Source organism: Protopterus annectens, chromosome 15.part0 (genome assembly GCF_019279795.1).
Source record: "Protopterus annectens isolate FY-2018-M chromosome 15.part0, PAN1.0, whole genome shotgun sequence".
NCBI classification, from domain to species: domain Eukaryota; kingdom Metazoa; phylum Chordata; order Ceratodontiformes; family Protopteridae; genus Protopterus; species Protopterus annectens.
This window is the reverse complement of record NC_056749.1, coordinates 339294454-339366542: the sequence shown is the minus strand read 5'-3', so window position 1 is coordinate 339366542 and position 72089 is coordinate 339294454.

Here is a 72089-nt window from a genome sequence, read left to right as displayed (position 1 = left end):
AGGTGAGAAAATACAAACAAAACCTAGAGATATTTGAAAAGTATAAAAAAGAAATATGGACATGGGAAAGAGAGAGAGATTTGATATGGTGGAATATTTATGCAAAGGAGAAAACAAAATTAATCAATATAAAGAAGGCAGCCCCAAAGATATTTGAAGAGAAATATAGGCAAAGGAATCCAGACGTGGAAAACTTTACAATACAAAAAATAAGTAGACAAAGAGGAAAAGTAGTAAAGGAGATTAGTAATGGAGAAATTAAAAAAAAATAGAAGTAGAAGTTATGGAGTGCCTGCAAAGTGAAGGATTTGGTGTAGAAGGTCCAACACAGGTTACATCACAGCAGGATGGAGCGAGTCCCCAAAGTAGGGGGAAAGAGGAAGATCAGGAGACATCTGAAGAAGAAATATGGACATGGGAAAGAAAAAGAGATTTAATATGGTGCAATATTTATGCAAAGGAGAAAGCAAAAATAATCAATACAAAAAGAGCAGCACCAAAGATATTTGAAGAGAACTATAAGCAAAGGAATCTGGACATGGAAAACTTTACAATACAAAAAATAAGGAGACGAAGAGGAAAAGTAGAAAAGGAGATTAGTAATGGAGAAGTTAAAATCGAAATTGAGGTTATGGAGTACCTGCAAAGTGAAGGATTCAGTGTAGAAAATCCAATACAGAAAGCACCACAACAGAATGGAGCAATGGATATCCAAAGTAAGGGGAAACCAGTGGAACAGGAGGCAATTGGTCAGGTGCCATATGAAGCTATTTTGGAGTCTTCCACAGGAAACAAGTATAAATGTTCACTTGAAGGTAGACAGCAAGGGAAGAAACAGGAAACTGTGGAAACTCTGATGCAGTCAGTGTTGAGGAGTGACGGGACAGTGAATTCCCATATGACAGAGCAACGGATGGCACAGGATGAAATTGAAGAAAATGTGTCACAGGAAGATGCTGCAGAACTTTCTATAGAATGCCTACAGGAAATGGAAACAAAGGGATGTGCCCTCAGTTTGGAAGAAAATGAGCTAAGAGAAAAGTTGCTTGATTTCATAGACATAGATATATTAAGATCAATGAAAGAAATAGACTGCAGAAGGTCAATAAAACCCAAAAAGCCAGAAGTCTGATAAAACAAATGAACACAGTGACTGCCCATAGAGATCCATGCCATTATAATAAAAGTAAACAAGATATATTACTGTACAGCTAAATTAATAACTGATAAAGTTCTACCACAAGAACACAGGGTAGAGGGGGACAGGAAGGGGAAAAATCGAATACCATCATGGAAGCATCAAATAGAGAAAACTATAAAGCAATTAAGACAATAAGTGTCACTGTCAGAAGACTATAGAAGAGGGAATAGATCAACAAAAATACTAAGAAAGATATATGTGATAAAAGCAATACACAGTATTAGAACAGACCAGAATCTATCATGCACTATCACAAGTAAACTAAAAATATCAGCACAGCAGAAAAACTTAGAAGATACGCAGATAAATATAAAGGAAAAGTACAACATAAGCAATTTATTGATGACCCAAAAAGGTTTTATAGAATATTGGGAAACAAGGTATGTCTGGTGTGTGCTACATAGCCTTGAACCAGGTCTTCGTGACTGCACAAATGTCTGCATCTTCCAAGGTTAGGGCTGCTTCCATTAAGTGCAGTTTCTTTCTAAGACTCCTAGCATTTAGCAGCATAACCTTGAGGTTGTTTTTTTTATATAGTTTTTATTTTGAGAGTTTTGGACAACTTATTGCTCCAAAATGAAGTTTTGTGTAAAGCTTGTTCTGTAAAATTCTTAAATGAAATAGAATGTTGTGTCTTTCGGCTTTTCCCGGTTAGGGGTCGCCACAGCGGAACTCTGGTCTGCTAAAGATTGGCAGTAGATTTTTACATGCCGAGTTGCCAGCCCTGATGCACAACCTTCAACGAAGGTACACCCATTCACGCATGTCTCCACACAAAAGACACTCTAGCTGAGAATCGAACAGGACAACGTCTTACTGTGAGGCGACAATGCTACCGGAGCACCACCACCGCAGGGTTTAAATGAAATAGAATAATAATTAAAATTTGTAAATGATTTTGTGCTTTTGTTCCTCCATTATTTTTGGCTTTGTTGAGAATTCTTGAGTAAAGAATTTGAGAGATATGCATGGCTATACATGGAGAATATGTAGCATGCCCCACAATGATGTGGGTGTTCATGTTAGCCACCTGCAGAGAAGTTAATGACCTAAGTAGAAATACCTTTCTAGTCAGCTCCTGGCATGACACAGGCTGCTAACTTAAATTGGGCAATGTGCAGCTCCGCAGCCTGTAGTGAATTATCTAAAACATGAATGCACAGGTTGGGGGGGGTGGTTAAGTCTGACCTTTTATGCTATTGGGATGAAGACACAACCCCTCTGCAGCAAACGGATGATAGGGTAGTGGCAGGACTATAAGCTCCTTCATAGCTGCCTAGATGACAACCCCTTCCACTTTGCTCTCCCAATGCAGGCATGGCTTTTTGCCTCAAAAATATAGTACCTTGAGGCCTGTTGGAGGAGGGCTTGATGTTCCACTGGCATGGAGGGAAAAATCATGAAGTAAAAAAAATATTTAGCACTGTACTTTCTTTCATATCCCACAATGTATAGACTGAAAAGATGCTACACAGATGCACTTTCCTAAGGCAGTTACTGGTAAAAGCAGTTTAAAGAAGTACAAACAAGTGGCAGGCAGAGGGCAACAAATTAATTTTAAACCAGGCTGCATTATTGTGTGAATTATGATTTAAAATAATAATTTATTTATGATATGTCTCTTTCTTGGTGTTCATAGGTTCATACTAGGCTATCTGCCCTAGGGCATTTATAAGCCTAGCCAGAGTGTGTTTGGCTTTCGCCACCCATTTTAAATTAATTTTGCTATGCCCTTTTTTGAGGTTAGTATGCTGTGCCTCTGTCTAACAGTGACACAGAAGTGATACCTGGGGTAAACCTACGATCTCCCATCCACTCATCAAGATTCCTCTTGAAGAGAGTCAGTGAGGGACTCTGCCTAACCTGGACTGGGATTTTATTCCAGAGTGAAGGGAGCCTCTGGGTTATGAATCTGTCCCTCCAGCATGTCCTATTTATTTCAGTGCTGAGGTTCAAGTCTCTGGGCGTAGCCAGAGCTCAATGGGATTTGGATTTTCTGAGGTGCAGCATGTCCATTAATTCGGTTGGACATGGCTTCAGGCACAGACCGCCTCTGAGAGAGCAGTATGCCACTGAGTAGAGCTGGAGTTTCTTTAACCGGGCAGCATATGACATCTGTTTGAGCCCTATGATCCTCTTGGTGAGGTACTTTTGGGGTCTTTCCAGTTGCTGCAGGTGTCTGGTAAGGTACATCCCAAAAGGGGCATTGTACTCAATTATGGGCCTGATGAGGGATGAGTAAAGAGGCACGATGACCTCCCCTGATCTAGATGTGAATCCCTTCATAATTAGGTGGGCTATATAAAGTGTTTTCTAAACACTTTGGCCACATGGTTGTGAAATGAGAGATTACTATCAACTTGGGTCCCCGGGTCCCTAATTACTTCTTCTGTACTTAATGGATTACCACCTATGTGGTAATTTGTGGGCACTTTGTTTTTGCCAAAGGGGATGACTATATACTTTTTGGCGTTTAGCTTGAGGCCATGGCTCTGGCACCAGTTGTCTGTTTCTATGAGGCCCTTTTGGAGGATGCTTGTGTCGGCTGGAGAGTCGATTATGGCGCCCAGTTTGCAGTCATCTGTGAACTTAGTCAGCCACAGTCCTTCCATGTTGGCGTGTACCTCAGAGAAATATATACTGAACAAGAGAGGTCCCAGGACTGAGCCTTGGGGGACGCCACTTGTAACTGGTTTGGAGTCTGACATGGCTCCAGCAATTCTAACCATGTGGGTTCTGTCCTTGAGCCAGTTTGCAACCCATCTAGTGACATAGGGGTTTATATTTAAGCTGGTGAGCTTATCTATAATGCCCGAGTAGGGTATTGTATCGAAGGCTTTGCAAGGTCCAGGTAGGCTGTGTGGACCACCTTCCCAATGGCCTTGGTGACTGTTTCAAAGAAATCAACCAGGTTTAAGAGGCAGGATCTGCCCTTAACAAAGCCGAACTGGGTAGGATCCAGTGTCTGTAGGTCCCCAATATCTTTATTTATGAGGTCCATGATGATCCTTTACATAGCTTTGCAGACCAAGCTAGTCAGGCTTATGATAGTTTCCAGGATCCGTTGAGGCACCACCTTTGTGGAGAGGGACCACTGTTGCTGTACGCCACTCTTTGGGTACATATCCTGTAGTAAGGCTGAGATTGAACAGTAGTTTTATGTTTGGGTTTAGCTCTTCTCGGAGTTCATGAAGGGCCGGGACACCGTCTGGTCCCATTGATGCTGTGTTTGTTGCTTTGGAGAGGGCAGTTCTTACTTGAGCATCTGAGATGACGGGGGCAGCACTCTGCTGGGATAGATATTTTCCCTTTTGGTGGGGAGGTGGGAGAAGTTTGTGCTGAACCTGTCAGCTAGGATGTTGGCAATGTCTATGGGTTTGGTGTATTTTTTGTCATTTTGGACTAATTCTGAGCATATCTGGGAATTTTCCTAACATAACTAAAGAAAGCCTTCTGATTATCCTTAGTGTCCTGTGCAATTTTTCTCAAGCTGGCCTTAGACGATTTTATGAGTGCCCGTAGTTTTGCTAATACTGATCAGAGATGCCTTCCCTTTTTGGGATTTTGCTCTATCATGTAGTAGCTTCCTCCTCCTATTGTATAGTTTGTTTATGGCTGGGGTCCACCAGACAGGACGTCTGCCTTTGGAGGATTGGGTCTTGGTTTTATTTGGGATTGCATGATCCATGCATTCCTGAAGGTGTTCATAGAATGTGTTTATAAAGGATTCTGCGGTCTGGGCCATATTTTTCACAGGCCCGGGGGCTTTGAAGGATTCCACCTCGGTTTTTAGGAGTGTGAAATTTGCTTTAGAGAAGTTTTTCACTGTGGTTTTCAGGGCAGGGGGTAGAGTCGGGATGTGAATTTCCAGTGAGATTAGTTTATGGTCTGATCTTACCAGTGAGGGATACACTTCTGGTCTGGAGCATAGAGTCCCCATGTTGGTGATGATCAGGACCAGTATGTTTTCCCCTCTTGTGGGAGTGGTAACAAGTTGTTCCATAGCATTTGAGTTTATAAATTCTAGGAACCTTTGGGCTAGGGTGTTGGAGCTAGAGTAATGCTCCCAGTCTATGTTTGGGTAGTTGAAGTCGCCCAATATAATGGTGTTTGGAGAGACCTTCATATCTTCCAGTGTTCTCAGGAAGGCCGAGTGGGTTCCTCGGTTTGGGAGGGTGGTCTGTAGCAGGCTATAAACTGGAAGGCAGTTTTACCCACTGTTAGTTGCACATGGATAGTCTCTGATGCTTTGTGCTGTGCCACCAACCTGGAGGTGTGGGTATCTTTGACGAATATTGATACTCCACCTCCTTTAGCATGGTATGAGGTATAACCTGGCAGTGCTGGGGTGCTCGGAGCCTTGAACCAGGTTTCTGTTACTGCACAAATATCAATGTTCTCCATGCTAAGGAGAGTTTTGCATCTTGAGGTTTAGACTTCTGGCATTGAGTAGCATTACTCTTAGTTTCTTATCCCTTGTGATACCTATGGAGGTGGGTTTGTCTTTTGAGCCTTGCCTAAAAAAGGCACTATGGGGGTAGCAAGAGCCTTTGCCAATATCCAAAAGCCCAGGGGTGACAGGTGCAAGCTGTCCCTCGTGGCTTGTCGAGCATGTCATCCCAGGCTGACAGGCATCGGATTCCCTTTGAATGACACCATTACTTAAGCCAATTGTTGAAATTGATCATCTTGTCTTCATATTGTGGCATCATTCTTGGTTGAGGGTAAGATGCTACTCAAGGTCAGGGTCATACCGGCCTGGGCTACATGCTCAGAGAGCTCCTCTATGTCTCTTTTCATGTAGTCCAGGGAGGTACACCAGCATGGACAATGACTGAGTCATATTTGTACTTGCCTGGGAGTGACCTGAGTGCTTGTGTTATGTGGCGGATCCTAGCACCCAACAGGCAGCTCACCGTGACCTTCTCCTTGTTCAGCCTGGTGAGCGGGACGTCAGTGTGCCTGATGATAGTCACCTATTACAAGTGTATCAGGTGTGTTGTTTAGCCTTAAGGGCTGTGACTGTTCGGCACCACACTGGCTTTGTGAGCTATGTGTTGCATGAGTTTTGTTTTGGGGTAGCGGTTGCTTGGGTGTCTGCTTTGGAGGTCTCTGCTGCTTAGGCAGATTTTTATTTAGAGCCTCCGAGTATGTTTTTGTGTGTTTATGTGTTTGGTTTGCTGTCGTGGTAGGTCTATGTGAGATTGGAATTGTAGTGAGTGTGGTTTCCTTCTCCTCCTGACTGGTTTCGCCAGTACTGAGTTGAGAGAGCTTAGCCTCCAGTATGGCTATATGGTTGCATCTCTCATGTGTTGGAATTTGTTGGGAGGAGGAGAGGGTTGTCTGTGTATATGAGGCAGTTGTAACATTGCCTCAAGATTCTGAGATTAACCAGCTGGACCGGAGAGGGGATTGAAAACTGACCTTTGGACATGCTAGAATAGTATTGGAAATTCCTTTATAATTGAAAAAAAAAAGGGCCAATGGGGAACGAGGTACTCAAGGGGAGTTTGTGAGGGTGTAGTGCTTTTAATATTTTAGTGCTGACTTATATAATTGCTTTAGTGAGCAAGTGCCAGGTAACTTAAATGCAATGTGTTTCAGGTAACTTAAATGCAAAAACGACAAACAGTAACTTTCTTTCAAGTGAAACAAGGAAATAAGTACAGTAAGCAATGCAGATATCACTAAGGATCCACAGAAGTGCTGAAAAGCTGTTTTAGGTGGAATTAGTGTTTCAGGGAAATAACAAGCAAACAAACAAGCAGCATACAAATAAAGCTAGATTCAGCAGGCCTGGATCTAGTCTATGCTACAGCAAACAAGGTGTACCAATTTCAGTAAGAAACAGTTCAAATATGCAGGCACTATAAGCCTTTAACCAGAAATTCCCAGCTCAGAAGGGCAGAGTCCAGCCTCTCCTCCCACAAGAGTGCAGACCACGAACCTTCTTAATGTAAAATAACTGGCCTGAAGCCCAAGTGCTTAAACCAGAATTAATACACTTTTAGAATAACAGACACTGAGCCCTCAATCAGCAGTTCCCAACTTAGAAGGATGTAAGCTACCTGTCCTGCCACCACAGTGCAGGCCACAAACATTCCTAATGTAAAACAACTGGTCTGAAGCCCAAGTGCTTAATCCAAAAGACTTAGAATGATAGCTACACTTCAATCAAGTTACTAACAAGCAGTAATAAATGCAATTGAATACTTTAAAGAATGCCTGGATTAGTGCTCAGGTTATACAAACAAAGCTAGATTCAGCAGGCCTGGATCTAGTCTATGCTACAGCAAACAATGTGTACCAATTTCATTAAGAAGCAGTTTAGATATGCAGGCACTATAAGCCTTTAACCAGAAATTCCCAGCTAGAAGGGCAGAGTCCAGCCTCTCCTCCCACAAGAGTGCAGACCACGAACCCTTTTAATGTAAAATAACTGGCCTGAAGCCCAAGTGCTTAAAACAAAATTAATACACTTTTAGAATAACAGACACTGAGCCCTCAGTCAGCAGTTCCCAACTTAGAAGGATGTAAGCTACCTATCCTGCCACTACAGTGCAGACCACAAACCTTCCTAATGTAAAACAACTGGTCTAAAGCCCAAGTGCTTAAACTAAAAGGCTTAGAATGAGTTGCACCAAGCAGTAATAAATACAATTGAGTACTTTTAAGATGACGCAAAAGCAAAATAAAGTAGGAAGAAACACAAATACAGTAAAAGCAGATTTTTTTTTTTTGAGTGAGCAATTGAGATGGGCCCAGGAGTTACAGGACAGAAACAAGTGCAAATGCAGGCCTTCAAATCCGAAAGTTGAGAGAGATGGAAGACCGCCTAAATGGCCAATAACTACAAATTCTGGGCCAGAATCACTCCTTATGTGGTAGACAGGTTACCTAGTGCTTACCACTCCCATTGATAAGCTAGAAGGCTTCCCTCCAACACAGAAAGGCTTGGGGACTCAGAAGCTTACAAATAGTCCTGGATACAGCAAATCTGTATCTGGAACACCAATTACAGGAAAGGTAGGAAACAGGCTTACAATTTTTTTTTTTTTTTTTTTTTCAGAAAAGTAGTAAAAACAATTCACATGCAGTGCAAGCTGGCACACTTGAGTATGTAGCAATATTAGTCCACACACAGTTTGAAAAAATGTAATTAAATTAAAAAGGACTAAAAGCAAGTGCAGAAAGGGTTTATTAGGTAGAATGCGGTAAAGAGATGGGACTGGGGGAGTGTCCTAGATCAAATCTACAGTGGGGCGGGTACTGCAAAAGCCACCAAATTTAAACTACTACCAGAACAGAGGGGGGGGGGTGGGGAAGAAAGTTTCAACAGAGATGTGAGGAATCAGAGTGCAAATTATAAAACCCAAAAGATATATACTGATCTCTGTATATTTGCAGAACACTAAGACAACAGATATCTAAGCAACAATTTAGCTCTATAATACAGAATAATGCAGAAAAATATACTCAGCTCTATATATCTGCAGAAAGTCTTGTAAGGCTGTTCCACTTTAAATGCAGACTGCTGCTATTAACAGTGTTGAAATAGTAATATCTTTCTGATACATCTCTCTATGTTGTGTTGATGTATATGATTGCTGTTGAAAAATGTTGGACACCAAAATTAATGTTCATTGGTACTGAAGACAGAGATGTGCAAACTCAGAAACCGTAATCTTATTAGATAATGTACTAATGAAGATGTTATTGCTTTTAATTTAACAGGATGGCCTTAGAAATAAGACAATGATTAGCCGATGTAATAGGTAATATTTGACTAAGGTCAGCTCATAAAATCTTAATTATTAAAACCTTATCTCAGACATAGACTTCAACTATACTGTTTGGAAAGTTATTTTTTCTGTTGGTAGCTTTCAGTGACACCAGGATTAATATACAAAATAAACAAAGTCTGTAGTGTATATCTTTGCTACATGTATATCCCAATGAAAACAGATGTGTACATACCAGCTTACCAATGCAAAATGTATATTGCCTATCTCTGTCATACTTTCTGTCGCTCGCACCAGGGATCTTAACCTAGCCTGTGACATTAACAGGGCATACAGGAGAGACAGATATGTCTCTCAGAGACTGCTGCTCCTCGGGAATAAACTCCTAATTTATGTGGAGCAGTGCTCCGCAGTTACCCTGTTTAAGCATGACTTGGACAATTGGATGGGAGATCATAAATTCACCCCGGGTGTGGCACCTGTGTCCCTCATGGATGGGGGCAGTTGGTACTGATCATAGACTAGCACTGCAAATATAGACCATGTACCATGGTCAGTCAGGAAACGTGGGTATAACATGGCTAGGCTTGTAAAGGTTCTAGGGCCATTGGACTAGTATCCTCCTATGAACCTGTCTGTTATCAGTTAAGGAAAACAGTATCATTTATTTTTTGTCAGGAGCATTAGCTTTGCTCTTCTTGTATTTAACTGATTTTTTTCAAATGCATGTATGAGCTGTAATAACTGAAGAACTTTTAGTCCAAAGATAATATATTTCTCGTCTTTGAGACCCTTTGCTATTATTTTAAAGGTCAGCATTGTGGATTTTAGTGCTCACAATTTGAAAGATGTACCACCCAGTCCCATCAGTCATGTAGCAAGCCTTCTGCTTGGCTGCCCCTCCCCATTTATTTCATACTTATCCCATGCTGTTTAACCTTAGTGATGCACTATTACTGGCTATATCATCAGCTATGTCATGCAGTATAATCACTCTTTGTGTGGAGTACCTTCCTAAAATCATCCACCAGCCTTGTGTTAGGTAGCATTTTAAATACATTCAAACACACTTGGAGTACTGTTGTCATTGTTACTTGTCATCTGTCTCATTCTTTCATTTTACTGAAGTAAAATAACAGAAATGGAGCTGCCCAACTTCTGCAGCTGTATACTAATAAACATGCACCATGCTAGCATGCAGAAAACACAAAGATGTTATGCATCTCTGCATCCTCTCACATCTTAATAGCCATGGTTAATGAGCTATTGATTGCAAACAGTGCTACTTAAACACTAAAGGACCAGACAGGTCACTGTTTACCTAAAATTTCTGTACCAGCAGGGCCTTCAAGAAGAGAATAAGGCCAGCTCCTGGCACACAGACAAGGTGTGCATCTGTGCCAGTGGTGACTTGACTTCAGTGTGATCTTAAAGTACTAGGAGAGTCAGCAGGATGGACAGGGCAGTTTCACAGTTGGCAGCCTTCCTGTCTTTGTGGAAGGCAGCACTTGCACTGCTTGCTCATCTGGAGGGAGAAGATATCTTGACATGACGGTGTTTTGTTCTCATTGGTAGAAAGTCTCACCGGATGCTAGATATTGTATATTTGTTCTGCCCTCTCGTACTTCACTTACGATTTCTGTCTTTAACATTAACAGTGACTAGAAAATAGGTTGTACCTTTTGAGCAATTAGGAGGATATCCTGGTGAAGTGGCCTGTTCCAAATAAGTAAAAACTGCTTAGCTGCAGTTGTGGTCTCAACAGAATATTTTAGTGGGGCTTGAGAACTGTAAAGTAGATGGTTGTAGCAGAACGAAAATAAAATGTTTAGGTACTGCTGTATAGTAAGGGAAGGCTTTTTTGGATCCAGAACATAAGCACTCCTATCTGATGACAGTGCCCAGTAGCCAAAGATCAGTTCTGTTCATCTGCAAGTCTGCTAACATAGCCTTTGCAGAGTTACCTGTTTCTTCAGCAATGTTGTGTTATGTAGTTAGACTAAAACACTCTTGACTGCTGCTCTTAAAAATCTCATGAACAGTAAAATCACAGATTAGATTTGCATCACACCACCATCTGATCTCAGAAGAACACAATGGAAACAAATCTTGAGTACGTTCTTAAATTGCTAATGGGAATTATCATGGGTCTGGTATTCCAGTTCCTCTGCCTGGCAACACTAGAGTTTATCACTTTAAAGCTAAGGAACACTTCCAAGTGTTGTCAAGTCGATGCTCTGCTAAACCTCTCTCTACATGGTTGCTTAATTCTTTAGTGGCTTTGTTATTTACATTTCAAAAATGAAGCCATTTGAATGTGGTTGGTCATTATCTTAACACTAATTACAATAGTGGTTAGATGGACATCCTTCTGTGACCTAAATGTGTAATAAATTCAGTTAAAGTGCTGTCAAAGCTTAAATAATTTTTGAGTCAAGGCATACATTTCAGTGCATAGCAAATGTATGACAATTTTATCACATGCCCCCCAAAAAAGCTAAGAAACCATCTCAATGTATCTGTGGACTGCAAAGCTTGTTAAAAACATAATTTGGCTGTTTCTGAACTCTGTACTTGCTATTAAATGTCTAATTTAGTTGTACCGCTCAACATATTAAACAAGGAGAACCAACACATAATTGAATTACTGAAGTCCTGCTAAATTCCCATGAAAGTTTCTACTAGGTCTGGGACACAAGTATACACTCCCACAACTTACACAGCAGTCCTATCAAGTTGTAGGACTGCAAAGCTTCTCAAGACACACAAGTTTAGAACTTCAGTGCATTTGCTTTATACAGTTCAGAGATGACTGCATGTGTTTCTAAATAAATGCTAGTGCAGACTGTCACATCCATAATCACCACCCTCTCAGATGCTTATTACACTGTTGTGTCTTTTGGCTTTTCCTGGTTAGGGGTCACCACATCGGAACTCCGGTCCACTAATGATTGGCAGTAGATTTTTACGTGCTGAGTTGCCGGCCCTGATGCACAACCTTCAACGAAGGTACGCCCATTCATGCATGTCTCCACACAGAAGACGCTCTAGCTGAGAATCGAACAGAACAACGTCTTACTGTGAGGCGACAATGCTACTGTAGCACCACCACCGCAGTATTACACTAAATTCTAATAAGATTATTACAGTTAAAAGACATCCATTTTCATTCGTAACAGCTGCACAGTAGTACAGTTTATCCGGTGCCGGTGATTCTCTGCTGTGTCTGTGTGCTCTACTTCATTTTTATTTGCAAGGCAGCACCCTAACTTCTACAGTTACGTTTCTGATAATAAATACAAGGCAGCACCCTAACTTCTACAGTTACGTTTCTGATAATAAATACAAGGCAGCACCCTAACTTCTACAGTTACGTTTCTGATAATAAATACTATTAATGTTTTCCTAATTTATTTTTCATGTCAAACTTCACTGCACATTCACAGCACGTACTTCTCCCTGGTTACTTCCCGCTCCATTTGTTTCCTAATAAACTATACGCACTTAACCTTATGCATTTCTTTATACATTCATTACTAGTACTGTCTCTGGGGTAGTGGATCTCCTGCAGAGTCTCAACAATCTTACTACTTGCCTTTTTTTCAGTGCTCACTTTATAAAGGAAGTTTACCATTAGCTTAATCAATACCAGCCATACAGGCTGTATGAATGTGGATATGAATCTATACTCCGTCTACTTAAATCTTCCAACCCTACCAGTGGTTCAGTTAATCCAACAGTCACAGGTGTATATTTATTAAATAAATTATATTTCTTTGTCTACAGAAATTCTTAGCAGAACCATCATAAGAAAAGGCAACAAGAATTGATTATAAAATTACAGAATAAATAATGTAGGAAAAGAAATTGCGATCTCCTCCAGTATTGTAATAAAACTGGTGTTTAATAATGAATCCAAACATATCCCATTATACTTTAAACATTATAAAATATTCATTTGAACTCGAATATTGATATGCTTTAAGATAATAAATTGCTTCCTTCTGTACTCTTCCACTATGGTAGTCTGGTAAAGGTCTAAGAGGCATATACTTCAATGTACATAATATTTACAACAAAGTACTTAGAAATGAACATGGACATACATGACTAAGTCAAGTTTGGATATTCCTCCATTTAGAGGTAGCTTATACCTTTCAACTTGTTGTCTTGGAATTAGCAGTGGAAAAATACAGAGTAGACAGACACTACAGGCTTAGGAAGACAGCCCTTGAGGAGAAGGCATTCTGCCTTTGGCTATAAAGATACCAATATGCATTTGGCTCACCTAAAATATGCATAATGCCATGTCGTGTCTTAGTGCTGCAGTGTGTGACATTTTCTATGAAGTCCAGACACTGCATAAATGAGAGAAATGCAATGAAAAAGCTGAAGGCACTTGAGATGAACTGAGTACAGCTAGACAGTAGTAAGGCAGCAAAAGAGAGAAATCAGACAAAGTTTGACTGAGATAGAAGGGCAAACAGTGGAAAAAGGTTAATTTCTTCAAGTACCTGTGAGATGTGGTTGAGGAGAAGGGAATGAAGAAGTCAAAACTAGAACCAGAGGTGTTGCAACTAACTGCCATAATGTATGAGGTTAAGAAGAAAAGTAAGGAATGATGAACATTAGTATGACTAATACATTTGTAAGGCACAGAAAGCTGGGCAGTGAAGTGAGGGCATGTGAGGAAGCCCGAGTGGGTGGAGATGAAATTCCTGAGATTTTAGTAAGTTGGGCACTTCTTGCCTTTGCCAAGTCCATGGCCCTTGAAACAAGATCTGCTTACATGTGGCTTGCAGCGATCCACACCAAATACACAAGTAATTTTCCATCTTTTGCCATACGTAAACATGCTAAGATTCTTACTCCGAGTAGTAAAATTAACACACACGAAGACACACACACACTGCAGTTTAGTTCTGTTACCTTCCTTAAAAGAGTACAATGTAATTATCTTCCATTGTATTCTATATAATTCCTGTCAATTGTCCAAATTGTTAGAGAATGTCTAGATTTTTTCTCGCTTGAGTCAAACAAAATAACTTCTCCATAGCTGATTACAGCCTCCTGATGAGGGATGGTATAAACGGCTTCACAGCCCCCTCCCCCTCTCTAGGAATTGGCAGCAATATCCAAAACTACATCAAAGAACTATATGAGCATTTATACAGATGCATGGAATCAGGAATACCTGACAGGACTAAATCATCCTCCGCAAGGAAGAGTAAACCTGCCTGATGGACATCTACAATAAACAAACTCTATAACAAAAGGAAAAAAAAATGCTGTCCAAGAACAAGAAGAAACAGGTGCCCATTTGGAAGCAATCTCTCCTTAGCCTGAACAAGTAAATAAGAGCACTAATGAAATCCTCCAAAGCAAACTTTGAGTCCAAATTGGCCACATCTGCTAGAGACAATCATAAGGCCTCCTTCACATATGTCTGCAATATCATAGGAAGTACCCAGAACTGGTGGTCAAGGACACCACATATACAAATGCCTGAGATATATCAAACTTGCTGGTTGACAGATTCAATGAAAACTTCAACCCTCTGTTCCCCCCATCAGTAAATCAGAACATGCCCAGTACCTCCCTCTTATATCTAGGGAACAGGTTATCACTGCTCTCTCAAAGGCAAAAAATGCAGCCTCCATGGGACCCGATAACATACAAGGATACATCCTACATGAAGTCAAGCAGGAGCTTGTAGCACCATTAGGTGCCTTATTCAACCAAAGCCTGAGTACCAGCTTCATCCAAGCTGAGTGGAGGACAGCCACTGTCACCCCTTTGCACAAAGGTGGAGTGTCCACCAATCTAGGAAATTATAGACCCATCAGCCTAACTAGCCTGATCTGCAGGGCCATGGAACTCATTAACAAGGACATTGGCAACCTCCAAACACTCGATCCCACACAGTTTGGCTTTATCTAGAGAAGGTCATGTCTGTTAAACTTGGTTGAATTCTTTGAGACAGTCACCAAAGCCATGGATGAGAGGAAGATGGTGCATACCACCTATGTTGACCTGGCGAAAGCCTTTGACACTATTCCCCACTTGGCATAATATATAAACTCTCAAAACTAGGCATCAATCCTTATATTACCAGATGGGTAGCAAACTGGCTCACTGATAGAACCCATGTAGTCAAAAAAGGGGAAGCCACCTCAAGCAGTAGACTTATAAGGAGCAGAGTACCTCAGGGTTTGGTCTAGGGGCCTCTGTTATTTGGGATATACTTTTCTGAGGTGCAGGCCAAAACCAGTGGACCAGTTTTCAGATTATTGCAAGCTTGGCATTGTCATCAATTCCCCTAGTGATGTGGACATCCTCCAAGAGGGTCTTACCCAAACAAATGACTAGTCCCAGAAACATGGCCTCAAGCCGAATACCAAAAAATGCATCATCTTCCTCTTTGGGTTGAGTGATGTCCACACAAATGATCACATTAATAACATCCTAAGCATGCAATCAGTCATGGGGGATGGAAGCACCATGTTGCTTCCGTTGTACGAAAAACTTTCTACATGGCCCACCTCATACATAAGGGAATCTCATCCAGGGACAAGGAGGGCATAACATCCCTGTATTCTTCCTTTATAAGGCCCATTATTGAGTACAATGCCCTGTTCAGCATGTACCTTGCAAAGCACATACAGTAGCTGAAAAGACCACAGAGGTTCCATACCAGAAGAATCCAGGGCCTCAAAAATCTACCATACACAGATAGGCTAAAAGCCCTATCCCTCTACTCAGTTTTATACAGACTCCTCAGAGGTGACTTCTGTCTGGCATAAAAAGTGATCTAGGACCCCGCCTTGATGGGTCTGCTGCATTATCTGCAAGTCAAGTTCCACTTGACTAACCCACATGCGTGGCCTCAACCTGGTCTGTGACATCAATAGGACTTGTTGGTGGGACAGATTTGTTTATCAGAGACGCTTCCATCTCTGGAACAGACTCCCTGTCCACATCAAGCAGAGTACCTCTTTATCCCTTTTTAAGCACAACCTGGGTTACTGGATGGAAAACAGAAACTGCATCCCTGGGATGCCACCCATGTCCTTGCTGGACAGGGGCTTTGGGTGCTGACTTGTCTAAACATGGGCTAAACTCTTGGTTAGGCTTATAAGGGCCTCAGGACCAATAGCCTAGTAACTTCCTATGATCCTATGGTCAGAAAAACTACTTTAATATCATTTGCACATACATATTAATTGAACACCGAGCATGTATCTGGTTCTGTATGCAGTGGTTTTTAATAACAGGAAAAAAATATGCATTGCTTTTAAGTCAAAATTCACTTAATGTATTTATAGTGAGCACAATGTCATACCTCTCAGTTATACCTCATTATTAGTAACATTTATTTATTTACTTATTTATTTTATTTATTAAACATTTGTTTACCAGGAAAGTCTGACTGGGACAGGCCCAGGGAGAAGCACTCCAGATACATGTCTTTGGAATGTGGGGGGAAACTGAGGCACCCAGAGGAAACCCATGCAAATGCAGGGAGGGCATTCAGACTCCACACAGAAGGCACCCCAGCCGAGAATTGAACTACAGTACCTCTTACAATGAGGTTTTCCTCATTTTGTTTCTTAAAACCTTCATGTTCCTCATTGTTCCTCATTGAATGGAAGTGTCACACATTCGGTGTTGAGTTTTTTTGTAACTGATGTCCATGGCAAATAATACAGAATCACATTAATTCATCAAAAGAACTTTAGAAGTACAAAGTAACACATTTTAACTATCTTGTGATCTTTCTACTTGGAGTTGTTAGTAAGCTGTTATTAAGTGTTCCACCTTATGAGGGGTTGTATGCAGGAGATGGCAGATTGAGACCTATGCATGATACTCCAGAGCTGTGGTACCAGACAGACACCTATAACTGCTTGTAGGGGTATGGGCTGCTTAACTGTGGGGCTCTATCCCTAAACAATTGCCCTACCATAATGGAGCTCTACCCCTAAGCAATTGCCCTTCTGGGATAGATTATTGCTACACAATGAGATACTGATTTTGGGAACATGATTGCATCTTTTGTAATACACGGATATCTCCTAGTCTCGCATCCCAGCAGAGTGTAGAGGCTTCCCTTGGAAGAAAGGTGAGCAGGCTTTATCATTCCTCCCTCCCTCCCCACTGAACTTCCCCATCCTAACTCCTGCTGGCAGGCTTTATCATACCTCCCTCCCTTACAACTGAACTTCCCCATCCTAACTCCTGCTGGCAGGCTTTATCATACCTCCCTCCCTCCCCACTGAACTTCCCTATCCTAATTCCTGTTGTGCTCAAAACAGCAATCACTTCAGTGTGAAATATCACAATGCCATCATTCTACTGTTTATATTTGAGTATATTAAAATCAGTCTATTACAAATACTTGACATTTGATCATTCTTATCAGAAATTCAGTGTATAAACATAATTAATTCAGGATCATAAAGGTGCCCATGCAATGGAATGGGGTTATTCTTTGAAAATCATAGGATTGTTTTTGCTGCATAGAGGCTTTTCATTTTGTAATTTTGAAAAATATTGGACCTTCATTGATTAATAATAAATGGAAAGCAGGAAGTGATATAACCCAACCATGTTTATCTATTTAATAGCGTTTCTGCTTAGATAAAGTAATTTGAGGGCATACAATGCATTCTCTGAATTAAAATGCATAAACTTCCTGAATATTAACTTGAAAGTTGTATATTATAGCTTCTTACAGATAAATTATCTACTGATTTGCTGTCTAGACAACATGCAAAATACTGCAGTAGGAAAAAATAGACTCAGCAAAGATGAAGCAATCACTGACTGCATATAAACTGAGATATTAATGTCAGTCTCCTTGCGGAATACTTAGTGATACATTATAGTCAGAATGCTCATTCAGAAGTCATAACTGAGAAAAAAATGAAGAGAAATGCCTGGAAAATATATGGATTATTTGTTTTAAGAAATAAGGATTAGAAGAGGCATGCAGTACTGGAGGTAGACCACCAGTGTGCTAAAGCAAGAACGTTGTATTAAAAATGAAAATGTGCATGTATATATATCATATAGTCAACAGTGTTAATGCTCTAGCTGTACATATTGGCAAGCAGTGAGGACAGAAACTGTAAGCACAAAGAAGCAATTCAGAACAACTCATTAAGTGCTTATAAATAATGTCACAAAAGCATGAACAAATACAAGTGCTTGTATCAGTGAAGTCTTTGTATTTCTAAACATCCGGGATACCGTACATTACTGCAGCTTTACAAAGAAAGCTGCACACTAGTATTTCCCAAATTCATTTCAATTTTGATGAGCAGAGTCAGTTTATTTCCAGTTTATGCATGTTTCCATTTTCACTTCTGCATTTTGTTTATATTTCTTAGGATCATTTGATTAATAAAGTATAATTTATCAGCAAGGTTATTCAGCATAAGGAATTAACATTTTCAGAAGACAAAACAGTATCGTATGATGTGCATTGCTGTCATTCAGTAAAATTAGTGCTGTGTGAGTAGAGAAACACTCCAGTTGTATAAGAGTAAAAGAAACCATTTTGTAGGCACAATTTGTATTTCCTTTACTGCGCTGGAGACACCTATAACTGCTTGTAGTGAATTTGTAGCAGTCCTTTTAAACAGGTAAGTGAATCAGTGAGATATTTGTAATTAATACAAGAATGTCAGCTGAATATTACTATACATTAAATGTTTCTATCCAGACAAATTTATTTTGCTTCTATTTAGTATGCCTTAGATATGTTTTATAATAGGTTTAAAAATCTGCAAACGCTATAATTTTCTTAATACAGAATTTTTAATAAAAAATGATGTAAAAGAATGGGATCATTACGGAATCTCGAGACTCTGAATCCTGAAGACCAGAATCTCGAGATTCTGTAATATCAAAAATAAAAAAAAAAACTTTTTTAAAGCATGTGCAAGCCCACCCCCTGCAACTTAAATATACCAACTCTGAGATCGCACCATAGTTGAGTGAATGGCAAAATAGTGCCGTGCAGAGTGAAACAGAAATTTTGCCGTTCACTCCACTGTAGTACAATCTCGGCGTTAGTATATTTAAGTAAAGGGGGTGTGGGGGGTGCAGGGGGGCTTGACTCCCTGCATATACGTTTCTAAATGTTTTGTTTGTTTCTTTTTTTTTATTTCGGTATTACGGAATCTCTAGTCTGGTCTTTGAGATTCAGTGTCTCGAGATTCCGTGATTCGGGATTTAGTAGTGATTCCAAAAGAACAAGATATTAAGTCTAGTTATTTAGTCCTATGGACAAATATTATAATAATAATAAAGTAACAATGAGCTGATCCTAGGATCCTGCACACACACTAATGCTATCTAATGGAGGCATTTAATGTAGCTAGTTCACAGCAATGATACCCATCCCATACAAAAACTATTTCTTCATGCACTCTAGGCTCATTAAAATGCTTCTTTAGTTCCAGTTCCCACTGTCCAATCTGGAAGTTCATTCTGCTGGTCTGACACCTTCCCCGTAAAGAAATGCTTGGAAAGTGGCAGCTTAATTGCTCTGGAATTTGTAAAATGAACTAGTTATATCCCATTTTATTGATTTCAGCAGTAGCATATAGACCTCAAATGCTTTTTCAGGGGATGAATTGAAAAGTGTTTGTCAGCTTCTCCAAGGTTTTGCAATCACAGACTAGAATGTGTTGCATTAGCTTGGAAGTCTCCCCAACAATGGGTATTGGGCAACCCCTTGAGAAACCGTTTTTAAATGCTAGTAGGTTCTCTGTTAAGAAAACACTGGTCTATTAATTAATTTCAGTGGTCTTTGTTTTAGTGATATGTGGTTCTATAACTGTAACATGTCATAGACCAAAATATTTCCTTCTTTGCAATTTGATAGCTACCATAGTTTCTTTTGTATCATTACATTCTTACCCAGTACCCTACATTCTCCCATGAAAATGTTATGTAACTAGATCATGCCCCTTTATCTAGACTGTCTTTTCACACATACAGACATATACTGTTCAGCATATATTCACATGCCTCTTCCACCAGGCCTCTCAACATACTTGGTGTCTTTCTTTGAACCTTTGAACTATTAAAATATCCCTTTTACTGGAATATCTTGTGTATTAGACATAGCAGACAATTGCCAAGATGGGGACCACATTAATATGTCTTATAGTTGCATACTTTTCAAAAAATGTCTTGAGTCTTTATGATTACTTGTTCAACTAACATTAGCCCAGTTACCTTTAAGCTAAATAATTTTAATAAAGCAGTTTTGGATTGATAATCCAAGTAAAATATCCTTCATCCAGACTTGAATCAGGTATTCTACTACATTCAGGGAGTCATTCAAATGATTTTTGACTTTGCTTGATGACTTTATAGAAGCAATACAATTTAATTCCCATCTTGTAAAGGTCTCCAAGAGATGAGAATACCTTTAAAATAATAAAAAATAGTAACAGTTTCATAAAACCAATCTACTTAGCCAGTGCAACTAAAATAAATATTTATTTCAAATAATATAATGTAACAAATTCCTTAGATAATTAATATTGAATAACAAATCACTCTTATTTTAAAGAAAATTGTGAATGATTTAAAAATTTACACTTGTGAGTATTCAAATTCCAAAGAAGACTTGATTACCTTGCTTTCCAGATTCTTGAAAATTATAATTCTAGTAATTGTCCTTCCAACTGACAAGGGAATATATATAGTCCTCCTAAATAATTTACTGTGCAATTTATTAAATACACATTTTCAAAAGACAAATAATGCCCTTTCCATAATCAAATTTATTTTCTGCAGTTCTGATAATAAACTTTTCCATTTTTTTCATTTTACTTCACAATTTCTTCATTACCAAATTTTATATGTAGTACATTTCTTTTTCGAATGCTGCATTATATTCTGTCTTTTTAATTATATTTCCATAATCTTTACTCATCTTTTTACTCATTTAAACCAACATTGCTTAACAGTTTCATTGATTATTTCATAATGCCATTTACACACACTTTATTTTTCACAATCATTGGCATAACCCAGAGTTACATATAATACAACGGAATCTATATAACCTAGTCTTGCCACCTCTCATCTTGTTTCCCATCCTTTCTAAAACTCAATTCATGTGATTCAAATTTAGGATTGGCATAATGGTTAAGGTGTTTACCTCTCAGACACAAAGTACAGGGTTTGATTCTTAACTGGGGGAAAATGGCTTACTTATGAACCAACATTACTGAAAGAGCATTACTGAGTCCAGTGGGCATCCTTGCATTACACATTTTCTGTTTTAGTTTTGATTGCTATCCACCCTTCACTAAAGATTATATCTATGATTTTTGAAAGACTTAAAAATGTATTATCTCCTCTGGTATTCCATTATGTTTCAGTAAGTCCAACATGTTGTCATGTTCTAACACTATCATAAACATTCATTCACAATCAGTCATTTTCCTCTCTATTATCCCTTCTTATATCCCACATACTATTTATTTTACCCAAATATATATTCTTTCATAATTTTTTTAATTTTACTTTTTATATCATATTTTCTACCATTCACTTTATAACCATTTCAAATTGGTTTTGCAAAATGCTCCTTGTATGTTTAGAGTCTATTCCTGCAATGTACTTACTGTATACTTTCAGTATTCAAGCACATCCTTACCACATTGCTTATGCTATTTACTCAGAAAGGCTACATTAAGTGGACATGTAGTCCTGACCTTTATGAATCCCACATTTCCTAGAGTAGAAGGCATCCCGTTTTACAATTTCTTTTTTTTGGCATTCTATTTTCACAGTAGCACTTCTGCTCTCTACTAGGGTGTAATATTTAAACATTTCCAGCAGTTATGCTTTATCTTAATCATTTGTTTCCATATTAAAGTTAGAATCCATTCAATCATTTCTCGGTACAAATTCATCCCTTCCTTTATCTATAACTTTGATTATTTTTTCCAATGTTATTCATTCTTATAACATTAACACCACCACATCACTAATTTATGCTGAATCAGATTGTACATAATTTGTTGTCTTTCCTCCTTATACATTTTCAGTATGTGTCTTTTTTATAACTCTTATTTCTTCCTTAGTGGTCATTACTTCTTCGTTTCCATTTTCTATTTCTGTGTTACATTTTCCTTATAATTAACAACTTTTCCTAAGAGTGGACATACCTCTTTCTTTTTTCCCTTTTGCTAAATATTGCTACCTGATCAGTGCATTGACCATTATTTATGCAACTTCTAAATCACTCAGCAATCCTTATTTGTGATGTCACAGTTATGACTGAAATTCCTGACATGGATCATTTGTCAGACTCCATATAATATCCCATCCTCACTGCACATAACATATCCTTCTTTTTGACAAATTCCTCTCATTCAACAAACATGTTATATCATTGTTAGAATAATTTCACCATTATTACACAGTATATACCCATTTGGTGTTCTTTATACTTATGGATTTAGAGAAGGTATTGAGAAATGAACCCTTTCTCTTTTTTTATATTGGTATTTCTTGGTATTTTTTGTGTTTTTCTTTTTTGTCTTTCCCTGTTGTTGTGACTTCACTCATGCCTTCGTCATGCTGTTTATCAGTTTGCAGTAATGTAAACCTATTACTTTAATCAGTATCATTTAATTTTAAACTCTCTAAACCAGTTTCATAACTTTTCAGTCTTCCCCAGTACCCAGTCTCTTGTAATCAACATCAACAGGAATTATTTTCTTATCATACTCTTGTTCTGTATGATTCTATGGAACAGTGTCTCTTAATTCATGTTGTTAATGTTGTATTTGGTCACTCTCAAAGAATATTAATTACCTTTTTGTTTGCATCTAATATGTATCATTTCACAGTTATGTGCTGTATGTTCAATTTGCCCAGATTGATTACATTCCTCTACTTATTAAATGTGTAGCTTTCCCACAAAAGTAGCACATCTTTGTTTGACCATTGTATCTCACACTGCCCTCATCATTTCTATTTTTACATTGCAAGGACTATGCTGTGCAGAATTATCAGTCTTCATCAATGTCACCAATAAAGTTTATAATTTTCATCGCTGTTGTAGTAGCCAAAGCTATATGGGTTATATCTTGCCAGGGATATAACAGCTGGCCAGCTTCCTATACTTCAGGGCACTTTCCTCACACCCGAACTAGTAGGCATTTCAAGCTGTGCTGTCTAAAATGGCAAGTGTGGGCATCAAGCTCTTCATAACTTTTCTGCTGCCAAGGAGGGTGCTCGCCTCTCGGTTTTTGGGGAAAAACATCTACATTTATTCAACAGAAGAAAAAATCCATATCCTGGATAAGTGCATCTCTCTGTCACAACAACAGTTCAACAGCAAGAAAAAAAGAAGAGACCACAAACACAGCTAAAAATGAAGGCAATAATTTATTAATGAGAAGTGATCCAAAGAAGTGCCTATTTAGGTGTGAAAGCACATATCATTAATAAATTATTGCCTTTGTTTTTAGCTGTGTGTGCATTCTGTTTTTTTCTTGTTCATCTACATTTAATTTTTAGTATTTAAATTAACTCTTCTGGACAGGAAAGCTATTTTTGACTAGGAATTTTGTATGTTAACTGACAGACTTAATTGTACTTTTACATTGGTGAACACCTTTTTTAATTTCAGTTTAAAAGTTGTTAAAAACATTCCCAAACCATTTTTTCTCTGGAGGAACTGTGTTTATTTTACTTTTTTGGGGATAGCAAAGTGCATTAAAATGCCTTTTCCTGTGATTTTATTGCAAAAAAGTGACTTTTTGTGACTGATTTTTTTACCGGCTTGTGCTGATTAGTTTCCAGTTAGAGGCACAAACTACAGGTACCATGACCAGTACTCCTTCCAGCAATAAAAACAAAAAGTTAAGCAAACAGTCTTTGTCTCGACAGCAGGTTAGAAATTTGCCTTAGCCACAGGTAGGGGACTCTGTAGTGGCCAATGTGGGTTCCTTAGAAAACTCATCTTTTTCCCTGGATTCCTCTGGTATAGCATCTACAGACATTATGGACCAGGGATTATTTGCATCATCTGCATGAGTTGTGGTCCCCTCAATGAGCCACTCTTGTCAGTCTTTGGAGAAGAGGTAGGGAAGATATCTCTGTTTAGTCATAACGTTGCATTCATCCCTGAGGAAGCTGCTATTGCCATTAATCAACCTGTTTGTCACAACCCCCCCACCTCTAAAATAAATAAATACATTTACCTGCTCCTGCTTAAATTCCTCTGAACAAAAATAGTTTATTAGGTATGGCTGAGGGTCATGTTAATGCCATTTAATCCTGCTTATAAGGGGGTTTCTGGATAAAGAAAGGTATCCTTCTCCTTCTAAACAGTTTTATTATTCTGAATATGGATTGGAAGATGAAAAGACAAATGCTGGGATTTATTTTTCCTTAGATTTTTGATTCAGGCTCAGAGGAGGTTATGGTATCTGAATTTCCCTTTGAGGGATTTTATTTCTCTGAGTCTGTTTATAGAATGTGCCACTTTTTCAGTGGGAAAACACTGAGGTTTCTCCCATCTGAATTTGCCATGAGCCAAAATGAAATTTCTAGAGCATTCACCCATCCCACTAATGCTGTCAGCATTGGAGGACATGTTTGTTACAGCCTTTAACCTTTCTGATAGATAGCTGTTCCTAAGAAGGCAGATAGATTGTATAAGGTTCCTCAGTTTTTCCAGTTTTTGCACACTCACCACAGACCTGATCCAGCAGTTACAGCTTTAATTCAGCTGCTGCCAAATATTGGTTTAATTCCAATTCTTTCCTTTCAGACAAATATGGTGAAATAATTACTGCGTTTATGAAAAATGTGTAAGCTTCTGCAACTTTGATTTTCAGAATTCTGAATTGTCAGGCTTTTATGTTAAAGTTTATTTGACTAATTATGAAAGTATGAGTTTTAAATGCTGTCACTTCACAACCTGTTACTCCCTTCTTTGTAGTGATACTAAATTCTGAAAATGCTTATCTATCACTACATCCTTATTCATCCAGACTTTGTGTGTCTTGATTACACTATCAGGTCTCGTCCCTACCCTGTGGACTATCCATTGTACCAAAAGGGTTCACAAAGTGTCTAGCTCCAGTCATAGCTCATTGCAGGCTTCAGAGTATCAACATTATTCCATATTTAAAAGACTTGCTTATCTTTGCATGTCCTTTTTCAAAGTGTCAGGAATCTTTCTCTCTATCTTTCTCTTTGGTGAGAGAGATCTTGCACAAGTTGGGTTTCCCAGAGAATAATAAAAGTCTGTTTTGACTCAATTTTACAGAATTGTGATCCTGTGATTTCTGCTAGAAACCTCAGTTCAAAGAGATTTTCTTTTGCATGAATAAGTATGTAGATATATTTCAAGGGATTTCCACTAAGACTTCAGTTTCTGCAAGATTTTAGGTCTCATGGCATCTGTGAACTTCATGATACCCCCCTGGCAAAATTCAACATGGGAACGATACAGTGGCATCTGAAGGCTCTTTGGTCCCAGAATCAACACCCATAATCTTTTCAAATTCAGGTTCTGGAATTTATCAGAATACAAATCATTTAATGGAGACCGGTTTTCTAGTTGATGCCAATAACATAACCAGCACCCATTCGATGATGGTGTTTCTCTATGCTTAGAATATTTGTCTGAGTTACTGTCCTGTGGCCTATCTTCCTCATCTATCCAGGTTCATGCGTCAGCCATTTCAGCATGTCTGCTCATGGATCCCTCTTGTTCAACACATTCCCATGTGAAAATGTTTTTAAAAGATGGGTTTGCACAAGAGAAATTCAAGAAAAACGATGGCTTGTCCTTGGATTTAGAGAAGCTAACGCTCCATTTGAATCAACTCATCTGGCTGACTTTAGGCACTTAACATGGAAAACTGTTTTACTGATTGCTCTTTGTTCTTACTTCTGCAAGAAGAGTATCTGAGATGCAAGCTCTTATGCTGAGTCAACCCTATCTCATTTTCCACAGAGACAGTTTCATTGAGAAGTAATCCTCCTTTTATGACTAAAGTGGTATCTAAGTTTACTTTACGTCAGACTATCTATCTATCTCCCTGTTTTCTCTCCTGGACCTAAAAATGAGGGAGAAAGGATACTCTATACATTGTCCACAGCCACCCCAGCTACTATATTGACAGAACAAAATCTTTCAGTTCTTTGGATCAGTTGTCTGTTTCTTCTGAAAGTAAGAAGTGATAATTTGTGTAAAAACACACTATTTCCAAATAGTTGTCTCAGGCTATTAACTTTTGTTATTCTCACTAAAACAAAACTATTCCAGGCAGGGTCAAGGCTCACTTTTCTAGGTCCTTGGCTTTATCTGTGGCTTTTTGGAAAGAGTTGAATTCTAGAAGTATTCTAGAAGCAGCAACTTGGTCCTCTGTACACTTTTGTTGTTGTGTCTTTCGGCTTTTTCCGGTTAGGGGTCGCCACAGCGGAACTTCGGTCCGCTAATGATTGGCAGTTGATTTTTATGTGCTGATTTGCCAGCCCTAAAGCACAACCTTCAACGAAGGTATGCCCATTCATGCATGTCTCCATGCAGAAGACGCTCTAGCTGAGAGTCGAACCGGTCAGCGTCATACTGTGAGGCGACAACGCTACTGCAGCACCACCACTGCGGATAACTTGGTCCTCTGTACATACTTTAACAAAACACTTCAAGGTAGTCTAGATCAGACTTTGCTAGGTTCATTCTCTACTGGCTCCTGAAGCCTTTCCCTTCTACCTTTCAAATGCTTTAAGCTAGATTAATCCACCCATAAAACCTGGGCTTCTGCAGCACTGATCAATATGATCAACATACTACAGCTGTGTAAGTAAACTTGCCATAACAGTAAATGTTCAAATGATCACTACTGCAGTAACTGATCCCTTTCTCCATCTCCCTCTTTTTAAGTATTTTGTTTTGTCAGGCATTGACATTTATATATGTTTTACTCTTTGTTATGTCTTGGGGGCTAAGCCTCCCTTTCTCTGTTGGCATGAAAGCTCTGGAGGGCTTGGCATATGCAACTACCTTTTTAGACATCTCAGCTTAAGCTGCCTAATGCTTTCAGTGCATGGAAGGTACCCTGAAGGTTTGGTAGCTGGACAGCTGTTATATCCAATGGCAGGCTAAAACCCATATATCTTTGGCTACTGCAGCAGTGATCATTTGAACATCATCTGCTTAACTAAGTTTACTTGCACAGCTGTACTTTCTCCATGCACTGGTCCATAGTTTTCTGCTACTTTATTGATTTGTAATAAAATATTTTATTTTGCACATATTTACAAAACAGTTGTTTTCTACAATTAGAATGCCCATTCTGAATGGAGTAATCAGTCTCATTTTGAGTCAGTGTTCTGTTCATGCAAAAGCACACTCAGTTAAAAAAAAATACACTTTGTCTCAGTTTGAGACAGAAAGCATAACTACAAGTCAAAAGACGTAAAGTTAAATTACAAAATGCTGCCTCCCTAAATGTATGTGTAAAAAACACCAGAAAAGAAATCCTAGTAGCTGACTTAGTTTATCTCGTACACCTCATCTATCCAGTACACACAGTTGTTTTGCAGTGATGTTCTTCCCATATATCACCTTTTCTCTTAGCATCTCTCCTTTCCAGCTTCTGTTCAGTTACGGCTGCCACTACTGCATTACTCCTGTTTACATCCTGGGCACTGTCATATGTCCATTACCTTTGAATGCCTTGTCATGTTTATGTTTGTACTGTGTTTATAGAATTGAAAACATAAACATGACAAGGCATTTTTACTAAATTTGAGTTTAAAGGCAAGTTTACCATTTGTTGTGCTGTGTCTGTTTTCACGGTGAGAGTGTTTTGTTTAAAAAATGGCAATCTGTGTATTTTTCTTTCTGTAAAATTTCACATAGCTTTAAATGAAATCCGAATCTTTGTGATTGTAAAAGTTAGGAAAAAAATAGTATTTACGCAGATAGGTCTGAACAGTGTTTATGGTAACTGTGGAGACACAGCCAAGTAATAGGATATTAGTATGGCTGGTGGGGGCTGATTCATTACCCTCCATAAGGCACGATTTGTCTACAATCCAGATCTCTTGATTCTGGAGGTGTATGTTGCAACAATACAACATTATTAGCCATTCAAGTAGGTCAGACCTGTCATTAGTGATGTCAGAAGGGTAAGCTCTTCCTGATGAACAGAGAAGACATGGCATGGTCAAAAGTGAGATGTAGATGTTCTGTGAGCATGTAATCCACCCCTCCCCCCAAAAAAAGTCTGTTATATGAAGTAATGTTTCTAAGTTTTGTATGACTTCTGGGTTATTGAACAAAACAGCAACATCTGCTGTGGCATTTACATTGTCTGTAATTGTTTTCCTTTATACATTTCATTAAAGACTGAATTATTTCATTAATAGGCCTGGATTGTCTAATATAGTCTAAACATGTTGCATTTTAGTAATATATTTTTGCAGTAGCCAGTCTCCATCAACTGCAAAGGGGTTGATATTTGTCAGGTCATATAGTCTAGACTGTTGCAGTGCTGATCTGAACTGTCTGATCTTCAACATCCATTATGTAGTCTTTCTTGCATATTACTATGATACAGTCTTCTCTTTGTGATCAGATTTTAAAGGATTCTAGCATTTATTTAAAAAAGTGTTGCTCAGGTAGTTATCAAAGAGGATTAAAGCTCAGATTTGTTAAGGAGCTGCTTTCTAATGCAAGGCTGCACATTTTGAATCTTTCCACATTCATTTACCCACTGTGTGGCATTGAGTAAGTAACTTAACCAGACAAGTGCCATGGAGGAACAGGGAATTTGGGCTAGGCTACTTAATGGTCTGCAAGATGGTATGCCTTGTAGCTGTCATTTGCCAGACATTCCCTTTGCATAGGTGATCTATTTCAGCAAATGGTATAGCAGTATCACCAGCACACCAATTTATTTTAATGTAACATAAGCAATGTATTTTTCAAGGGCAGCAGGAAATAAATTTGTACATGAAACACTGAAATGCAAAGTTGTTTTCCAGCAGTGATTTCTGTATTGATAATAGTTCTCATTAATGTGGAATTACTCAGATGACTTTTGCCATTGCAGAAATTGTGCATATTAACTTAACATATGTTATGAGGAAGTTAATATGGTTTTCTATTAAAATGTCGGCACTTGAAATGCCAAGTGCTGACAAACCAAAAAAAACCCTGAAAATACAGGAGAAGATCACTCTTCACATTAAAACATCTTTTGCAAGGGGTGAAGTCCTTCATTCAACCACCAAACTTATATATACCAACTTTGAGATAGTCATCCCTTAGAGAAAAGGGAATATTCCAAAAAATGGCATCTTGGACATAGCAGTCTGTTCTTTCATCCATTCAGTCTCCATATTTTAGGACTTGCAATAGTGGGTCCTGACATTTCAAATGGTTACCAGTTAATATTTTTTATGCTTTCACAAGTATTCTCCTGTTTAAACTACCCTACACATGGTTGGACTGTATGGTGTAATGCCAGTGATCATTATATAATTTCATATAGTTCACCCAAGGCTACAAATAAAGTAGATGTAATGTTTTTCTTCATACCAGTAATGGGTGTACATAGTCCACAAAGTGTCCATAACTGCTGCTGGTAGAGGGTTCTCTGTGATGAACGTACCTTGTGGACTTGTCATCTTATCATTTTTAAACAGCATTTAATCTGGTTTTGGAGGACTTGTGTGTATGTGTGTGTGTGTGTGTGTGTGTGTGTGTGTGTGTGTGTGTGTGTGTGTGTGTGCCTGTGTCTGTGCACATGTGTGAGAATTAAGATGGAATACTTTGGGAACTGTCTGTTTGAAACACATTTGAAATATTTGGTGTTGGTTCTCATTATTATTACTCATTTCTTGAGTACGATATCTGAGAAAGATGAAATTGTCAAAAGAAAAATATACTTTACAAATGATCAATACACGGTAGGTTCAGGTTAAGGCACTTTAATCTTGCAGCAAGGAGACAAAAACGTGCTAATACAGAGTTTGTCTGACTAGAATCAGGAAATGCAAGCATTTTTATACATTTTCTAATAAGACATTGCCTACCAAGCTGACGTAGCAAATCACAAGTTTTAACATCATCATTTCGTAGTGATTGTTTTTATAAAATTCTGTTTGTACTATCAATTTTTGTGAGAAACTTCCTAAGAAAAACAACGTGGCCTTGGCTACCACCGGTTAGATATATGCAATATTATCATTCAAGGTACTATGGCTAATTTGAGCACAAAGCAACTATAGATTGCAGTTCATTTCTTCAACAGTCCTTTGTCTGTTTTATCTCTTTCTTCTGCAGCTGTGCATGTTCTCATACTTTGAACAGAGCTAATTGTTCAAAATCATTACATTATAGAATATGGCATTGTTCATTCATTGCTTCCTGACCTAGCAGATAATCACCTGCTTCTCAAGTACATTTCCAAAAGGCATAAACATGACTTTTACTGTGCTAGCAGTTACTAGGTCAGAGGGCATCTTGCAAGTTTCAGAAAGCACACTGCAGATTCAAAAGCATCTTTTAGTCTCATATAAAACTAAGCTGTATATAAAATAGTGCATATAAAATGGAATGAAAAACGCGTTAACTCATTTAGTTTCTAATTAGCATTAAGCACACACATTAATACATATTTTTCTGACATTTCCCCCCCCCGTTAATACTTTTTAATTCTATTTTCAAAAGAATAAACAGTTTGCTTCTTCTCCTAACCTCTTCCTTTCAGGATTTGCAGTTAAGAGAGTCATCCAGTTTAAACTTATGAAAGTGTTTCACTTTTCAACAACTCTACAATTTCAATACTTTGATACAAAGTCTCAGAAACTGACATGTCTATAAAATCTTTGATTAACTTTTTCATGCAGGGAATACCACAACAAATGCATGCTCCTAATAGGAGTAATCCTACACAAATGGCAATCAGGATGTTCATTAGGATGGAACCCAACCCCCCCAAACAGATTCTGGAAAAAGTCTGTCAGAGGGTTTGGGCCTGGTTTGGTCATGGTCGACACTTGCTGGATCACCTCAAGATGGTCATTTATTTTGTGCTGGTTGTCAGGAATATACAAACAGCATTCTTCTTTGATTAAAGTGCACATACCACCTCTCGCCGCTAGGGTGAAGTCAAGAGCCATACGGTTCTGAAGCACCACAGTCCTCATAGCATTCAGTTCATCAGTCACTAATTCGAGAGCAGAAAAAGTTGCTTTGCTCATAACTTTGAGAAGTTTAGACAGTTTTCTCAGCTCCCAAATTGATTTCACTGCACCATATGCAGGGACTATGCCTGCCTATGATATAATGGTGTCACTCAACTCCATGTGTGTCAGTTTATCTTTGTTTTTTACAGAGTTATGGTTTCTCCATCCTGCTTCGATTCGTCCCACTGGATTTTCGGGTCTCTTGATTGGACTTCTAGGTTTACTGCTGACCTCTCTGACGTTTCGAATGTTTCCCTGAGGCAAATCTGCAGTGTGTCGTATGGCCGGAACCAGGTAACCCAAAAAACAACTGCCGGACCAATTCTCGATTAGCCATTTATATGCTTTTTTCCCACAAACAAAATAACAATTCTCTACTTTAGTATTGATATAAGCTTGCCCTGCATGAAACATTTTCTTATCAATAATAGAAAGCTGCTTTAAAAGAACAGGATTATGTTGTATCTCGTCAACATTTCTATACATCTTCGCAAAATATGCATCATAGTTTGTATCACAAATAGTTTTAGTCTTACTGGCTTTAATATAACATTTATAAGAAACAGTCACATTGCAAATGCTCCAACCCACCTGAGTAGTGTCATTCTTGTAAAAACATACAATTCCTTTTTGTGTAACAGGTAGGTACAATGCTATTTTGTCCTGTGATTTCACAGGTATAGTATCAAAAATTAAGTTTTCCCAGGTCTCATTGACCCCTAGGGGGACAGCAGTCATTAATAATCCCCCGTATGCTGTTGGTATAGCTGTGCAAATCCAGCAGTTCGAAACATTAAAAGTCTCAGCATACACATATTTAATTGCTTGGTAAGTGTTAAAGTTTGGATGCCAGTCTATGAGTAATGCATCACGTTTGTTCAGTTCAACTCGTGTGGCTGGGAAAAGGAAAGGCCACAGCAAAAAGATCAATGTTATCAGTATAGCTACCAGAATAATCATGCAAGCTTTCTGAGGTTGTTCAGTATCTCTGTTTGCTCTATACCTGGTCATTTTGTTCTCGTTGTACAACAGTTACAAGGTTTTTGTCCAGTTCAAAGTTCTTAACCAGTTTACAGTGTGTCAAATGAATCCAGGACGCTCGCTCTGCGATCTTGACTGCAGTGGGTGTCGACAGTAGTACCTGGTATGGTCCTTCCCACTTTGGAGAACTCCAGTTCTTTTTCTTCACGACCTTCACCGAGACCCACGTGCCTGGGGCTATTGCTGCTTCCGATGGTTTGGTTTGTTCTTTATCTGAAACAGAATTTAACTGCAAAAGTTTGTTATTCAAAAATCGCCTCATATACCCTGCAAGTGAACTGTCAGCCTCCTGCTCTGCAGGCATGAGAGGTTTCCATTGAGGTGTATAATATGCCCTCCCAAACAGAATTTCAAAAGGAGTTAACCCTTTTGCATTTGGAACAGTTCTCATGCTCAACAGTGCCAGAGGTAGACAGTGCACCCAGTTTTTTTTGTGTCTCACTAATCAGTTTCCTAAGTTTGTTTTTCAAAACCCTATTTGTGCCTCTCTACTAATCCTGCAGATTGGGGGTGGTATGCGCAATGATTTTCAGAGAAATCCCGAAATAACGACTAAGTTGTTGTATAGTTTGATTTACAAAGTGTGTGCTATTGTCACTATAAATCTTTTCCGGTATGCCAAATCTAGGAATAATTTCTTTAACGAGGATTTTTGCAACAGTAGCTGCATCTGGATTTTTAGTTGGAAAAGCTTCCACCCATTTGGAAAACATATCTATGATGACAAGGCAGTCGTCCTTATTTTCACATTTGTTCAGCTCTATAAAATCCATACAAATAGTATGGAATGGATACGGTGGTGTAGGGAAACTCCCTTGCTTAGGTTTCAATGCCCCTTGTGCATGATGCTTGTTACAAACATGGCATGCTGCACAAAAATTTTTTGTGTAGTTTGTAAATCCATACGTCATAAACACTCTATTCACTAACTGTACCATCCCCCCTGTTGAGACATGGCACTGCCCATGGCTCAACAAAGCTGCATATCTAAACAAGTTAGATGGCAAAATCGGTTTCTTCTCTTTGGAGATGTACACTCCTTTCTCAAGAATTGCTCCTCGTTTTATCCATTTTTGTTTTTCTATATTTGTAGTAAGTGTCTGCATTGTTTTTAACATTTCTAAGTCTAAAATCTCAGATGGTTGTAATTCCTCACTTAAAAGAAATACTTCTGAAGCTGAAGCTGCTTGTTTTGCAGCTGTATCAGCCCTCACATTACCTTTTGAAATCCTATCCTGTTGCTTGGTATGAGCTACGCATTTGCAAATAGCTACTTTCTGAGGTAACTGAATAGAGTCTAACAAATCTAGAATAAATTGCGCATGGTTAATTGGTTTACCAGTAGATGTTATCATTCCTCTATTTTTCCACTGCTGTGCAAAAACATGTACAGTAGAAAAAGCATACTGGCTGTCAGTAAAAATATTCACTCGTTTACCTTTTGCCAAGGTACATGCCCTTGTCAAAGCAATCAATTCTGCTGCTTCTGCAGATAAGTTGTGCGGTAAAGACTTTGCTTCTAAAATCTAAGTATCAGAAAGTACTGCATACCCCACTAGATTTTGTCCTGTAGGACCCCTCTTGCACGAGCTGTCCACATAGTATGTCACCTCGGCATCATCCAAGGGAACATCTGTAAGATCTTTTCTGGGTAGTGTCTTTTGCTCAATCTCCTGCAGACAGCAGTGTGGTTTGCCATCTGCAGGGGTTGGGAGCAAGGTTGACTGATTCAAAGTTGTGCATCGTTCAGTTGTCATATGAGGTTGGCTCAACAGTGTAGTCATACTGGAAAGATGTCTAGCAGGAGAAAGATATGCTACTTTTTCTTGCAGTAAAATAATCGCGACTGCATGAGGCATTCTCAATGTGAGAGGGTGGAACAATACAACTGAGGCTGAAGCCTGCACTGCCATTGCAGCTGCGACTACTGCTTGTACACAGTGGGGCAGGGATCACGCCACTGGGTCCAGCTGTGATGAATAGTAAGCTATGAGGCGTTGTTTGTCCCCATGCTGTTGTGTTAACACTGATGTCATATAACCTTGCTTACAATGTACAGTTTGGAAAAATCATGTATGATAGTTTGGTAATCCTAAAACTAATGAAGAAGCTATCAGTTGTTTCAATTTGCAGAAAGCTGATTCTGCTTCAGGTGTCCACTGTAATAAATCTTGTGCTGCCATAGGCTTTTTGAATATCAAGTTGGTCAGTGGAGCAGATTCCAAGGCATAATTTGGAATCCAACTCCGACAAAAATTAGTAGTACCTAGGAAGGACATCATTTCCTTCTTGGTAGTTGGTTTAGGTGCTTGTACTATTGCTGTTTTTCTGTCTTCATCTAATATTCTGCCTTCTTTGGATATTACATATCCCAGGTATTTGACCTGTTTTTTCCAAAGTTGCAGTTTGTTTTTGTTTACCTTGTGTCCTTGAGTGGCTAAAAATTGTAGTAATGCTATGGTATCTTCTCTGCATTCTTGCTGGGTGGGGGCAGCCAGCAGAATGTCGTCTACATAAAGTAAAATCTGACTGCCTTTCGGTGGGATAAATCCTGCCAGGTTACTTGCCATTTCCTGTGCGAATATCGTTGGACTTCGCAATATCCCTGTGGTAGTCTCGTATATGTATACCTTTTCCCCTGAAATGTAAATGCAAACCAATGTTGGCTGTCAGGGTGTATCGGTATTGAGAAAAATGCATTGCTAATATCTACCACAGAAAAATACTTTTGTTGAGATTTCAAATCATTTAATAAAGTGTGTGGATCTGGCACCGTAGGTGCCCTGGGTATAACTGCGTCATTTACAGCTTGTAAATCTTGGACCATACGCCATTCTCCGTTTGCTTTTCTAACAGGAAATAAGGGTGTATTACATGGTGAATCGGGAGATTCTATCAAGACTCCTTCCTTAAGTAAGGTTGCTATTATAGGTTTGATTCCTATTTCTGCATCCTTTCTCAAGGGATACTGTCTCTTTTGAGGTCTGAATGCTGACTTTGGCGTGATAGTGACTGGTCCTGCTGTACAAATAAGTCCTACATCTGATTTCCCTGTTGACCAGAGAGTCTCTGGTATGTCTCGTAAGGCTTTTTCCTCTTCCTCTAGTAAGAGTGCTACTCAGCTGCCCTCACTTGCCTGTGAGTGTACAGCTGGGTGTGTCTGCGTTATTCAATTTAGTTTCTGCTTTTGTACTCCCTGTTCGGAAAGTTCTAACTCTGTCTGCTTTTCCCACCTTGTGACTTTTTCTCCTAGGTCTGCCCACTTCACATTTCTATCTTTAGTTAAACTCACATGTGGTAGTCAATGAGATTTGTAAAGTGCTAGGAATTCCTGGGGCAATGAACAGCTCACTACACTGTTTCCTTCTGTGTCCCAGTACAAATTTCGTAATACTAATCTGTTAGCATGGTTTTTAAACAGTTCTTGCTCATATTCTTTATCAGGTCCTGGCTTGCTACAGTAATATAGAGTGCAATGCAACAAATGCTGTTTATCAGTGTTAAGGGAGGGGGATTTACTGATGGCTACGTTCATCAGTTACTGCCCCTGGACCAGTTGTAACCAAGTCCTGGCTGTACCAATAAAATGTTTCACCCTCCGGTCACACTACAAAAGTATCCATTTGTCGCTGTGCTTCCATACCCTGCATAGTTGGAACTACTGCTATGCCAAATATCTGCATTAGGTCTCTGCCTAAGAGATTCACTGGGCATTTTGCAGAAACAACAATTTTACTTTTCTGAGTCATTCCTGAAACTGGGTCAGTTATCGCTATGTTGTGGGAGAGTGGCTCCCGATACAGCTGTCCATTAGCTGTTTTCACTAATATGTAGTCAAGTGATTCTGAATTTTCTGGTAGCTTGGAAGGATGTATCAGGGTCCGTGAAGCCCCTGAGTCACAGAGGAATCTAACTTCCCTCCCCTCTACCAGAAGTGTAACTTCCAGTTTTGTGTCTGCTAAGTAGAGCTCTAGGCTCAATAATGCTAAGTCTAAAATTTCATTTTCTTCATTATCTGTGATTTCATGCACATCCTCTAGTTCTTCTATCACATCCTCTACCCCTTCTATCACATTTGCACTTGTCTTTTTTTGTTTATTCCTTTTCAGTGATTCTTGACTATCATATTGTCAGTCCTCACCCTCCTTGTCTTCTGTGGTTACCTTTTTATTTTGCCTGCAATCCCTTCCTAAATGTCCCTTTTTCCCACATATAAAACATTCACCCCTTTTCTTTCTCTCTTCAAAGTCTTCTGATCGTTTATCAGATTGTATATTTCCCTGGGCATTTTTCTTACCCTTCTTCCCAGTTTGTACTACAAAGACTTCTGATCCGTCTTCTACTGCAAATACTTGAGTTTTCTTTTTCTTTTTGCTGTTAAAATGCCTTTCGGCATGTCTTGCATATTCAAGTAATGACTGTAATCTACTTGTACGATGATCTAACATGCGCTTTGTAATAAAGCTGCTAATGGGTGCAATACTGCCTTTCAAAAATGCATTCTTTAGCTGCTGCTCATATGGGAATCATGTGTTTGGTCTTCAGGTACCTGCATTCCACAATGGTTATTAAAACATTCTAATAATCTGGCATAATATCTATCAACAGTTTCACCTTCTTGTTGTATGCATTGATTAATGCAAGTTCAATCAGCCCTTGGCTTCCATTTCTCAGAGATTTGGTCCGTTAGACCTTTCACTCTGTTATCCAGTTCTGCGTTACTATGTGGGAGTGGTTTAAACTCTGCATCACGGGGATTCCAGTTGCCACTGATCATGTGCCAATCTGGACCTACGATTTGTCTGACTACTTTCTCTATTTCCTCTCCATTCAAATGGTAACTTAACCTCATACCCTGTAAGTCTTCTAAGAATTTTCTAAAATTAACTTTCGGATGGGGAATTCCCTCTGATGCTTTCTGGATGTCTTCCGGTGTCCACGGTCTATATACTAGAAGAGTTGGGTCCTGTCCTGCCTGTGGATTTGGTACTTCTATGAGTTGGACGTATCTCTTCTTCACTCATAGCTTGTGAATTTTTATTCATTTCATACAATTTAATATCCCCTTTTAAATTGCGTGTTCGAGACCTGGTCTCGATAGGATCTCTGACAAACGGTTTTGGTTTTGCAGGAATAGCTAGGTATAGCGGTGGTGGATCAGCTTGTCCACCCGCTTCATATTCTGGTAAGGGAAGCGGTGGGGGCGGAGGGGCTGTTGCTTTTACCAAGTTATTGTCTTCTTTATCTAAAAACATTGCTTTTGAATTTTTAATTTTTTGTTCCCTGTGGTTTGCTTCCTCAAGCCACCAGTGTGCCTGAGGGACTCTTAATTGTCGTTGCTTTTTTAGCTGACCTTCTGCATCTGTTTTAAGTTGTCTAACAAGTTTAATAACTGAAGGTTTATCTAAATTACCATCAAATTTGTTTTTATTTACCCATTTTGTATAATACCTAACATTATCGGCACGCTGTAGTTGCATATATTTTGCGTCTTCGGTTAAGGGCGGGTCTTGGGAATCTTTTGTGCACTGATTTCCCATGTTGCCTTAGCTAAGCTAGAAATTGTTACGTAACCCTTTTTATCACGTGGTACCACGACTTACACTTTTTTTTTTTTTTTTTTTTTTTTTTTTACAGTTTATCTAGAATAACTGCCTACCTATTCTGTTTCCCTGATCTATGACAAGACAGCAATCTTTTTTATCCCTGATCTGTGATTGCAAATCTCCCTGACAAAAACAATAATACTGTAACAAGTCTCTGATCTAAAACAGAAAAAAAGGTAATTCCTCCTTACCTGAGCCTCTGTGTTTGATCCCACCGGAACATGGACTCGTCCTCCAATCTCAGATCAGAACAGTGGCTGGCCTCTTTTGAATGACAATTCAGTCAGAGGTCTTTCAAAGCAGAAGAACCGATGTGGCCTCTTCTTTGTACGGGTTCATGCCACCGGGCCCAAATCTGAACTGAGCCTAGAGTGAGAGATATGTTTCCAGTCCGAAGGACCAATCTGTCAAAGGAAACATATACTTTAAAAATGATCAATACATGGTAGGTTCAGGTTAAGGCACTTTAATCTTGCAGCAAGGAGACAAAAACGTGCTAATACAGAGTTTGTCTGACTAGAATCAGGAAATGCAAGCATTTTTATACATTTTCTAATAAGACATTGCCTACCAAGCTGAAGTAGCAAATCACAAGTTTTAACATTATCATTTCGTAGTGATTGTTTTTATAAAATTCTGCTTGTACCATCAATTTTTGTGAGAAACTTCCTAAGAAAAACAACGTGGCCTTGGCTACCACTGGTTAGATATATGCAATGTTACCATTCAAGGTACTATGGCCAATATGAGCACAAAGCAAGTATAGATCGCAGTTCATTTCTTCAACAGTCCTTTGTCTGTTTTATCTCTTTCTTCTGCAGCTGTGCGTGTTCTCATACTTTGAACAGAGCTAATTGTTCAAAATCATTACATTATAGAATATGGCATTGTTCATTCATTGCTTCCTGACCTAGCAGATAATCACCTGCTTCTCAAGTACATTTTCAAAAGGCATAAACATGAGTTGTGCTGTGCTAGCAGTTACTAGGTCAGAGGGCATCTTGCAAGTTTCAGAAAGCACACACTGCAGTTTCAAAAGCATCTTTTAGTCTCATATAAAACTAAGCTGTATATAAAATAGAATGAAAAACGTGTTAACTCATTTAGTTTCTAATTAGCATTAAGCACACACATTAATACATATTTTTCTGACAGAAATCAACAATTTATCAATAATTTCTGGGTTTGGGGGATGTCTGCGGATGTAAATGCACACGTAACCCGCCACTGACTATATGCATTTTTAATGAATGCAAGTTTCAATGTATTTTCAAAGAATGTGAGTTTCAGAGGAAGTTAAGTTTACTGTTGTTCATGCTCTTTTCATTTTCAGTGTGAGACTGTTCTTTTTAGGAAATGGTCATCCATGTTTGTGCTATAAAATTTGAAATAAAGGTTTTAAATTAAATATCTGCAATCACTGTAAAAGTAAAGTAGAACATAGAATGCACACTGACAGGACTGAACAGTGTTGATGGTAACTGGGGAGAGGCGGACAAGTTGTGGGACACTGAAAAGGCTGGGGGGCTATGGTCCATTACCCCGCCTAGTGCCCCATTTGACCAATATCTGGGTCTGAGTGCAATCACATTACTCTGGTTCAGCTCTCTATATCTTCACTTCATTCTGGTAGTTCCATCTCTTTCCATGTATTTCTGAGAAAGCTCTACAGCTCCCTGAAATAAAAACAGTAGGGGAAGGTCAGTAGTGCCCTAGCCAAATCTCCCCTAATCAGTTTGAATACCACATGAAGTACCCCCTGAAATGTGGCCACTTGCCTAGTGAAATGAACACTGTCAAGAAATTGTTAGTAAATATGTGGAGTGCACAGTTCAGACGTATATTTTGGATGGGTTGTTGGGCAAGATTAAAGATGCTTTATAAACATTTGTTATTAAGAACAGAAATACTGCAATTCATTTAAAACTGCTAGATATAATTCACTCTTCGATGATCGGAAGTTTTCTAACTGTTTCAGATTTGAGTTGTGTATTTGCTGTATACCAGCTGTAGTAATTGTTAATATTTCAAATTGATATGGCAATGATTTGATAGTCAAATATACATGATATATAAATGGTAGAAGGAGACAGTGTAGATGAGTAAGACACGCAATCTAAGGCTGTTGGAGTACAACAGACTGGGTATTGGATTGCATGTAGGTGCTATAAGGAGTTAGAGGTTTTACAGTTTGATATATATATATATATATATATATATATATATATATATATATGTATATATCATATGAACTTGCACCTAATACAATAGAGCACTGTGAATTTGTATAACTTCCAATTATTGCATCTTGAATCTTTTTGAAAATTTAAGTTATATTGTAAGAGTTTAAACAAAAACCATAGCTATTAATAAAGCAGTAAAGCATAAACTTTTCTTTGTAAGCTAAAATTTACCACTGAAAAATTTATTACATTCTCGGTTTTAAACTTGATTGTGCAAGTCACAATAATTGCAGTAAATTTTAATTCTGTAGTATTCTATAAACAACTTAGAATAACCTAAAAGTTATTTGTTAAAGTTTGGGTAGCCTCAATTTAAAAAGAGGTCTTTCTGAAATTCACATTCACTTAGAAATTCAGAATTATTGAACATTCTGGCTGCTCTGGCGAATTGTCCTTTTACCACCAATCATTTTTGGTGATTGGGATGGGAACTAGAATAATGTAGGAAGGTATTAAGTAAGTTTCCTTCCTATAGATAGTGGTCGTGTAACATTTTCTAGTGCGATCTTTACATAAAAGGACATCCAGATATGGTATGCAATCTTGCTGGAATTCACTAGTGAAACTTAAAAAGCCCATGGTATTATTGAAGTAATGTACCAGGTCACTAAATAGTTCACATCCCCCTTTGAAAATTATAAAAATTTCATCTGGATAATGGGTATAAAAATAAATGGACTCTGAGAAAGGATTATTATTGAGGACATATTGTTTCTCCCAAAAAACCCAATTTGATTATACCCCCCCCCCCAGCCATGTTTGTAGATCATATCTTGAAGAAATATCTAGGAAGTGAGCAGCAGATTTGTAAAGATTCCTGGACCTTATTAGAAAATATTAGTAAGGTGATGTACAACGATGAATTTAATTTTGGCACAGTGGATATTAAGGACCTTTACACTGCCATCCCCCATGACTTAGCATCAATTGGGTAAGTCAGATGTTACTAAACAAAGGAGAAGATAGTGTTGAACTAAGTTTAGTACAGGAATTATTAGATCTAATTTTGTCAACTATTTTTTATTCAGTGGCAACTACTTTCTACAAACAAAAGGGGTAGCCATGGGTGCTCCTTATAGTGGAAGCATCGACAGCTTAGTAATGGCTTTTTGGGAAAAGCTAATTTCACATAGTAGGAAAAATTTTTATAAACTTTCTAGTGGGAAATGTGCTTTGTTTGGTACACACCAAAGAGGTATTATATTCAAAAATAGTACTAAAAAGGGCAGGGGAGATGGGCTAGAATAATAATATATTTAATATGGGAGGAATTCCGCTTGATATCAATTAGGCTGTAGAAACCAGTTTACTGACTGCAATGAAGAAATGGTGGCAAAATGGGCATGAGAGTGAGTATTTATATAGGTGCTAAGGTTTGTTATAGCAGACTGAGTCTGCAGAGGAGTAGAATTTAGATGACAGCAGTGGGACTGGCTTGCTTGCCAAACAGTATCATGCTGCACTTTTTAGCATTCAGTTTGAGACTATTTTCTGAGCATCAAGTGTGCACATAGTTCTACCTGTACTGGAGCAATTTGGTATTAGTTGTGAATTGAGTAATAGTACCCTTTTCAAAATTTCCAGGAAATGCATATACACATACCTGGGATATTGTTCAGAAGTCCCCTATTAGCTGTAGTCAGCAAAACAGTTACCAAAAAGCAGTTGTCCCAGTACAGAATATGGTGGGACACCACTAAATTTCTACATTCCAAGAGGGCCATCATAACTTTCACATCTTTGATACTATCAGACAGACAATTGGCATAATGATTAAGATCTGCTGCTGCTATGCACAATGTACAAGGTTCAGTCCTGTCCTCCAGCCAAGGCCTGTTTGGAATTTGTGCTCTCCCTGTGTGAGTGAGGGATTCTTCCCACCTCCCAAATACAAGCTGGGTGTTTCAACCTCAGACTAACCAAAAAACTTAATGGAGTAGTGGGCAACAGCATACATACTTTAGGTGGTACATATCGGGGAGGAGTTGTGCAGCTCAATCACATTAGGCATCAGTTGTTGTGAGCAGTTCACTCTAAATAAGGGAGCACACTTTACAGACTGAAAGAATGCTAGGCACTCAAAGGTGTAAAAATTCCTTTTAGGAAATTTGGTCATTTGAATAATGTGCTGGGGGAGTTGCATCAAAAGCCCTTCTCAGACTGAGATACTATGGACAGAGGACGATTGCCCAGTGTCTCAATGACCTGTTCAAGGAATGTTACAAGGTTTATGCGACAGAATCAACACTTCACAGATTCAAACTTGTTTGGTTCAAGAACTCCAGTGTTGCCTGTTTTTGTGCCTGTGATTGTTGGAGCGATTTGTTCCACCAATTTACTTATGAGGATTGTGAGGGCCTATAATAACCAGGTTTAGAAGAATAGCTGGCTTTATACTGGAGCATCAGTGTAGAAGTTCTCCAATCTAATAGACTGAACCCAAAGGTTAAATTAGGGTTTAAAAGTTTGAGAAGGAGCTATTATAATTCATATTTAGCACTGATGGGGGAAACCCTTACATGTTTTCAGGCCCCGTGCTGCTGTTATTTTTTGGATTCTAGGACCTTCTCTATAGTGATTTTGGAGAAGGTAGCATATCAGAGATAATGAAGTGCCGATATTGGTCGGTAGGGAAAAATTGGAAGGAAACTTGTCTACTAGTCTGTCTTCCTATGCCTTTTAGGTCAGAGTGAGTGCTGTAATTCTAGACTGATTCAATATATTTTGGGGCATTGTTAGTTTCATAACATAGCTGAAGAAGGATTTATTGGTGTCTGTGGCTACTTGAAGTAATTACTTTGCCTTATATATCCTAATTGTACACTTAAAATATGTCTCTCTCTCCGTGAATTTCTAAGTTGAAGGAATTGGATTTCATAGAGTTATTCAAGAATTTCCATCTTTTTATTATGCAATTTATTAACAGAAGTGTTCAATAGTATGGGATTATTTTTGAAATTGCTTGTGTACAAAGAATGGATGTACACTGACATGTCTTTGCAACTGTTGTGTTGTTAGTAGAATTCAGAAATATAAGAGTTAACCTTTTCATCTAGCTCCATGGATTGTTGGAAATTTCCTTAGGTTGTCTGAAATCTGTAACATTTAAGCCTTAGAGAAATCACTGAAGTGCAAAAATCAGACGTCCAGTGCATTTGATGGAGGTAGGTGTGGGAAGTGCCATAATATCTTAAAGAAATATGGTTAATCTGTGTTTACTATGATATAGTGGCATAGTGAGAGGTACTTTCCATGGCTAAGCTTGTAATGCCCAAGTTGGGAATATTTGGATTACTAATGGGAAATTTAACAGTTAGCTCTATGGCAGTTTTATTAATGATGTCCAAGAAATGCCGATTGTATTTATTTTTTGTGGTCTATTTATGTGAATCAAAGCCCTATAAATTATAGGGTTATATTAGCTAGTGATACCTTAAAATGCAGTGAGATATAGTTACTGTGTCTCTTGGTGGGGGCATTAATAGAAATCTGTAGGAAATTATATAGCAGCTGATTTTATTGAGCATGATTTGCATCTCTAGGAGTTCAAGTTTTGAATTCTTGGTAATCTGACGTGAGGTGATGTAGTTTCAGACAGAAGCAGTTACTATACTGCAATTACCCTTAGATCTTAAAAAAGTATGATTGTCACTGTGCCTTGGTTCAAATTGGTTGTTTTTCCTGAACTGTAACTAAGTCTTAGTAACTACACAAATATGGATGTGTTAAAATTACAGTAGTACATCAAGATCTATTATTCTTTTCCAGAACCATAGCTATGATAGAGTTGGGGGTGACTGCTTCCTTCAGGCACAAGGTATTTGAGGGTTCAATCAACAGATTCTGATGGACTGGTATATGACATATGAAGAGCTGCAACAATTCAGCCATGACTGCACATAGAATGCTTAAACTGTGTTTGCAGTTACAGCTGAAGCACTGAAGTGCTTCTTGTTTATGGTATTTTAACTATAACAAATTCCTTATCACATTTGTACCAAGCTGTTTTCTGCAGTGTCATATAGAGCTGAAGAGCTTTTTTTTCCCCTTTAGTTTAAAGGTTGAGGTAGATAATGTAAAGCAAGATTTCTTTGTTAGAAAATCCTAGATATGAGATACTGGCCAAAGATATATAACCCAGCAAAACTACAAATAGTTCATTGGAGGCATGCAGTTCAGTAAATGAGTGCAGAAATTTTGCAATTTATTTTAATATCTACTTGTATGTGCAAAAGGCAAAAGCCAACCAGCAGAAAGCATAAAATCTGCATCTGTCCAACTGTGATGTATTTTATGCAAAGATACAGCACTTTCATGAAGACCAACATGATCTGAATTACCTGACTTTTTTGGTAATTATTTTAGCATTAGCAGTGCCTATTCACATCCAAATGTATTCTTTTTCATTTCTTTTTATAGTTTTAAAGGACTTTAATTTTCACATATCTGGTATACAGGCCAGGTATTTTCTGCATCACAATTCAGGGAAATAGCTGCCATAGACAAGTGACCGACATCTCCTGAAGCTAAGAAAATAAAGGTGTCAGGATAAAGTACTAAGAGATGATAAGGCAGGTATCCTGATGTGCTTTAATCTGCAACAGCAAGTGGAAGTAGATGTTTAAAACCAAATTACTGTGCGACACCTTATTCCCTTTTATATATTCAGAATGCATGTGGTTAGTACAGTCAAGCCACATTTTAAGGAGCCATAATAGGACGTCAAGTTCAAAAACGAAAAACGAAAAGATCAGTAAAAAAGATTCTTGTATGTAAAGTGGTCCTATCACATGCACCGTGTGTATTCACTCCATTACTCAATCTGTAAAACTTTAGGATTAGTAATGAAGGATATTAATGGGGAGACAGTTCACTGAGATGGGATCATCTGTGTCTCTTTCTCTAAAAAAAATGACTGGATGAGACAGCCAGAAACCACACACATATCACATTGATATGGCAATCAGACACTTGGTTTCATTTGTCTTTAATGAAATTTTAAGTGATATTCTGAAACATCACCCATTCGCTGAATCTCAAAATAATAAAAAGGCATTGCTGATGCTATAAATGCTGAAAATAACTTTCTGCAGTTCTTTATCTACAATAGGGTACTTCAAGTTTAGGTCCGTCATCATTTACCTGCTAGTTTTATTCTAAGAGTGTAACACTTAAAGTACATTAGTAACTCATTACCTTCACAGTCCACTTTCTTATTTTCTCAAAGAAGAATTTCATAGGGCATTTCACTCCTTGGATATATTAAATTCATAGCACAACTTTTAATTTAACCATGGTTTGTAATGGAAGAGAAAATGATTGCATCCGCTGACTGTAAAATTGTGAACTGTTGAGTTATAAAAGAAGAAAAATTGCAGCTAATGAGGCTACCTTTGAACAACTGGAAAAAAAGTTTTCTTACAGTCGCCATGGATTAGAAACATTGGCAAAAAAAAATCTATTTAAAATACAACGAAACAGCCAGCAATGTAGTACAGAATAAAGATAATATATTAAGATTACAGAATTTATGATGTTACACAGTAAAAAAATAAAAATAACTCTTTGCATATCTGAAAATTGCAAACAAAATATAATTGAAAATAAATGAAAATAGTACACACAGAATCAAAGGCATTGTACTAGATTCAAATATAATTTATGCAATGCATAGCATGCTCTAACATATTTACAAATGCATGCTGATGCATTAAAGTTCAGCAAAGCACTCTGTGATTCCTGGAACCGTAGAAAACATCACCTGCAAATCATATAAAGTGAGATGAAAATGTAGGCTGTGGCATGTTTAACATATTTTAAAAAATGTTCCAGTTAGAAGTAGTAAAACGTGGAAGTAAAATGTATGGAAAACACAAACATATATGCCTATACAGCTTTGTAAGATGCCTCCATGTGGAGTGAAAAAAATGCTTGGACATATGATTGTGACTGTAAAATGCTGGACAGCCACAGCAGAATCACAGGCGTAGCTCTTTGACTTGTGTCCCCAGTAAGTACTGTGTTGGAATATTTCTTTTAAGTTTGGTTTACTATACAGTTCATTTCTGCACTTGCAATGTGATACATTTCTGCTCTTATATGGTCATTGATGAAGTAGTGTTTGCTTAACGATCACTGAAGCATTTTGGAATGTGATGCATGTAATAAGATTTTCTTTGTCATTATATTTTAAGTGGGCACACCTGTAGCTTTATGAGTAGGGGGCCCAGCAAGAAGTACACTGGCAAATTTTCTCTTTTTTTTTTTTTTTTTAATTTCTGCAGCTGTGTAGTAATCATTTTTTTTTTTGTGCATACTTTACAGCAGCGTAATATGCTGATGTAAAGCAACAAACTTGTTTTCAATAGGAAATACCTGTAAATTAATACCCTACTGGAGAAAGTGCAGTTGTGTACACGTAACCATAAATGGAGATGTTCAAGTAGGGAAAGGCTATCATTGAAAAACTCATCGACAAGTTTTGCAGATGACTGCAAACTGGGCCAAGTCAAAAACACATCTCTGACAGATATCCTCCCAGAAGGGCCTCACAGAAATGGATAAGAGACTCTCCTATGCTGTGGAACAAAATCGCACATGTGGAGGCAGAGCACCTCTAGATAGCCTAGTATGAACCTATGAACCTAAGTGTATTCACTGTTGTAGTCCTAATATATGAGATTTCCTTGTGTGGAAAGCCTTTCGCTGGCGTGACTACCAGAGAACTTTCTCCTCCCCTGAAGCTGGTGGATACCCTGAATGACATCAAGACATCTGGGTATAAAGGGAGTCAGCAGGCACCAGAACATCAGTACTTTCTTGCCTCCAACAGATAGGAGCTCCCTAACTGGACTTTAAGCTCAAGGCCTAATCTCAAACTTCAGAGTATGTACAGAGGGAGTGGGAGCCATCTAGAACTAAAGAAGAGAATGACTTCCGCCAAACTCATGGGGCAAGAGGGGAAGGAGGGAGGGAAAGAATACTGCACCAGTGAATATGCTCGAACATCTACATCTGTGGTAAGTGTACCCAACTGTACTAGGTTCTTCATGTATTCCTGTTGCAGTCCTAACTGATGAGATTACTCACAAAGCTGGAATGAGGGTAGTTGCAAAGTTTATGCTGAGGAGAGGGTGCCCTGCAAAATGGCTTGCCAAACACTGTCGTGAACATAGGGAATGATAGAAGGTGGTAATGTTTGGTGAAGGCATGCTCAGAGGATCAAGTGGCAACAAAAATGTCCTTAGTGGTAATCCATTTAAGAAAGGATCAGAGGCATCTGAGTTTGAAGATGGCTCTGTCCTTTTTGTCTGCACCATATAGTGAATCTCTTCCAATTAGTGGATTGAGATTTTCTTGTGATAGGTCTCCAAGCTTCTTTTAGAATGTCCAGAATCAGTTTGTTAAGGGGTGGCCCCCTCCAGGGGGTCAAGGTATCCTCCAAGCTATAAATTTGAGTGTGTTCAGGTTGGGGTGTATGATCGTGCCGTTATTCTGTGTTAACAAGTCCACTCACTGAGGCAGCAGCCATGTTTTTCTCTTGTTTAGACTGAACATTAGTGGATACCAGTGCATTCTTGGCCAATATGGGACTATTAGAATGATCCTTGGCCCTTCTTCCCTTATCTTCAACAGCACCCTGGAGAACAATGGTATTGGTGGGAAGGCCTGTCAAAGGGAAGGAAAAGACATCTGTCTTCCAGGCTGACCTTGCTTTGGTCCTTGAACATAACTTTTTCAAGTGAGCATTTTCTTTGATGGCAAAAACGTCTAATTCTGGCACACTCAATTCTCTGGCTATGCAGAGAAAAAGTTTCCAATGCAGCTGGCACTCATGGTGATCTGACAGGCTCTTGCTTTGGTGATCCACCAGTTGATTGGTTTCTCCTGGTAGGTACTGTGACATGAGGTGCAGACCTAGGGAGTTTGCTGTTTCTCAAATGTCCATGGCTAGGCAACAAAGAGGGTAAGAGTGGGTCCACCCCATCCTTGTTTATGTATCACACCACTGTGGTGTTGTCTACTTTCACTAGGAATAATCCTGGTTTCCATTTGACTTTGAAGGCAGTCAGACCTTTCTGGCCTGCCAGCAGTTCTTTTAAGTTGATGTTTTTGCAATTTAACTGAGAGCTTCATCTGCTTTTTAGTCTGTAAGTGGTTCTAGTGGGCCCCATGCTTTCTCCAAGGCATCATTGTCAGAATTTGGCCCTGGGGGATGAACTCGAAGTTAATCCCTGGGCTGAGAGAGCATGCCTGGGCCCACCAGTAAAATTCCTTCCTTAAACAAGATAGAAGCTTTACCCCGAAGTTGAAGGATTGGGAATGTTGACACTGCACATTTCTGAGTTCCATTGCAGCTTCCCCATATGTAGTCTGGCCAGGGGGCTCGCGAGGATGCAAGAGACCATGTAACCTAAGTCTCTGAGGAACTCCTGGCTGTGAGGTAGTTCCTGAGAAGCAGCTTTTGGAAGTACAGAACTAGAAAGGTACTTTGTCTAGAAAAAGGGAGGCTTTCTGAATGAATGAGTTCAACAAAGCTCTTAGAAACATATTCCTGTGTTGGGGGATGGTTTGTGACCTTTGAGAACTGATGGTGAAAGCCACTGAAGTCAGGTCCTCTTGTGTGTAAAGTAGATCCTCTTTGAGTTTTCTAGATATGTTGCCTAGATGTGGAAGTCATCTAAATAGGAGTAAATCTGAATGCCATTTGACCTACAGAAGGCTGTCACTGGGGCCAGACATTTTGTGAAAACCCTGGCTGCAGTAGACAAGCCAAAGGACAGATCATAGAACTGATAAAGTTCACACCTGCTCAGAACCTCCTTTGAAATTTTTGTATAGAGATGTGCAAGTATGTGTCCTTTAGGTTGAAGGTTACCATGTTAAGTGTTGGGTGAGATCGTGGGTAGCAATTTTTGAAGGGTTGGTATTTTGAATTTTGGTATCTGCAGAAGTCTATTGAGCTTAGCGGACTGAGAATTGGCCTTCAGATATCATCTTTTCTGGGGACTAGGAAAAGCTTTGAGTAAAATTCTCCCCTTGTAATTTGACTGGTACTGTTTCCACAGAAGCTTGGGTGCACAGGAACTGTATTTTATTTAAGGCCTTTGTTTATCAATTTGGTAGAATATCTGGGAAACATGATTGAATCAGATGCTGTTTGAAGTGGAGTTTGTAACCTCTTTGTATGATTTCTAATACCCACTGATCCCTGGTGATAAGATTTCAGTTCTTTATGAAGTAGGGCAGTCCATCCTCCTAGCTGAAGAGGAGGTAGGGAGGAAAGAATGTTACTGAAGACAAGGAGAATGGAAAGTCATGATAGTCATGATTTCTCCCTGCTTGGTCCCTGTTATCAGAAACCCAGAAGTCTACTGGAGTCTGCTTGCCACTGTCTGAGTTGCTGGTGATGTCTTTGACTCCTTTGCCTTAAAGATCTACCCTTTCTAGTGTAGACTGGGAAGCCGGAAAGGATCAGTGTTTAGAAGGCTAATTGTGACCAATGTGTCGAGGTTGAACCTGAAAAGAAGTCATTTACATTTGCATGAGTTAGGTCTTATCTACTTCAGTACAGCTTGAGCCTTGGGGCCAAAAAGGATATCTTTGTCCAAAGCAGCATCCAAGAGACTGGATTTCATATGTTCATGAAGGCACTGTTCCCTCAGCCAGACATATCTTCTAATGGTGGATCCTGCAGCTGCTACACTATTGAAAGCTTCCAGAACATCATAGCCACAATGCAAGGACTGCTGGGCTACTTGAGAGCAAGAATTGCCCAAGTCCAGCAGTTGCTTGGAGAGGGCCTTATTTTCAATGGCCAACTGTTTTTGCTTCATTTAACCTAAAATTGTTTCTTGAAACTTTTGTCATATGAAATTGGCAATTCAAAGCCATCATTACCAGGGTAGCAGAAGTTTATACTTTCTTTCTGAACCTGTCCAAGGCTCTGCTTTCTTTGTCAGCTGGCAGTGGATTTTTGGAAGTATACTGGCTTTAGCTCCTTTAGGACCCCGAGTCACCACTTCTGGGTTTGCTACAGGGTTCCTTAAAAGATGCCTATGAGAATGCAGAACCCTGTAAAATCTGTTAGGTTTTTGAGAGGTGGGGTAAGGGAATCTGGCTCTAGGGAAGAATTCTGCAAGACTACATCTACCACCTATAAGACTGGAGGAGCAGCAAGATGTTTACTCTCAGGGAAATCTAGAAATTCCCTAACTCTTTTCTTGGATTGCAGATATTCCTGGACTTCTCATTTGAAGTGTTCCTTTAGGGTATGTAAGGTCTACCCAAAAGAAATGTCCTGAGTGGCAGAGGCAACGTTCTCATCAAAATTAGAATCCCCATAGAAATCAATAGATGGATTCATGGTTATCCTCATTATCATCCACAGATTCAGAAGACTCCATGGAAGAGAGAGCCCATGTTCTTTTCCTTGAAAAGCTTCAGGGGCAGAACCTGAAAGAAGAAGGCATCTGGCTGCGACTGTGGTCAAATCCTTATCCAACCTAACTAGGTCCTGCTGTTAGGCCTGAGAGTGGAAGCCTGTAGGCGTTGGCTGGGGCAAGCTGGGTGTAGCCTTTTTATGTGAGGCCTTAGGCTTAGGCTTGATGGTGACTTCTCCACTAGAGACAGGGTCCTAGGCAGACAGCCAAATCCTGAGGATGATGAACTGAGGTGGTCTCCTGACAATGAAAAACTCTGGACACCCCCTTCATCAGTTAGAGAGTGGTCCTCAGAAGCCAGAACCTGCAAAGTGGTTTCTGACCCAACCAACAAGCTAAGACCTTCAACTTGTACGAAAGTAGAGGGACCCAACAGCATATAGGACTCCAAACAGGTCTCAGTAGAGGCCTATGCCACAACCAAAGCCATCGGAGGGGACTGCAAAGGCATCCAACCTTCTTCAATGATAACATGCCTAGGCTGACTAGCAGGCAGCAAGTGTCACCTGGTACCCTGAGTCTTTGGTACTTTTCCTTCTTATTCCTAGGGAGATTTCCCTCAGCCCAACTGGCAGATGACACAGTATGTGAAGGCCCTGGTGATTTGCTAAAATGCTTAACTAAAGTGTCAGCCCTGCACTTGATAGTCCTAAAGCGAGCACAGAATCTCCCATTTAGGTATGTTGTGTTCAGGCCCAAAACAAGTAACACAAAAGGAGGGAAAGTCTTGGTGTGGCATTTGCTTGCCACAGCACAGGCAGTTGTTAACTTTCTCTGACATTAGTCAAGAAACATATGAAAAGCTCCTTGACAGGTTACTTAGCTTAGAAGTCTTCTTTCTCTGGTGCAGACCGACTGATGCACTGACTAGTACTCTGCTTTGGGCTCCAAAGGCAAGAAAGAACTGAAGTTATGGTGCTGTCTGACTCATTTATACTCAGATATCTTGACATCTGTTAGGGCTTCTGACAGCTTCAAGGGGAGGAGAAAATTCTCTGGTAGTTGGGTTGGCCAAGGGCTTCCACAGCAGGAAATCCCATCAGTTAGAACTGCAACAGTGAGACACAAAAAACTTCATTCATCACATTTAAAACAGTGTAATCTTAACATCAGCAAGTAGATTTTAGTCTGAGGCACTGATAAAATCTGTTTCTTTAATTAAGAATATGATTCCACTACCTGAACAAAGGCTTACATATAGCTATTATGGGTCACACAACATACATTTGAATGGAAAATTGAACAGTAATGTAGAAGGTATCCATCTTGACAAAACTCCTGACCATTAGCACTAAAACTGGAATTGTGACTGAAATCATAAATTCTATAAAGGGTGCAAATGTGAAATGCCATAGCAATTTAACGATCAGATACTAAAATTAATGAGATATTTTTCAATCAGTATCCCAATCCACTTAAGAATATCAAGCTGAAATGTAGCACAATGCAGAGCTGGTATACTGTCTAAGGTTTTCTTCTCACAGATTGAAGGTACTAGATTTGATTCTGATCTCTGGTTATTGGCTAGGTTTGTAATAATCTGCAGACTGACAGCTTAGTATTTACCCATGTAACTATGAACAAACAATGGAAGCCAAAACTGAAAATTGGATGATGTTAATTAGAAACAGAAGAAGAACAAGAAAGGACTCAAAAAGAACATTTCTGAAGATGAGTAAGAACAATATCTGCACTGAGATGAACATGAACCAAAGTAATTGATCTTTAGTGTTACCGGCTACTTAAGGTGTGCCATGCAGAAAGAAATCAAGAAGAAATGTGAGTGCATACAATACAAGGAAGAGAAAATCACAAGGAAATTAGCTTAATAATATACTTAACTGTTGAGAAAAAACTAAGTACATCAATTAACCAACACTATTTTAGCAAAGCAGGCAAAATATGAGGAACAGGATTATGAAAGGCTGAAAGTATCCTTTCATCTTTGAAACTATCATTCTGGTTAAAAATGTGAAAAATTATTTTCTCCAATCCTCAACACACTAACTGCAACAGGCTGTCTTATAAGGGTTACAGATTCATATATATAAAATGCTTAACTAAAGTGTCAGCCCTGCGCTTGATAGTCCTAAATCGAGCACAGAACCTCCCATTTAGATATGTTGTCTGCATGTCTCCCAGGGACTAAAATAATACATACATACTATAGAGGCTATATTTAGATTGCACAAATCAAACAGAAACAAATACGTTATTATTCATGAAGGTACCAGATCACATAAAAAGTAACGTGTTGTACAGTGTAATAAAAGAAATCATGAAATTAATGAACCTAATACATAATAGGGGTTGAATCTGCTATACTTATATATTTTACATATAAGGTGATATCACAAGTGAGTATGTATCAGGAACTCCGTGATTAATGCTTACGTAATCAAATTACACACTTACTTGGAATTGAATACATCAGTAGTCCTGCTTTGGGGGCAATGTCCACATGCATTATCTGAGAATGGCATTCATTTTAGTAAAGCAGGTTAAGGAGTACTACTTGTAAGATACTCCCTTACTGAAATTAATAAACATTTTTTTTCAGGAATCAAATCATGTTAGCCTTACAACGGTAGGGGAAAATGTAACAATAACAAACACAATATATTTGAACAGTTAAAGTATGATAGTACTTGTTCAATTAAAAAAAATTGCATTTGAAGTCAATACTGAGACATGGTTTTAAGAATATCCTGTGGAAACCAGTTTTCAATGTGTATAGATCCTGTGTTTGTAATTTAAGTAAGCAGGCTGGTTCCTGAGGATAGGTGTTTGTGCTGTGCAAAAATACTATACAAAGGTTAATGAAGTTTATCTGAGTGAAGATACAAGAAGTAGCGTAGACAGTGGCTCTGTGTTTGTGCAACTATAAACCAGAGGTGTAACTAGGATGGGGTGAAGGGTGCAACTGCACTGAGCACACACTCATTGGGTGTGCATTCATCGGGTGTCAGTTGTGCAAGACTGCAGAACTAGAATTCTTATATGAATGCAAGAATACACTGCAGCTTTAGAATAAAGGCTGATTCATAGGTTGGAACTAGGCTATCGGACCTAGGGCATATACAAGCCTAGCCATAAGAATTCCCTGGCTATTTCTTCCCACAATATTTACTTCCCTGGACCCCTGTCTAGCAAGGCAACTGACATGATCCCCGGGGTACATTTCCCATCTCCCATCCAGTCGTCAAGGTTCCTTTTGAAGAGGGCAAAGGAGGTGCTCTGCTTGACGTATGGGCAGTGTATTCCAGAGTATGGAGAGTCTCTGGGTCAGGAACTTATACCTCCAGCATGTTTGTTCATTGTGATGACAAGGTTTAGGTCCCTGGACTGTGTGGATCTGATGGATTGGGATTTCTTTAAGTGTAGCATGTCCAACAGCTCTGGGTTTGACATGGCCTTGTATGTTAAGCAGAGATCGCCTCTGAGTCGATGATATGTGACAGACTATAGCTGGAGTTTTTTTAGTCGGTCAGCATAGAGCATCTGCTTTAGGCCTGTGATTCTTTTAGTGAGGTGTTTCTGTGGCCTTTCCATTTGTTTCAGATGTCTTGTAAGGTACATACCAAATGGACATTGTACTATATGATGGGTCTAATGAGGGATGAGTACAGTAGGACAATGACCTCCTTTTTTCTGGATGAAAAGCCCTTGGTGATGAGGTGTACCACATAGAAGGATTTTCTTACTGTTGTGGTGATGTAATTATCGAAGGTGAGACTACTGTCCACCTGTGTTCCTAAGTCTCTTATCACACTTTCAGTGTTTAGTGTACTGCCACCAATGTGGTAATTCATGGGCACATGGTTTTTCCCAAAGGGGATAACTATACACTTCTTGGCATTGAGCTTGAGCCCATGGCTCTGGCACCAAGCATCTGTTTCTGTAAGGCCCTTTTGTAGAATATCCACATAATTTGGGGATTTAATAATGGCTCCCAGTTTGCAGTCATCTGCGAACTTTCTTAGCCTGAGTCCCCTCAGTGTTGGCCTGTACTTCAGAGAAGTAGATGCCAAACAAGAGCGGTCCTAGGACTGAACCCTGAGGTACTCCACTTGTCTGGAGCTGGATTAGAAGTCGGCTACTTTTACAGTCTAGGTTCTGTCAATAAGCCAGTTGGCAACCCATCAAGTGATGTAGGGTTTTGTGCCCAGCTTAGTAAGTTTATCTATGATTTTAGAGTGGGGGATGGTGTCAAAGGCCATACCTTACCGTCATCCACATCTCTGCAGACTGATTTGAAGAAGTCAGTCAGGTTCAGGAGACATGATTGGCCCTTTACAAACCCAAACTGTGTGGGTTCCAGTGTTAGAAGGTTGCCAATGTCTTCGTTTATAAGTTCAATGATAATACATTCCATGGCCTTGTAGCTCAGGCTTGTCAGACTGATGGGATGGTAGTTCCCAAGATAAAAGGTGGATCCCCCCTTGTGGAGTGTGATAACTGTAGCTGTGTGCCACTCAGTGTGCATGAAGCCTGAGGTGAGGCTATAATTAAGCATGACACTTAGGTGAGATGCCAGTTCATTTTGTAGTTCATGTAGTATACAGCCCGAGATGTTGTCTGGTCCCATGGATGCTGTATTCTTAGCTCTGGAGAGTGTGGTTTTTTACCTGTGTGGCCTTGATTACTGGAATTTGTCAATCTTTTGGTATTGGGATGGGCCCTTTAGGGGGCGAGGGGGGGGATGAAGTTGGCAATGAATCGATCTGCCAGGATATTGGCAGTGTCCTTGGAATCAGTATATTTAATGCCATTCTGTTGTAGCTCAGAGCATTGCCATTTAGATTCTTGAGATAGCTATAGAATGCCTTCTGGTTGTCTTTGGAATCTTTGTCAATTTTATTTTTGTAACTAGCTTTGGTGGATTTTATGAGGGATCTCAGCTTTTTACTGTGGCTGGTAAGGGAGTTTTTGCATCCTTGAATTTTCCTGTTTTCTGCAACAGTTTCTTTTTTCTATTGTATAGTTTGTTTATGACAAAACCACCAGATGGGCTTCCTTTTTTTGGAGGAGAGCATCTTGGTTCTAATTGGGATGGCACGATTCATGCACAAGTGGATGTTCTTGTACAGTGCTTTAGTGTAGGATTTGGCAGTCGAATTTTCAGTTCCTGTCTGCATGGGTGTCATGAAGTTTGTCACTTCTGACTTGAGTAGCATGAAGTTGGCCTTGGAGAAGATTTTTATGGATGTTTCCTTACTGGGGGGTGGGGCTGGGATGTGGATGTCAAAGGTGATTAGCTTATGGTCAGACCTAACCAATGAGGGGGGTGACCAATGGAGTGGAGCATCGATTTCCCATGTTGGTAATGACCGGGTCCAGGATATTGGAGCCCCTGGTAGGACTATGGATTAGTTGATCCAGGATGTTGGAACTTATGAATTCTAAGAACCGTTGGGCAAAGTTGTTGGTACATGAGTAGTTTTCCCAGTTAATGGCAGAGTAGTTGAAATCATCAAGTATTAGGGTGTTTGGTCGTATCTTAATATTTTCCAGTATGTTAAGAAAGGTGTAGTGAGAATCCTGGGGCATGGTGGGGGATCTGTAGCAAGCTACAGTTTGCATTCCAGTCTTACCTAGTGTTAGTTGCACCTGGAGAATTTCGTATGCATTGTGTTGGGAAACTAACCTGGAGGTGTGAATATCCTTGGTGAATATGGACACTCCTCCACCTTGAGTGTTTCGGTCCTGGTTTGGTGGCCAAAAAGTGTGGTAAGAATTGTTGCCTGGTATTGCAGGGGTGCTCTCTGGAGCCTTGAACCAGGTCTCAGTTACTGCACAGAAATCGATGTTCTTCATTTTTAGGAGTGCCTCGGGAGAGTGCATTTTTGAGGTTTAGACGTCTAACATTGAGTAGCATTACCTTCAGATTTTGCATACTTGTACCTGTTACGGTGGTGGTTTTGTCCTTTGAGCCTTGCCTAAAAAAGGCACTTTGGGGTGGCAAGCCTTAGCCAGTAACCTGAATCCCAGGAGTTACAGGTGCAGACCATCTCTGGCAAAGCATTGTGGTTTGTCGATCATGTCATCCCAAGCAGACAGATACTGGATCCCCTTTGAATGACATGAGAAGCTTAGCCAATTTTTGAAGTCAATCATTTTGTCCTTATACTATGGTATCATTCTGGGTGAAGGCAGGATGCTACCCAGGGCTCGGGTTATACCTGCCTGGGCCACATGATCCGAGAGCTGTTCCATGTCTTTCTTCATGTAGTCCAGGGAGGTATGTCTCAAGTCATTCACTCCAGCATGGACAATGACAGAGTTGCATTTGTACTTGTTGTGGAGTGACTTGAGTGCATGGCACCCGACAGCTGACTGAAATTTTCTCCTTGTTCAGCCTGGTGAGTGGGACATCAGTGTGCCTGACTATAGAGTCACCTATGACTAAAGTGTTGGGTATGTTGTCTTGCCTTAGGGACTGTTGTTGGGTGGCACACTGGTGTTGTGAGTTATGTGATACTTTGGTTGTGACTGGTGTTTGTTTGCGTTTCAGCTTCAGACGTCCTTGTTGCTTGGGCATGTTAATGTTAAGGGTCTCTGCATATGTGGGTTTAGTGTAGCTGTGTGTGGGTGTTGGCAGTGAGGGTTTTGAAGGGCTGTGTGTTGCTTGAGGTGTAGTGCTGGTGGTAACCTTCTCCTATTGATTGTCTAGCATAATCTTAGCTGGAGGGAGCTTTGCTTCCATTTTGGCTATGTAAGTGCATCTCTCGCAGGTTGTCATGTTGGGTGGTAGGAGGAGAGGTTTGTCTATGTACAAGAGGCAATTGATGCATTGCCCCAGTATGCCCAGATTCACCAGGTAGACAGGAGAAATCACTGGAAGCTGACCCTTGGACATGCCTGATAGCTGTTTTCCCTTACCTTGGCAAGGTACTTTGCAATCATAGGATGTTTAGTGCCTATGATTAATTTCTCCTTATTAACAAGGAGAGTTGAGTGCTTGTATGAGTTTAATGCTTCCTAGTACTTTCCAGCAGGTTTTAGAGGAAGTGCTAGTCACAGGGCCTCCAACCAGAAAGAGTCAGGCATCAGTGCACTCTGCTCCTACTCTCACCAGGATTAGAATATAAGCACAGATTCCAAGCTGTCACCTATAAAGCAGTTATTAAGCTTTCTGGTGATCAGCAGTCACTAGGAAATAATGTAACTGCACTCCTTCTCTCACCAGGAGAAAACAGAAGCACTAATCCCAAGATGACTACTGAGAGGTAGAATGTGGGCTCTCCAATAACTGGTGGTCTTGCAATAGATGCTTAAAGGTAAGATGAAAAAATGGTTAATCCTAAACACTGCAGTGTGCACTAGAGGAATTAGATGTGAAAGTAGGTAACTTAAGTTTTACCTATGAATAAAGTTAAGTTTTAGTGGAGAGTCACTATTTTTAAAACAGCAAGATAGATTGAAAGGGGGTGGTCACTTCTGTATTCTGGTACAATGGAATACAGTAGGATCACCAATAAATTTAAATAGTTGAAGGGGAGTGATTTCACAAAATGATAATTTTGTGCTTACTCACACAAGCCAGTAAAAGCAGAGAAGAAATTAGATATATGGTAAAATTAACATAAGGGGCAGGCAACTAGAAAGACATTGGTGGTTAAGAACACAACAGCAACTGGGTGGGAGGGTGGAAAGAATATTTCTGCCTGACTCACAAGAGACAGAGCTGTGGTCTCTCTTCAAGTTTTAATATGCAGTTAAAAGCAGAATACAAGTAAAACACAAGGTAAAAAAAACAAATCACAGCATTCAAAATACAAAAAGGCAATAAAGTAATATAAAATACAACGAATAAAAAGCAAACTAACCTTTCCGTCACAGCAAAGTGTTGCAGAGTCTGGGTGAGCCTTTCTAGTAAAGCTCATGATAATGAATTTATGATTATGGATGAAGTTGTGAGGCACTGAAGAGCTCTACATTTGTGATGATTTGTCTACAGCAAGCTGCATTTACATTTATTGCAAGCACCTTGCTACACTTTTGGTTCAGAGTAATAAACTATTGTAGACCTTTTTTTCAACTTTAAGAAGATTTGAGATTGGGAGGGGTGGTACCCCATTCTAGAAACTGCACAAGGCATCAGAGGAGCTAACTATGGTTCTGCTATTGAACAATAAACAACTATCAGTAGTGAGCATATATCACCCATTTAAGGATAACATTTTGGGAGTTGGGAATAATAAAATATTTTATCTGCTCAATATGTGATTATACAAGACTATTTGACTAATTTAATTTTACCATATACAAAGTGGAATGTAATTGATGAAACTAGTTCAGACAAATCTGAATTTACATTTTGCCTGAGCACTAAATGTATTATTAAAAGATCTAGAAGACAAACCATCAGTCTTGACATAATGTGCATTCCTAACAGCACAATGGACTTTTCCTGTACTAAAACCCCACCAATAACTTATTGTGACTAATCTGTGATATGATTTATGATGTTTCTAAAACTTGAGTGTGGTTGCTGCCTACACTGAATTGGGGAGACAGGGTGGATATATAGGATTAGCAGAAATTACAATAAAGTTAACTTTATGATAACGTTTCTCCTGATAGAAATAAAACAAAGCACTCAATGCAAACAATGAAAAGAGTTTACAGTAACTTCACCACTTTCGTCTACAAATACAAACTAGACTTGATCATAATGACAAACACCAGTGCACATAATTCTTTTCAACCAAATTGCCAAATGAGTAATTCTATCACACACTTTAAAACACATAACATATATATATAAAAAATTGCAACTAATAACTTTATCAAAATATTAAACATGGAATACTGCACATATAACACTTAATGCATCTCAACATTCCTATTTTTAAATAACACTGCATATTAAAACTGCATTTAAGCCAGGAAATGTATCTGCCTCCAATAGTAATTGCCATCTTGTTTCCCCTTACTTCTAAGATATTAAATTAATCACCACTTTTGAAGTCCCTGTCCTCATGGCCTACCACAAAAATTAGAAATTTTAAACCCTTTAAAGCTTTCAGAATGCTTAAATAAATAATGTTTTCTCTTTTTTGTTTTAACTGCATAAATATCCCCTGAATTACTTTTAGATAATAATGTTGTCATCATATCTACATAAAAAAGTTTAACATAGTCAACATACTGAATAGTTACTGCACCCTTTGATTTGCCACAGTATCTGCCACTAATTGTTTTAGTAGAACTCCTCAGTTCAAATATGGGTTCTCATTTACAGAATGGCACATATTTTATTCTCCACATTTGTATGTGCTCCTGTGATTTATTAATGATTGGTATATTAATTTTAAAATTAAATCTATTTAAAATAGATTTTAATGAACAATTTTTCTTATATATGATATAATGTTTTTTTCTCTATTAATATAGATCAGTTCTTGATTACCTTTTAAAATATTTCAGTTTTTAAAGAAGACTTCTGTAATTACCTTATCATGGACAGGCATGACCAAAATGAAAGTCTATTATTATTATTTTAATAAATAAACATATTCTCTACCATAGTATCTTTCTTATTTTACTTTTATCAGGGGCACCAGATTGCAACATGGATGTTGGATTATTCAGATATCATGTTTGAACATAAGGATGACTATAAAATATGAGTGTTTAGAAAAAAAAAGTTATGATGACAAGAAAACAGTAAACTAAGTGGAATTACTAGGAAATTGGTGACAAATAACAGTTGGTTACTTTAAAGGTAACTTCTGTGTCTAGCATACAATGCATTCTCTGGCTCATTAATGATAGATTTACTGCACATCAACAAGTTCAATGGCATCAGATGTACTCAGTTTAGGGATCTCAACCTCTTCTTATTTGTTTATTTAACTGGTTGATTCTGTCATTCCGCAATTGTGTTTTACTGACACTACCACTGCAGCTATGTTGTCTCTATGCAACTATGATGTACTAAAACTGCTGTTATAACTGTAATGTAAATCTGATTGACTTAGTGTTGGAGTTAGAAACAGTATTTACTGATTTAGCACTACAGTTGTCACTGCTACTGATTCAGCTGTGCTGTTAAGTGTTCATTTTCCTTTTTCTTGTATGCACAGGATAATTGGCTGATAAATGTATTGTGCATTATTTATTAACCGGCTTCCAAACTAAGTTATGGCACTGTGATGTGGTAACTGTTGAAGCACTCTCAAACTGTAGCAGTAGCATCTATTCTCCTGCTTTATCCACACTATCCTCAGACTTGTATCTTTTACACCCTCCTATCTCCACACTCACGCAAATCTGCAGTCTGCGGCTACCACCCCACCCATACAGTATAAGAAGGAATCAGTACTGCAAAACTAACCAAGGATATACATTTTAAGCCTCAAGAGCAGGGTCAGTCCACCCAGCCATTCTACGTGTATATTTTGTGAGAGTGAAGCTATAACATTAGCAGTATTTCTTAGTAGTTCTCAGTGTGTTAATAAAACTGACTGTTGTAGCCTTGTGCCCCCCCCCCAGCTAGTGCAGTAATCCTAACTGTCCAATAGACAGTATACATTTAATTCAGATCCCTGTGACTAAATTAACCATCAAGCAGCCCTCTCAGTGCTTTCTGCCTTAGTTTGTATCACTTGAGGCCCACCTGTTTATTTGCATCTCTATAGATTCCCCTTCATTGCTAATGTATCTCCCTACTCTAATCTGTGCACAAACTGGCTACTAATAAGCAAGTCAATGTGAAGACAAACTCCCAGCCTTAATAAACTTTGCTGTCTCTTCTCTCCTTCACTTTAGAGGTAGTTTGAATTAATACTTACCCCCCTCTGAGGTCTTCACTGATAAATTTCCACGGATTGCCTCTCTGGTTTCGCTAGTTTCTTTGCATTCCACCTGGTTTACACCGCTTGTGCTATCTCCTGCCCCCAATACTAAGTCTATATTAGAATCCTGCTGAGTATGGTGCCATCTTTAAATTTCTAGTCTCCCACCTGTACACAAGTGCTCTTCACCAATTGCATTCTGTTTGCTGGTAAGCCATTAGACCTCAGGAATTTGTTTAAAGTGTTCAGATTTGTAAAGTAATATTTACTTTTTACTTTTGTCTTGGTGGGCTCTGCCCCACTCTGTTCACCTTCGCTAATGCTCGGGCTCTTTCTGCTCCCCTGACCCTTATTCCCTCCCACCCCCGCTACCTCTACATTTGTAGTAATTGCAGCCACACCCACAGCTCACCCTCGCATCACATCCACCAACCACAGCTCCTCAAGTCAGATCACATTGTACCACACCAACTTGCTCCACCACAAAATACTCCCAACCACTCTCATTCCCACTAGGCATTATTTACATCACCCACACAACTTGCTTATCCACATAAAGTACAACTCTATAATTCCTATCCAGACCCCCACCTAGAACCAACTTAAACTTTATAACCATGACTATCACACAACTCTCTAGTCTGTCTTCTCATAATTCTTTATAACACCACAAGTTATCACTCTAGCAATATCCCTAAACTTAGTAGCACAACATTACATTATGCACTCTCATATACAGACACTGCACATTATAATAATATCTGCCCACAATTGTTCAAGAACTACATAACGGACCAATTCAGAACTAAATACATATGCTCTCATTCCTACTCCAAAAACACAATACTTTCTCACTTTCCTCACCAAACTCCAACATCTGTATCACCATTTTAACACCAGGCTCATCATAAGTGGGGATATCCACCCCAACCCAGGCCCAAATCCATCCTGTCCAAAGCAAACTGCTCCAACACAAATGTCAGAACATAACACCCCCACTATCTTTATCCCTGGGAAAATCAACAACAGCAGCAAAACCAACCATCTTTTAATGCTAAATATTAATATTAGAAGTATCAGAAATAAAATACCTGAACTCCAGGCCACAATAGCACACTACTCCCCCGACATAGTTGCTGTAACAGAAACCTGGCTAAATAAAATCATAGCTAACCTAGAAGTTCTCCTTACCAGCTACAGTATCATTAGACAAGACAGACCACTTTGTAAAGGGGATGGAACTGCCTTACTGTACAAGTCCAACTTAACTGCATGTCAATTACCAAACTCCTACCCCTCCCCCAATAATTGGGACATATTATCTCACAACTTCAACTTCACCCTAAAAAGATCATCACCACAATTGTGATCTATATTCCACCTGGTAATACATCTGCTAGCCTTGAAGACTTCTTATCCTGGTGTTCTTCCACATACTCACAAGAAACCCTTATTCTGGAGGATTTCAACCTACATTGGTTCACCTGCATATCAGAACCACCAAGTAATCTAATAAATCTCCATGGCTACCAGAGGTTAGTCCAAATTCCAAGTAGATGTGATAAAAATCTAAAAGGGAATCCATCCTTGACTGGGTCCTAACTAACAACCTCACATTGTACCCCCACGCAGGCAGTCTCCCAGACACCTTAAGTGACCACAACATAATATACCTTATACGTAGTAGAACAAGCATATGCAAAACCACTAACTAGAAATCCACTAGAAATACAAAAAAATTCTCTCCTGAGGTTCTCAATACTTTACTGTGTAACTGTGACTGGACCCCTCTAAAAACTCTCCCACTTGACCAGGCTGTAGCATATTTCAACAAATCATTTCTACAACACCTAGATACTGTTGCTCCATTGCGCAAAATCAAAGTTAGAACCTCTACAAACCCCTGGCTCAGTAAAGAAACCAAACAAATCCTCAAGTCCAGAGACACTGCCTGGCTTTACTTAAAAAAAACAAAAAAACACAAAGCCTAAGTACCAAGAACTGTGCAACCATGCAAAAAAATGCATTAGGCTGGACAAAAAAATCCTACTACATGACATTACAAACTAAATACCAACACAACCCGCAAATATTTTGGAAAAATGTAAACCAGCTACTAAAATCCACCCAAAAGGCTACCCCCAAATCAACCACCCCTGACGCTAAAGTTCCCATCGAAACACAATTCAACTCCCACTTTGTGAACTCAATTCTGTCCTTAGTATCACAGGACAGTTCTTTCCTCACTATCCCCCTAACACAAATAACACTAATACAAGCTTTACCCTCTAAACAGTATCCACCATTTCAATCAAAAGCATGCTCTCCAAACTAAAAACCTCAACAGCATCCGACCTACTCCTCAGCTATTTCTTGAAACTCACAGCAGATTCTATTGCTATCCCAATCTCCACTGTCATAAACAGATCAATTGTTGAAAACTATGTGGCCAAACTCTGGAAAATATCCTATGTTACACCCATACATAAAGGCGGGACCTTCACTGAACTTAATAACTACAGACCCATTGCTTTACTCTCCCCCCTGGCCAAAATCCTAGAAAAATGCATCCATACCCAGGTGCTAAAATATCTCCTAGACAGCAACATCCTGTCACCGACTCAACATAGTTTCAGACATGCCCATGGTACCACTGCAGCCCTCCTCTGCTTCACAGACACAGTAAACCGTCTCAAAAATGAAGGCCTGCAGGTGCCCACTCTTTCTTTGGATATGTCCAAAGCATTTGACAGTCTCGCACCAAATCCTGCTAAACAAACTAAACCAATATCACCTATCAAATTCCACTCTTATCTGGTTCCAGTGCTACTTAACTGACAGGTACCAAGCTTTGAAATGGGAAAATTCTCTCTCTCCTCAGCTGCCCATAACTATAGGAATCCCACAGGGTTCTGTCTTAGGACCACTACTATTCACAGTCTTTACAAATGACCTCCATACCTCCACACAGCATGCATCTATCTTTCAGTATGCAGATGACACTACCTTAATCTGTGCTGCACAAAACATTCCCACCCTCCTGCAAACAACTCAACTAGCATTCTCTGACGTTGAAAACTACCTTACCAAAGCCCAATCCAAAGATAACTCAGCTTATGATTATAACCAGGTCTAACAAAAAAAAAAATGATAACAGTCAATTCACTATTTACTCCACAAATGCTACTCCAATCGCTCCAGTGGCACAATCTAAGCTATTGGGAATAACCATAGACTCCCACCTAAAATTTGATAGTCATCTCAACTTAACTATTAAAAAGTAAATGCCAAACTGGGATCACTCTACCATATCAATCAATTTCTTACCAACAACACAAGATCAGCTATTGCTCGCTCCCAACATCTATCCACCTTGCTCTATGCATCTTCCATTCTGATTAATCTCAACAAAACTGAACTAAGCAAAATGGAAGCCTGTTATAACAGAATTGCCCGCTTAGCTGCAAATTGCTCATATAAAACTCATCACTCTACTGCTTTGAGACAGCTCCACTGGCTTGAATTGCCCAACCTCCTAACCTACAATCAGCTCTGCCTCTGTCATTTGATCTATTACCTCCCCAATAAGTGTCCTGCCTTTAAAAACCTAGTACATCACTCAGCCAAAAGGCCTTTTAGATCATCAAGCCAGCTACCACTAGATGTCACCAACAGCTACAATAGCTTTGGAAATGCACTATATAGTAGTTCAGTGGCTAAAAAATGGAACTCTGTCCCCACTAGCATTCAAAACACATTGTCCAAAGCCTCCTTTAAAGACCTCATCAGGCAACATCTCAAGCAAAGTTGGCAGTGCCATGATTGCTTCCCAGGCTAGTGAAAGCAGATAAAGGTACACATACTAAACCTAGAGTACCTGATATTAGTTTTCAATCTTACTCACAAACACTGGCTAATGTACAGTGTATGTACTGTACCTGTGTACTATGTATGTATTCTACATATGTTCCAAATTTCAGCTGTACATCACAAATGTATTACTTACCTTTATTTTTAAATTAATATTTTTTTGTTTGTTCTCTCCACTGTAACTGTTGATGTACTGCATACCACTGTACAAACATGTCTTTTGTAATTTGTGCATGTACTGATCATGTCTAAATAACTAAATGTATCTGTAATTTTTCTATGTGGAACTTTTCTACCTGGGCCTCTGCTGAAAAAGGGCCATTTTTGCTCAGTCAGACACCCCCGGTTAACAAATGTAAAATAAATAAATAAATTCTACAACAGTGGAAGAACAGGTTGTAGGGGATAGGTATGTTTCACAGAGGATGCCACTGCTGTGGAAGAGACTTTCCATCCCATTCACATAAAACAAAGTTCAGCCCTGGCTATTTTCAAACACAGCTTTGATCTATGGATGGGAACAAGAAAATTTACCTCAGGACTGCCTCCTGTACTACTACTCGACGGAGACTGCTCTCAAATGCGTTACCATATGCATGGGTCACCTAAAACTATTTATTGTATTTTGATACCAGTTATTCTCATTAGGGATAATATATAATTGTCAACTTTGGGGTGGGTAAGGCCACTCTATAATGAAACAGGCTAGGTTATTTCAAGCATAAAAAAGGAAACTGGATAGCCTTGAAATGGCCCAGAAAATCATCTAGCCTTGTACTTACATTTGAACCTATGAGAAATTACTTAAAACAGAAAAAAATAAGAGCAGGTGCTCTAATCAAAATTGGTGCCCTTAAATATTAACATAGATATGAAGAAAAGCAAAAACAGAAAGGCTTTTTATTATTATATAAGACAGAGAAACTTAGTATGAAATGTCATGGTCTGGTATTTACATTTATTAGTAATAAAGACTAAAATGTACTTACTGTAAATTTATTACACAACTTTGTTTAGGTTTCCTTCATTGAAAAATAGGGTGAAGGAATGAACATACCACCTATTGTAGATAATGGCATCATTAACATTTTGGGTAAGTTAGTTATTAAAAAAGCGTAAAGTGAGGGCAATATCAAAAACGTATTTAATGAATTTAAGGGAAGAACTTTCAGGTCCCATAATTATCCTATCTATGTAGCATTTCAGCAAGGACAGAACACCCTGCAACTGGAGATTTGCCATTACTGAGCACATGGACTCCGTTAACGACATCATCTGTTATGGACACTTCAGTCTAGCTCCAAACTGAGAGACAAATGGAGTCATTTCTATTTCTATTAAAATGACAAATCAAAGATTTAACTCAACATGGTCAGTTTAACATGTATCAATATGCATTAGAACAGTATGGGCCATTATAACCTGCAACCAAATTTTTTTTAACACTTTTATTAAATTATCACGTGACATAGGCACATTTACATTTATACAAAAGTAATCAAATTGTATTAAGTTAACAAACATTATACCTCACATATATTCCATATATTATACAACCTAATAAACATTACATAAATTAATCAATTCCTGACTCTCTTTTTTAAACAAGAAACATCTTTAATAAACCCTCACTTATGACATAAGCAATCATACATTTATGTAAATGAAAATAAACATCAACACAATCTTAGTTGCAAGCATTTTACATCACAAACCATACTGCCACACTCTCAGTTGCAAACATTATACTTCAGTTATAATCTACCAAATTATTTTCAGTCAAGCATTACATAGCTCATTTAAGTCTTACCTGCTTTTAAGCCTCATTCCACTGTATATTGTTCCTACAATTCCCATTTTTTTCTTATGTAGTCTGCTCCTACATTTCTAAAGATCTAAATTCCAGTTTTATCTCTGTTACTGTATTAACTACTTCAAATACATTTCATTTAGATTTTGATTTCCATTTTCTAGTAATTGTTTTTTTGGCAACCACCATAATTAGACACAGCAAGGCATTACCATGTCTAGGTAATTCCGATTCTGTATCATAGCTCAGAAAAATCATCTCTCCTGTTACACCAATCCACCCACCAAGCACCTCTGACAGTACATCCCGCAGGGAGTCCTTTAGGTCCGCCAACCCACTACACCCCAAGAAAATATGTTCCCACGTACCTCTTGAGCAAAATAATAAGTGTAATTAAAGGAACTCTGATTTTACTTATGCTTTTCACAGGATTGTCCATCATACTCCTAAACAAACCGGTAAGACGATGTGCAAATGAATATTTAACAGAATATGTCAGGTGGAATATAATGGCAAGGTGGCAAGATCATATGGCTGGAGAAGGTATGGTGAAACAGTCTCTCATTGGAACACAATGCATGTGGCCTATATATGATGGATATGAACATTACTAAAATGGTTTAGAATGTTTGCATGCCAGTTACCTAAATAAAGACAAAATAATGACCACTGCATAGGGTCACCTCACCCTGCAGAACTGCTTGGATAATTGAACAGTTGGCTTCATTCAAGTTTAATTCTTATAAATTAGGTAAAGGTTAAATCAAAGTCAAAGTAAACTTTATTATCATGTAGAACTACACCCGTGTGGCCTAAATGAAATTTCATGCATCAGCTCAATTCTTGAGATTGCAAAGGAAATGAAACAACACATACACGTACAGGAATAAACATAAATATCAAATACAGTACTACTCCCAATACATGCAAGAAAGAGCAGATACATTTTTATTTATTTGACATTTGTTAACCAGGTCCAACTGAGCTAGAAGCCCATTTTCAGTGGAGACCTGAGGAGAAAAGCTCCAATGTATTTACACAAAATTCACAGTAAGAGAGACTATATACAAAGTAATTAGTTTGTAATAGGACAACAATGAATATTTACGTAAGGAACAATTTTAACAGTTGAAAGTTAGTGACAAAACTGATTATAACATCATACATATCTCGGTGATGGTAATAAAAAATATGATACAATGCAAAGAATTTAGATGCAAACCTACACCGATTACACTGTTTTGGAAGAAGTATCTGCAGTGGATACTCAGAAGTGAGATAACCTGAGTAGAGAAGGAAACTATATGAAGGGAGTATGAAAGAGAAAGATGGGTTGTGATGTTGATAGTAGAGGTTGAGAGAGGAGATGCAAACAATGAGGTAAGGTTGAAAAGGATGGAAATTGGTTAGGTAGGCTCCTGGTATGGACAGATCCTGGAGCCTAAGAAGAAAAGTTTAAGTTGCTTTTTAAACAGAGAAGTATTTGGTGTTTCTAATGGAGTAAGGAAATTTGTTCCAAGCTGAAGACACATTGTGGTTATAGAGAAGTGTACCTATATTTTTATTTGGTATGTGTATATCTAGTAGATGTTGGTCAGAGCTTGTGAGTGATCTGGAGGGTGTGTCAAAGGAGGGTTCCTATTATATAATTGAAGACTCAATCCTTCAAATGTGTCTTGATCGAACTTGAATGAATGAAACAGCAAAATAGCGGAAACTGCATATAAGCGATTTCTTTCCCCTGGGAAAGTGCTTGGCCGCCTTCATTACTTAGCCATTTTCTTCACTGTAGTGCGATCTCAGAGTTGGTATATTTAAGTAGGGGGTGTGGGGGGCACAGCCCCCACATTGGAGGGTGTTGGAGGTGAAGCTCCCCTCTTTATGTAATGTTTTGAAGTTTTTAGTTTTATTTACTTATTTATTTTTGTGTAGCGATTTTTTTTCTCTGGGGAAAAAAAATCGCTGTTCGAGTGTTCGGGATTTTAAGATTTCGCTTACATGGGTTCGATAAATCAGCATTCACCAATTTAATATAGACCCTAGAAGGAGACTAGAGTGGAAAGGGAGTGGCAGGCAGTAGGCTTGTAAAGGATCACTCATATAAGGAAGAATACCTTTCCCTGAGTTAAATTAACTACTCTATTTAAAGTAATATAAAGCACACTACAAATTAAAATGCCTAAGCTATTTGTCTACTATTGCACTTGAGTGAGTTAAATAATACTGACTGTGGATATAATAAATAAATATTGTATTCACTTGGAATATATGTAAGTATATATTGCACACATAAATAAAAATTGATTTATTATGTGCCCAGACCCCTGGGACTATTGCCCAAGTTCAGACACCTAATCACTGCAGGGTAGAAACTGTTACTGAATCTTGTAGTCCTGCAGCGGATGCTGCGATATCTTCTGATTGATGACAGATGCTTAAACGGTCGATGCACAGGATGCATGTTGTCCTGTATTATTTTGGTGGCCTTTAAGATGCTTCTTGCAGAATAAAGATGTACCCGTGGAAGACTGGAACCTGTTACCTTCTCTGCAACCATAACCACTCTTTGTAGCACCTTCCTTTCTGTAGCTGTGCAGGTTCCAAACCACACTGTGAAGTTGCAGGTGAGGATGCTCGTTATTGCACCTCTATAGAAGGCGGAGAGAATATGAGGAGAAAGCTTAGCTTTTTTCAGCCTTCTTAAAAAGTGGAGGCATTGGTGTGCTTTTTTGAGCAATTGACTGATGTTTCCTGACCACGAGATATCCTCTGATATTTGTACACCCAGGAATGTCATACTCTTAACCCTCTCCACACTGTCACCATTGATCCTGAGCACTGAGTGGTTTGTTCTCCTTTTCCTAAAGTTGATAATCTCTTGGTCTTGCTTACATTCAGGTCAAGGTTGTTCCCCTCACACCAACTGATCAAAGATGCCACCTCGTCTCTGTACGCCCTTTCATCCTCCTTAGTGATGAGCCCGACGACTGTGGTGTTATCAGCAAACTTGATGATATGGTTGGACTTGTGCTTAGCATAGCAGTCATGGGTCAGGATGGTGAATAATAGTGCACTGAGAACACATCCCTGTGGAACCCCGGTGTTAATTGTGATGCACTTTGATGTGTTCTTACCTGAACACAACTTGTGTGGTTTCTCAGTCAAGAAGTCCAAGATCCAGTTACAGAGATGTTTACTGATTCCTAAATGTGCCAGTTTTTCTATCAGCTGCATTGGTACCACCTTATTAAATGCAGAGCTGAAGTGTATGAATAGCATCCTCACATAGTGTTCTTTGCCCTCTAAATGCTCGAGAGATATGTAGTGCTACTGGTATGTCATCTGCCGTGGATCAGTTAGATCTGCATGCAAACTGTAAAGGGTCAAAATCAAGAAGTAAACAAGAAAGAAAGATGCTTTTTGATCAGCCACTCAAAGCATTTCATAACAGTGGATGTCAGAGTGACTGATCTGTAGTTGTTAGGGTTTGAGCGGAGTGGTTTTCTTAGATAGTGGGATGATGATAGTTTCCTTGCAGCATGAGGGTACTTTTGCCATGGCAGGAAAGGTGTTAAATATTTCCTTGTGCATAGTTGATCAGCACAGCCTTTAAACACCTTGCGCAGTATGTTGTCTGGGCCAGTAGCCTTCCTGGGGTTCACTCTCCTTAGCTCTCTTCTTATCTCCTATGTGATGAGGCTGAGTATTGCATCCTTCTCATCAGTGTGTAGTTTTAGTGCCAACCCATTGTTTCTTTCCTCAAATGTACCAAAAAAGATGTTCAAACTGTCGAGGACTTTGATGCTGTTCTCACACTGTGCCAACCTGATTTCGTAGTCCGTGATCTGCTGTATGCCTTACCATAGTCTCCTTGCATCCTTTATGTCTTCAGAGTGGCTCTGTACCTTTCTGCCATTCTCCCTCTTAGCCTCCTTTATACCCCTCCTCAGATTACCTCCTGCTACACTTAGGGCTGTTTTGACCTTCTTCCTATAAGCTGTGTTTTACTCCTTCAGAAGCTCATATACCTTAGGGGGTGAGCCATTGCTTCCGGTTAGCTTTAGTAGTAATATGCTTGATATTTGTTACCCCCATCAACACAGTTTGAAATGTATGGCATCACTACCTCAGTATATTCATCAAAGTTCAGATGTTGATTCACTGTGGCTGCCTCTTTGAACATATCCCATTTGGTTCTTTCAAAGCATTCTTGGAGGGCCTCCATAGCACCCTCAGGCCATACCCTGATTTATTTCTTTGTGGACTTCTCTCAAACCAGTGCAGGTTTGTAAACTGGTGATAGCAAGATGGAAAGTTGCACTGCCTTATAAGCTTTAAGTTTATATTCACCTTATCCAGGATATTACTACCCCGTGTAGGAATGTCCACATACTGATGGTAGTGTAGGAGTACTTCTTTCAGATCTGCTTTTTTAAAGTCACCAGCTGCCACTTACACAAAGCCAGGATATTTGATCTGCAGCTCACCCATGTGATTGCATAGTTTATTTAGAGCTTCAGTGGTATTAGCACTAGATTAGCATGAATTTATTTTGAAAAAAGTAAATTCCACATCATCCACCATAACACTGATCAGACATAAAAAGATTTAAGGATCATTGCTGAAAATAAGTTAAGACTTCAGAGCCCATATAGATAATATTGTGAAAGAAAGCAACAGGTTGATACAGTCTGTGTGTAAATTTAAAACCAGAAAGTTGGAAGTTGTGAAGATCATATTTAATAATTTAATCAGCACTAAAGTTGCATATGGCAATTCTCTCTGAATGCATTTTGGTAGTGGATGCCAGAAAAAACTTGAAAATGCCCAAAACAAATGTATACACTTTAATAAAGGATCTTGATTGGCAGGACTATGGAAAAAGGTTAACCTAAAGTCTATTTTCTATCTGCTAGAGATATGGGGGAATCTTATCTGAATTTATAAGGCTGAAAAATAAATTTTCTTGTAGTGATTTCTTGGACTGCATTATTTAGATTCATATATAGGACTGACAGGACATTTAATTGGCTTTCAGCAAAAGCTGCCACCAGTTGGAATATTTTACAAAGTCA